The sequence below is a fragment of the Solea solea genome, chromosome 3, assembly GCF_958295425.1.
Source record: "Solea solea chromosome 3, fSolSol10.1, whole genome shotgun sequence".
Lineage (NCBI taxonomy): Eukaryota > Metazoa > Chordata > Actinopteri > Pleuronectiformes > Soleidae > Solea > Solea solea.
The window spans coordinates 18,372,139-18,423,972 of NC_081136.1; the positions used below are offsets into that span (position 1 = coordinate 18,372,139).

The 51,834-nt window shown below is 38.5% G+C and overlaps 2 protein-coding genes across 4 annotated transcripts; one reads left to right on the plus strand and one right to left on the minus strand.

Annotated features, from left to right (window-relative positions):
• Positions 1 to 240: 240 nt before the first annotated feature.
• On the minus strand, positions 241 to 21,765 carry acox3 (acyl-CoA oxidase 3, pristanoyl). Of its 2 annotated transcripts, none has more exons than XM_058625992.1 (19): positions 21,596 to 21,765; positions 20,182 to 20,319; positions 19,966 to 20,063; positions 19,556 to 19,691; positions 16,328 to 16,402; positions 15,211 to 15,300; positions 14,536 to 14,679; positions 14,139 to 14,227; positions 13,243 to 13,339; positions 12,757 to 12,939; positions 11,762 to 11,884; positions 11,444 to 11,564; positions 10,412 to 10,534; positions 9,977 to 10,090; positions 7,444 to 7,559; positions 6,443 to 6,617; positions 6,279 to 6,346; positions 5,720 to 5,806; positions 241 to 1,898 (listed from the first exon to the last, which is right to left on the minus strand). In XM_058625992.1, the coding sequence occupies exons 2-19, from the start codon at positions 20,299 to 20,301 to the stop codon at positions 1,779 to 1,781; spliced, it is 2,079 nt and encodes a 692-aa protein (XP_058481975.1). In that variant the 5' UTR covers positions 20,302 to 20,319; positions 21,596 to 21,765; the 3' UTR covers positions 241 to 1,778. The 2 variants fall into 2 exon arrangements, with proteins under 2 accessions (XP_058481975.1, XP_058481974.1); XM_058625991.1 differs by having other exon boundaries at positions 21,553 to 21,765.
• A 4,732-nt stretch (positions 21,766 to 26,497) lies between these two features.
• Positions 26,498 to 50,706, plus strand: senp3b (SUMO specific peptidase 3b). 2 transcript variants are annotated; one of them, XM_058625995.1, is made up of 13 exons: positions 26,498 to 26,823; positions 31,253 to 31,351; positions 31,464 to 31,589; positions 32,353 to 33,075; positions 33,595 to 33,708; positions 36,515 to 36,626; positions 36,757 to 36,904; positions 39,657 to 39,704; positions 45,073 to 45,150; positions 46,263 to 46,400; positions 48,280 to 48,363; positions 48,525 to 48,575; positions 49,326 to 50,706. In XM_058625995.1, exons 3-13 carry the CDS (start codon positions 31,502 to 31,504, stop codon positions 49,434 to 49,436), a joined length of 1,695 nt encoding a protein of 564 aa, XP_058481978.1. In that variant the 5' UTR covers positions 26,498 to 26,823; positions 31,253 to 31,351; positions 31,464 to 31,501; the 3' UTR covers positions 49,437 to 50,706. The 2 variants fall into 2 exon arrangements, with proteins under 2 accessions (XP_058481978.1, XP_058481977.1); XM_058625994.1 differs by lacking the exon at positions 31,253 to 31,351.
• The last annotated feature ends 1,128 nt before the right edge of the window (positions 50,707 to 51,834 follow it).

A 51,834-nucleotide genomic window follows, 5' to 3' on the forward strand; every position in this document is an offset into this window, starting at 1 on the left:
TATGTTTGGGATCATGAAAAATAGGTGGGTTCAAACAAAAGGTGCTATCTTCTATGGTGTGTATCAGATCCAGATGTAAATACCTCGAAGTAAAAGCTGCAAAGTCTCATATTCATCTTTTAAACAAACCCATGAAAACATTTTTTCAGTCTGTGGCAAAAATAAAAGGAACTGCCTCACTGTCCATTTTTGTACAATACAAATACAATTAACTACTCACACACGTAGTAAAACACTTGCTCTGTCAAGCTCTGCCACACCAATTTTTATTAACCTCAATAATCAATCATTGACTCATTGCTTTTTGCTAATACAGTATATAAAGTATCTAATATGACCTCAAAACATGACTAAAGATTGGAGCTGCAGAATTGATGAGATTGGCCCCGCCGCAACCCTTCTGTGGAGGATAAAGCGGTAGAAAATGGATGGATACTGTAGATCACATGCAGTCACTTGAGTTCAGCAGCAGGGAAAATAAATCTAGGTGAACATAAGTCTGACTAGTGATCTCAAGGTCCATCTTGTCCAAAAGTTGAAGACATGATAGCAACTCCTAACTCAAAACATTCCAAAAACCTTGGTGCTTGTCATATTGGACACAATATTAAAATGAATGAGGTCATCAATGGCCCTGACAGAATTAGTGGAAAAAAAGATCAAGATAACAGATATAGAGATGTATTGACACCATTTTTTTTTTAAACATGTAAATATACTGTATAATCATGTCACAAAGATAAATGTACATGTATGTATCCCTTCTGGTCATAAAGATCATTTTAAATGTATTAAACAGGGAGCTGGATTCCCTTCTTTTGTAAAATAGTATTAGCTGTTATGGTGTTTGTTCATTGTGTGAACTGTTGTGTTTACATTGTAACTCAGAGGTCAGTACTGGGAGTAACATCACCCCAGAGTTCATCACGTTCCAGGTGAGAAGTCATTGGAAAAAATGTGCCCAAGCCAATCTCAGGCTAGCCATTTTTAGCACTACCAGACGATAATAACACACTACATGGTATTTTGAGCAAACAAACATCCGAGCAACAGGTCTACTGTTAAAAAATGAAAAAGTTTACTGTGAATAAATACGACATAAGTGCTATTATTGGTAAAAGTAGCAGTGCAATGCTACTTTTTTTGAACAGTCATCTTGGAATCGGGGTCAGTTTTGTTGCTCCAAGTTTTACAAGCTTGAAATTCTGAGTTCCGGATACAAATGGAACATACTATTCAAGGCGTAGCAAGAAAGGAAAAGAAAAATGGCCAGACAGTCCCTTTTTTCATTAGAGCAAGAAGATAACTGGGAAGGGAGCTGAAAAAGAGTGGGAAAACTAACACAGGAAACTTGAATCTAAAGCTTGAGTCTGTTTTTGGTTAACTAAAAAGAAAACTTCAGTGACTAAGGTGTGGGCCGGGGCTGCTTCGTCGCTGTCAGATGTAGTGGTAGAATCAGGGCCAGTAACAGTACCACTTAATGATTTGCTGGTTGTTACACGATGGTGCAGGTGCTCAGTGTTAGACAGTGGTCTCTGGTCTTTTTAGATGTGGTACATCTGCAGCTGCACGGGTTCACGGGGTTCACGGGGCAACTGAGAAAACATTATCCAGTTAGCAGAATGCAGCTGAATTTTTAAAAGGCTTGTAGGGGCTTCCTACTCGTCCTAATTGCCATAACCGGAACTTTTTTCTGTCTCCCACCTCAACTCTCACCCTTGCACTTAAAATTCACAATTAGACAGACCAGGCTTGTAAATTGATAGTTCATCTGTTTCCTAGAGTTTTGGACGCAGCGAACCAACCACGGGTTTGTCTGAGCAGAACTCCTTCCACCAGGAGGGACGATCCAGAACCTGCCGGTTGTTCATCACCGTCGACCACAGGTTCTTGTAGAGCTGTGTGGAGGAGAAAGAGGGAGATGAGTTTTTGTTTTCTTTAAACTGAAAATGTTTAAAGAAACAATCCTGATACACTCTCTTTCTTATCACTGTAACACTGCAGCACAGAGTGTACCCAGAGTTGCACTCTTTAGATATTGCATTATCGTTTTGGTGTTTTACTGCGACTGTATTATCCGAGGCTTATCAGACATTAAAATAAAATAAAGTGCTGAATGATCTGTCCTACATTTATTCTGGCAGTAAGACAAATGTTTTGTAAACAATAATTATAGTTTAACACAATATCAGAGTCAAGTCGAACAACCCTGACCAAAGACCAAAACCAGAGTATATCTGAGGCCAGGACTTTGCAACACTGAAACCAAGACCTTGACAAGTCCACCTACTGTACTGTACATTCAGTATAGTTATAGTTTATATACTATATACTGTATATGCCCTGCTTTATTCTTGGTTTGGACTTGATCTTTTTAGTGTGGTCTTGACCATACCACCACCCAAATCCATAAAACAATAATCTCTCTCAAAAATGATTAAATGATGTGATTTGTTTTTAGTCATGCAAAGTAGTGTGTGTGGTTCTGGTCAGCTATATACGGATGTGATTCTGTCTGGATGTTTACAGATCCTTTTCAATCTGAATGTCTCAGTTAGCAATACCAGACCATAATAACACACTACATGGTATTTTGAGCAAACAAACATCATAGCAACAGGTCTACTCTACATTCAGTATAGTTATGAGGAAGTGGAATTGTTATGCTGAGTGGTATTAGAATGTATAGGTGAATTATGGAAATCAGGCAAAAACTGATCATGTTAAGCATCACTCTAGGTTTTGACTAATGTTCGGCGAGACTAGGTCTGGGGATTCTGTTCCCACCTGTATGTTTCCTTCTGCTAACTGAACAGGGTTCATTTAAGAAGGTTTCATTTGTTTTGTTTGAACAGCATCCACTGCCCGTTTTCCATTATTTATGCCACTATATATTTTGTACATTACATCCTTCATTTTCAGTCAGTATTTTTATTATTATTTACTAATGTATTATTAGTAAATTACTAACAATATATTCATAATTACTAAATAATATTTGTATTATTATTTACTAATATTAGTAAATAATATTTTATTGTTATTTACTAATAATTAGTAAATCATATTTTTATTATTATTCGATGCAAACAGCAACCTTCTTGCTGTGAGGCAACTGTGTTGGCCACTCTTTTGGTCCATATAAAGCTATTGATGTTACTTACATGCTACCAACAAGTATACTAGAACTGAAATAATTACTTGATTACTAAATTAATCGTAATTTTGATCATCGAGGAATCGGTTTGAAGCTTGTTTCACTGCTAAAACAAGATTTCTGATTGTTTCAGCTTCTTAAATGTAAATATTTTCAGTTTTTTTTGCTTCATATAACAAAGAAATCACTAAAACAGGAATTATTTTGTTTTGTGGACAAATCAAGACATTTGAGATCATCATCATTTCCAGTTTTGACAAACACTGATCAACGTTTTTCAACATTTTCTGACATTTTACGGACCAAACGATTACTCGATTAATCGATTGTGAAAATAATCATTAGTTGCAGCTCTAAAGTATACATTCCATCTACATGGATTTCTTAATTTTCCCATGGCTGTATAAGCCTCTGGTATTCACTATTAACTGTATGTTGTCCAGTGAACACAGGATGTGAAATTGACAGAAATATAAAGAAACAATGAAAAACACTACTATTGACACCTAAAGCTGTAAGTTAAAAGTAAGGAGAATGAGATGGTCTGTCATGTATACAATGGAAAAAAAATACAATATAATAGAACTTTGGGGAAAAAGACTGCAGATCAATAACTTAGACAGGAAGTGACATCAATAAATAGATGAAGCTGCATCTCCTCCTGATGATGAGACGGGCACAGGTCCCGGAACGCATACAGAAAACGGTGCTGAACAACAACACGCACATGTCCACTTACAATGCTGTGGGACTTACACGCCTCAGTTTAAATTAATATCCATGGTATAAATCTTATGACAATAATTCACAATTATTAAATGCCCACATAACCACAGGTGGGACCATAGGTGTCAGATACGCCGGGGACATGTCCCCAGCACTTTTAACATTTTTTTATTAATTTATCATTAACATTCAAACTACCGAAAATGATGTACCTATACCATAGCGGTCATTTTGACCGTTCATAATTCATTTGCATATAATTTCAATAATCATAGTACAAAGTGAAAATATGTAATGTGAATACAGGTGATAGTAAATATGAGGAAGCAAAATGTTAATTCTAACAAGAGTAAATGTGTTAATTGAGGAACAGAAATTGAATCCACTCTTTTTTTTCATTTATAACTCAATAGAAATTACTTATTTCTTTAACCTTAAAACAGTTTAATTAGTTTGATTAATTAATTAATTAATTAATTAATTAATTAATTAATTAATTAATTAATTAATGCATTAACATATGTATATCAAAGCATTTCACTGCTTTCTCTACCCCATCTCTTGCCGCTCCTGTCGGGGCTCGTGCACCATACGCTCATGCGGACAGAACACAGTTCAGTTGTGAGGCGCACGTGCCATCAATGCATATTTTTATTTATAAAGAACTGAGGCATTTATTGCAGCCAGGTTGAAGATATTATAAAACACTGCCACTGGTCATCTGCATGTGTTTTACCCTGGTAGACAGTGAGTGATGCGTTGTCACTTTTCAGCACCTGTGTGGTCAACAGCGGCATTTGCGTCTTTACGCACGGGGGAAGCTCTCTTCTGATTTTATTGACTGTGCCAACCAGGCTCGCCTTCTTGGCTTGTAATGTTTTTGCCAACTCAAGTGAAGTAAAAAGGTTATCTTTAGTGATGTAAGGCTCCACCAAATACCAACACCACACTGTCTCCCAGCCTCTGAACTAGCCTCCTGTCACGTCTCTTCCCAGGTATGGCGAGCCATTCACCATGTAATTAGTAACGACCTCAGCAGCGAGCCAGAACTTGATGCCAAATTTGTCTGGTATGCTGACGACGTAATGGATGAAGCTGCATCTTGCCTTTGTTGGAAAGAGCTGTTCATTCACAGTAATGTTGACACTGGGTTTATAGCAGGTGTGCACTGTGGGGCCCCAGGGTCAGTTCATATTGTATCAGTGGATATCTCAGGGGCGGGGTTTGATGACCCAATAAGCTTTTCAGTGCGTCAACAGATCGCCGACTCTCTCAAATGACGTTAAATCTTAATAAACAACATGAAATTCTTGGGGTTTGTTCGGTGAATTTTATTTTTCTACAATATTTTTTAAACTTTTAATATATTATTTTTATTTTCTATATGAGAGGTACCGGGTCAGTCCAAATAAGTCCCGGAACGCAGGCAGGCCAAAACCAAGAGGTGCCGGATCCTGTTGTACGTATGTCCTTTTAATTTGCTTTATTTAATATGTATATTGATTTTCTATAACAAACGCATTTGATGTTGTGGTTTAATTGTAGTGTATCAATTTGGTTTGTTAGATGATTGTGTTACCAGGTAAATTCAACACAAAAACACCTCTGCATTACAACCTCTGCTGCATCGTCTTTGTCAAAAAAAAACAGACCTCCTGTCACGGTACATTTCCACAGCTTCAGTTTACTCAACTGTGTCTGACTTCAACAAAAAATACACAACGCATGTCAGGTTGCTGCCGGGTTTGGACAGACAGGCCCTCTACCCTACAAGTGCTGTATTATTTCAACCCTGCAACCCAAACTGAGGTACGACGAGGTTTTGTGTGTCCTTACCTGACCATCGGTATTTCCAATGGGTGAGTGGAGGATGAAATCAGTGGGTGCTAGAACGTCCACCAGTGCTATTGCATCATCCTTCAGCTGGAGAAGAAACAGAGCAGAGGAGGTTAAGCTGAAGGTCTAACAGAGACATAGACACACATACACATGCACCTTCATTTTTTGATAAAGCTTAGAGTTAGGGCCTGAACCATCTTGTATTATGCTGCTATAGGTCTAGACTGCTTGGGTACATTTTGTGGTGCACTTATTCCCTCAATGTCAGGGTATGAATATGACTTTATAACATGTTATTTACCTTGTTCTTTCTTTCTCTAGTTTGTGCCTTTCCTCTCCATCTGAACTGTCCGGACTAAACTGTGTTTGATTATCTGCGTGTGTGTTTTATTCATTTCTATTCTATTGTCTATCTACCTATTTGTGTGTGTATGTTTGTCTATCTGTCTAAATATCTACATGTTAAAAGAAACACGTGGTTGGAGTCAGATTAAAAAGACATACACAGACAAAGAGTGAGACAGACATGAAGACTGTTTGAAGAATGTTTCTGTACCTGAGAGCAGAGGGTGAGAATGGCTGTCTGAACCAACTCTGTTGGCCTTTTCCCACTAAAGTAATTACCTGGAAAAGAAAACAAATACATACATTACACATACACCAGAATGCATAACCTACAGTTGAATGTTTGCAGGACAGTGTAATAAGTACAGTACATACCCTGGTAGAGTGTGACCATGTAGTTGCTGAGACTCCACAGTCCATACAAGGCACACAGTTTACTTAGCACTGGTCTGAGAGAAGCGGGTGTTTCCTCATCAGTCACCTGCTCATGAAACCTCTGGAGGCAGCAGTGCTCTATGTAGGCAATGGACAGGGAACGACAGTAGTACACCTGTGGGAGCAGGGGGTGGAAATACTTCATGTTTCTACTCTTAATTCTGGAGAGAATAATACAGCATAAAGCCACTGTGAGGCAGCACAGTTAATGCTAAGATTTACACAGCAACAAGGTTCCTGAGTTCAGCCAGGACCCCTATACTCCACATGAGGATTGTGGGGCCACTGGAGCCAATCCCACCCGACACAGGGTGAAAGGCGGGAACACCCGGAACAGGTCGCCAGTCCATCACAGGGCAAACACACAGATGAACGACCATTCACTGTCTCTCATTTACACACAGTCCAATTAACCTGCATGTTTTTGGGCTGTGCGAGGAAACCGGTGAACCTGGAGAAACTTGGTCGGGCCAAGTTGCAAAACTGGGTCTTCATTTTGGTTCAGAGCCATGAAGTGCAACTGCAAGTACACTCATCATTTAATGTCAGAACATAGTTTGTGCTTCAAATCTAAGTGTGTCGAGCAATGACTTCTGGCAACGCAACGATTTCAACCTTAAAATAATGTCTTTAAAAATAATTTTGATGGTACATAAACTTATGACAGGTTAAATGTCACCTCTATCAAAGCCTGAGCAGGTCTGCATCACCTGTTTTGGCTCGATGTAACTTCTGGTTTCCGGTTCGTGCCACAAAAAGAACGATGACATTCTACTTTGCGGCATACATACATTCAGTAAAAAGGGGAAACGCTATGATAGTAACACATCTACTTCAATTTGACGGAAACATGATCCAAGGTATGTGTGTGGACTTGAAGTAAATGAAGTAAAAAGTAATGCCTTTGTTGTTGTTTTCTTCTGTTGTTTTATGTGGTTTACCTGGCTAGTGTTAATAGCGTCAAACATATCCTTGCTTGATGCCTTCTGCTGTTCCACTCTCTTCAGACTCTCGGCCAACAGGAAACACACCAGCCACTTATATGCTGCCAGAGGCACTGATATGAAAGGCAAGAATACACAGTGTGCACATTGAGATTAACAAGTACAAACAAACAAAACAAGAATTATATTTAATGACATCTTTACACATGGTTTCTCCATTCCTGTGAGATCTGGAGAACTGAGTTACCACAAACACCATCAACTGCTTTGGCTCATCACTTCTCCCTATCCCTATTTGACTCTATTAGCTCTATTTGACCTTTTCCTAAAAATGTGTGTGTTCGTACATCGGTGAAATACGGTCGCTGACTACATACGGCGACCGCTGGCCGCAGTCTGATGCGAAGTGGTGCAAACACACGAACACACGTTTGCTGACTTTATCCGGCACATTAGCTTCATATATAAAATCCTCTGAGGCTGGAAGTTTGTGTAAAACACTGTGCTCCACTGTGCAGCCACCAACAGCACACTTGTCCCTCTGCGTTGACATAATACCGCTCTTCCTCCCTCGCCTGCACTCTAACATTTTATAGGGACAAGGTGGAGCTAAGGTGGAGCTCTCGAAGTAAACTTACTGGTGGGGTGGCAACATTCGCGGTGAAATGCGCATGCTGCCGTCATAAGCGCAGGGAATTCAACATTGTGTGTTTTATCACCTATACTTAAACTAAGGGGGACCACGAAAACATGACTGAGTATTCTTTTTCCACACTTTGGCGACTGGTGGGGCCTCCAGAGTCCCAAATATAAGTATTGAAATGATTAAAAAGTTGATTTTGCATAATATGTCCCCTTTAAGAAATCAAATGAATTGGTAAGTCATGGCCACAAATTAGTATTTTGTGTCCGTGGTATAGATTATATATACTATACTCTATGAATATCGTGGCCATGATTTTTTTTCCACGTCATGTCTGGGGCTGGGTATTTTTCCTCTAAATGGGAACATCATTTACTAAATTGTCAACATGTTCATTGAAGAAGAGCTGAAACTAGTGATTGAGACCATTATCTCATCAGGAAAGTGTTTACTGACATTAGAAATCACTCAGAATTGGGCTCATATTTCCATAGACTTCCATTCAAACGTTATTTTAAACTAGCAAAGTAGCCTCTATGTATCAAACACGGTTTACTGGAGGGAAAAAAAACATAACGATAAAGGACTATCTTATCTTATCTTGTCTCTGCAGGCATTTTTAGCAGGTTTACCTGTATGGGACAAAATCTGTTCCATCAGGAACTGAATTTGAGTTCTTTATAGCTGAATGTGAATCACTCAATTTGAACCTGAATTAAACAATTTGAGTGACTGCTTTTAAAATCTGAATTTGGATAATGTCAAATGAATCTGAATGTCTTGCTTTGAACTGTTTTTGTGTCACACTTCCAAAATCAATGGAGTGCAGACTTGGCGCATTAACAGCTGATTGCTGGACAGAAGTCATCTTAACACTTAGGTGTGCAATTAAGTCATAACAAACATACATGAGAAGAAGCACAGATGTTATTCCATACACCTGTGTTTAAAGTGTGTACCTGCTAACTTTGGTGTAATTGGTTATTACCAGGGCTGTCAATACATTAAAAAAAGATTTACTAATGAATCTTACATTTTGAAATTTGTTAATCTAGATTCTTCACGATTAAAAGTTTGTTTTTCTTGTAATAGCTAAATTAATGAGTAAATCAGTGTGCATTTCAGACACCACCATTTAATCTTTCTTTTTAAACACAGAACTACACATAGAACTACGTGATTTCAACCAGGTCTTAAAATAAAGGCCAACATGGATGACTGCCATTCTGTATGCAACAAGAACATGTGTTAACATCACAACAAAAAAACAGCATAGTCAGCCATGTAGGGTAAGTGTTCAAATGGAAGTCACTGTGCAGCTGCCAGCATATCACAGGCACTATCTGTGCCTAGAGTGGTTAGTTTGCCTCTTACTTTGCACTCTTTGGCGATGTGGAGGAATTCCTCTGTGCAGGTCTCACCAATTAGTCGCGCATCTGTCTTTTTTTGACAGTCAAGGCTAAGGATGCAACTTCCAGTCATTGGCAATAAATTGTGCCGTGACACCCATAAAACGTTTGTTTTATCGACAGTTCCGTTGCTCAGCTTCTTAAAATGAAACCTCCATCAGAGGTCAGCGCACACCAGAAGTAAACAAACTTGACTTAACTGCATTCAATGATTCTATCGTGTAAATTTTGCCTGTATTAATCACAACCAATTACACGTTAACTCTGACAGCCCTCGTTATTACCAATAATTGTCTCTACAATGAAAACCTTATGATGAGACTACAGCAAAGACATATCCTGAGCTCTACACTGTATCATTAAAATTAAAATCATACCATTGATCAAATTTCAATTCACAGATTTGACCTTCAATGTATTTTATCTCTGCTTTACCTAAAAACTGAACAGACAGTTTTTTGGAAGTAATCTGGAGTACCTTCAGCATCCATACACTGCTCTATTGTTGTTGCAGTGAACTTGCTTTCCAGAATCTTATGGAAATCATCCAGGAAATCCACAGAGTGTAACGGAGACTTGATCCGCACACCATCTGAAAGTAGAGAAAAGGTCAGTGGGCACGTTGAATTCTTTAAGTACTTCACAAATGCTCCTAGCTCCTACACAGTACTACATAGAATGAATAGAATGTGGATGTACATGTTATAGCCTGGAAACCCTTGGCTCAATAAGTACAGTATTTCAAGTATAGTAGGCATTATTACTTAATAATTCCATTAACAAACAAGTAATGATTTATTTTCCAGGGGACACATACGGGTTTTAATATGCTGGCACAAGCAAATATTGTGCCTCCCTGCCTTAGTGTTCCACCTGACCCATAATGGAATATCCTGACTGAGAGAGGACTGACCATGATGCTTGACCTGGAGCCATTTGAGCAGGTAGCTGCTGGTCTGCTGTAGCAACACATTGTTGTCTCCTTCATATGTGCAGTTTGGGTCATTGTCATCACGCAGCTCGCCCAGCCGGTTCACTAAAAGACACAAGAGTTACATTCATATGACAATAATGACTTTTTACATTTTTATTGTTGAACTTGTTTCTATATAGAGAGGTGTCACTTTGGTTTTGCTGTAATGTTTGAGCTATATAAACATTACGGCACACATGGGTAGTTGTTCCACAGCTGCCTCCAGGAAGTTCAAATGTGTTATTACTAACAGTTTTACTTCAATTAATATTGCCACACCAGACAGCAGTAGAACTAGCATGTCAATCTAATTATCATCAGATCTTCTTGCCTATCTTTGCTGGGAATCGCAAGCTTCACACAAGTAAAAGAGATGTGAAAAAGCTTGTTGTGGGTTTAAACAGCACTAGCACCAAGTTCATTTTGAAGAAAAAGTGGTTTCATCACATGGGTGGTGTGGCATCTTTGCTAAAACGCACGTTGATTTAGAGTGAATTGAGTAAACTTTTATGACTTCTGTTGTGATTTAGGGCTATAAATAAAATAAAATAAAATTAACTTGACTTTCGGGAAGGCATGGTGCATGCTTTTCGCTGCCTTCACAGTAGGAGTGTGCTGCTTTCGACTGAACGTGAGGGAAAGATTTATTATATATACATATATACATATAGACATATATATGTATATATATATACACACATATATATACATAATACATATACATATATATACACATACATATATATATGTATATAAGAAGAATAAAATTTGGACTGCTGTGTTTACGTGAAAACATTTACTAAGAGACAAGCAATATAGTCTCATATGTACACCTGAATGACAAGAATGTGAAGGTGTAATGCTGTAGCCTGTCTACCTGCTTGTGATATAAATTTGAATAAACATTGGCAGGATGTGTAATTAATGGGAAACAATGCTGTGTGTAAGTTTATGTGAAGGATGAACACTGACTGGCCAGGTATCCATGTCCACCACAGGCCTCCCTGCATTCTTGGATCCCCCTCTGAGTGGTCCATGAGCTCAGTGGTTTACTGGAGCAGGCTATAGCATGGATCTCCCTGCCCAACTCTGCCTGAACAACACATACAACACACACAAACAGATTAGAAGATGATTTTTTTTTTATTACCTCATGTTCTGAACTTTATCAATTTAAAACCAACACAATGAATATTCTACTTACTGCCAAGAATCAATCAAAACAGAAGGAATTGTATGTGACACACAATGTTCAATTCTACAAAATTACCCAAACTGAATTGTACTTACTTGTCTGTCACCTTTGTCGCTCATCATCTGTCCAATCTGAAACTCGACATAGTTCATGAAGAAGCTTTTGGAGAAATGTTCAAGAGCATACGCTGCTGCCAGGTACGGGATCAGACGCCATTGCTGGACAAACAGACACAACAAGGACAGCATTTAAATTTAGATTTTAAAGAATTTAAAATATAGAAGACAGTGGTTGTAAACTGCAGAGGGACCATTAGACCATTTCATTTGGTCAAGGAAAAAGAAGAGGAAGAAAAGAGGAAGAAGAAAGAGATTAATAATTGGCCACTCCAATGCAACACTGTAGGCAGGAGTGTTATGTTATGTTATTTCAATGAAAACACCTCCACCTGCTGGGTGTGACAAACAACATATTTGGAGTTTGCTCCTGCTGTATGGCTACACTGTGGTCTGCAACAACTAATCTATTACTCGATTACTTCATTCATTTCTATTGTGATAGTCATTTCATTGGTTTCAGCATATTTTTAATAATTTAGTAATTATCGGATTTTTCAGCTTCTTAAATGTGAATATTTGCTGTTGTCTTTGCGCCATTTAACAAAGAAATCACAAAACTGAGTAATTGTGGTTTGAGGACATCATCATTTCCAGGTTTGGGAAACAATGATCAACATTTCCTGACATTTTGTAGACGAAACAACCAATTCATTAAACTAATGAATAATAACTCAAGATAATAACTGACAGGTGCATTGATTAAGGTCTGTATTTATATAGTTTTTTTCTAGTCTTGATGACCACTCAAAGCTGCTTTACACTACAGTTTTGGCATTCACCCATTCACTCAGCAGTGCACTTTCTATCACAAAGAATCTTTCATACCCAGTCACGCGCCAACGGCTGTGTCTTGTCCAAGGACACAAAAGTAAAAATAAAGATTTAAAAAAATATACAGTGTATATACAGTACATGTATATGTATGTAGATCATTTTTTATTTTTTCATTTTTTCTATTCCATTATTCAGACCTGCAGCTGGTATTCCAAAACTGGAATCTCCTCTGAGTCCTTGGGTCCAAACTGTCTCCTGGTGGCAGAGAAGCGGAGAGCCACGACAAGAGCCATCTTCAGGTTGACCATAGCATTCCTGGTTATGGCGACCCTGCCCCCTGACAGAGCACCCAGAGATGCCCCAAAACGTTTGTTAGGGTCCTGAAAATGACATGAGCACATCTGATGGTCATGTTTTGAAGTGTATTTGTGTATTGTAAGACATAAGCATTTAATAGCCGGTTGTATTGTTTTGGTGGAGGGAACCAGCATTGAGGAGAGTAAACATTGGTTTTAGTGCAGTGGTTCATTTTTGCAAGAGAAGTGTTGAGATTTGACAAAGTGCTTAAATGTAAAACACGGAGGTGCAGTTTCTGTAAATGTGTTTGGGGGGAAAAACTGTAAAAAACAAAACAAAAACAACAACAAACTCTATGCACACTCATTTAAAGCAGCATTACTTACTTTGAATGGAGTAACGTACTGGCCATCAGGAGTAACATCACCCGTCTTATTCAGTAGGTTCTCCCGTGGGATCCTCACATTATTAAACATAACAAACCTGATGAGAAATAGATATTAAAATGAAATAGTTAGTTTTATAGACAAGCAACATGTTTCTTGTCGAAGAGCAGAGCATAGGTTAGTTTTAAAGTGAAGTTTGGTTCACATTAGTACATTAGGGCCACTTCTTATACTGTATGCTGCTCAAAGAAAAAAAAAAGGATGAATAAAATAGTATAATCCATTTCACTTGCCAGACACTTCAGATTGACTGTAGCAGCATTAGCTTTGTATTTTTGGGGGTGGAACATTTTAATTTCATTTATAAACAATGAATTGTGGTTAGGTTAAATTTAGGGTCAGGCATTAACTGGTTATGCTTAAGTTTAAGGATAACGTTTGGTCCGCCCGTCCAAATGAATGGAGGTCAAAGCGGTGTCCTGAGAAGAATAGCTGTGCAAACTTGTGTGTATGTGTGTGAGGACAGGTAAAACTGAGAACCACATTTTTGCTATTACAAAGACCATGTAATACCAAATTCAATTTACTGGCACTGGTATATAAATGTGAACAGTGCCTATCCTTATACTATTCTATCCTTATCAGCTTCTCCCTCTCTGGGTCGCCATAGCAAATCACCTGCATTTTCAGTGATCCACATATTTGATTTACGCCAGACACCCTCCCATTTATTCAGGCTTGGGACAGCACTACAGGTTCACGGGTCAATTTCTTGCTGGGGTCAATTTAGAGTGTCCAATTAACCCAATCAATGGGGAGCATGTGCTGATAATGTAAAATGTTAGAAATGAATGTATTCTTTTTGCTTCTGTAAAAAGGCACCACTCATCACTTACCCATTATCCAGTCCATTCTGTCCAAGCTTCTTGCCAATGTCTCCAGTCAGTACACCAGGCAGAGCCAACAGGGTCTTAGGGTCTCTAACCTGCGGCACAAGAGTTAAAGATTCTCTGGATATAAGACATGGTGCTAAGACGTGTATTCTGTACAAACACATGTCATTGAGGATGAATGTAAAAAAAAAAAAAAAAAAAAAAAAAAAAAAATGTTAAGCCTTGGATTATCACTTTGACTCAGTCTCACGCCACACACATACCAGACATGTCAATCAACACAGACATAATGACATTTCAATAATTTAATGCCATGATTTGTAAGATGGAGTTGTGTGTGACCTCATCAAACTGTGATGTCAGTTGTGACTGGATCAGGGGTGAAAAATCAGAGCCTTACCGGGACGATGAAGGAGTGCAGGCCGTGGCAAACCTTGTCAGCTGTATAGAGCTGAGCAAACACTATGGCATGAGTGGCAGTCTTGCCCAGGTTTCCCACCCAGAACTTGGCAGCTTCTATGTCTGGAGAGTTGATTATAAACTCCTGTTGTTAGAAAAGCACAAACACATAAAAATAAATTTTCAGTCAGGAACTCCAGATAATGTCTCTGGACATTCCTTCGGAGGATCCACGTGAGGGGAGACACCAGACCAGAGCCTGTAGTAAACATGACAGTCTTACATTCACTCATACAGAAAAACAAAAATGACCAGTAAACCAGAAAATGACCAGCAGAGTTTGTGCAAGAACAAATTGTTTTATATATTTTATAACTATTCTACATATATTTTGAGATAGATAGATATAAATGGAAAAAAAACTCTCACTCCTCTTCTCTGTTGGGTTTGAACTTAATACGGTGCCTTCTTGAAATAATTGACAGTGTTTATGTTGTTGTAGATTTAGCATCCTCTAAACTCAGATTGTAGAGGAGAAGAATCACACAGTCTTGTGTGAATTTTTTTTAGATTTAAAAACACGACTTCAGTGAAATGTCTTAAAGTGGAACAGCTACGGCGTCATTGTGACGGTTAAATCAAGGTAGTGACAGTGTGTATGTATGTGTGTGCTGACCTGGCTGGAGGGGTCATATGTGGCTGTGGTCCTCATGGCTCTGGTGTTGCTCCCGTGACTCAGTTCAGTTAGTGCAAAGCACCCAAATGTCTACAAAAAGATGACATGCAATTAGAGGTGAGGTTTTGCTGACTGTGCAATGAAGGTTATTAATGTTACCACAGTTCTTTGAATCCTGGATGATTACCATAACTCTTTGTCTCACACATTTGCAGGTTCAGTGGAGTACTAGCTCCTCCACTGCTGCAAGGATCATTTAAAAGTAGGGATGATAGCACTGTTTACAACACCTTTGTGCTGATGCTTTTTCAAACTACAGCCATTTCATCAACTGTGTAACAAATATTCCTTTCACTTGAAGAAATAAAGAGCCCACAATATGACTCAGTTAATGAAATGCAGTTGCCGATTTTTATTCAAATTTTTACAGTCTGGGCAGAGCAAAGCATGCCATAAATAGGATGTCTGGATTGTGTTGGAATTTTCTCTTCCTGATATCTGATCAAGTGATTAAGACCAGTATTGGACTGATACAGATACAAACTTTTGCACAGAGACAGTATGTATATAAAAATATATATATATATATGTTTATATATATATACACAATGTGATCATTGGAATTTGGAATGAAGTGATGCGACTTAAAGCTGGTCTTATATATTAGCGAGCTGTCAGTGAGTTGAACTCATGCAACATGTGTATGTAATGCTCAAGCATGTCTTGAACAAACCTGGCGTAATAGACGTTTTTTACAGCAGATATTTCTTGAAATGAAATAGTAGGACAAACACAGGATTTACCAGTAACATTATTTAAGGTTCCACTTCAGTATTAACAGAGCTGTGTTATTGTTCAATAACTGTTGACCTGTTGGAATTCAAACCAGCAACCCTCTGGTTTCAAGTCAAGTTCCCAACTACTTGCATATACATAAACTTTGGAGTGGTGGCAAAAACAACTCAAAATAATACAAAGATGTTAAACTTGTACTGTTTATGTAAATGGTTAAGGGTTATAGTAGTGTGACATTCCTGTCCTGAACATAGGTCTTTCCTTTTAGTCATGAATAAAACATTCCCAGCTGTAAGGTGCCATGACTGTCACAGTTACTTACCATCATGTTCTCTGTGCTTTCAACATACTTGTTGTGTCTCTTTGATCCTGAGCTGGCAACAGTCCTTCCAAACATCTAAAAATAGAAGATAGTTTTTAGCATCCTTCAGCACCGACTTTAAGATTTTGAATTTAAAGCCATTTCAGTCACAAACATATTTACATGCATTTTAAAAGTCTGCTTGTAGTCAGTCTAACACAATACATTTTTTTCTACCGTCTGCTGGAAACGTACTGAGTGGTTCATTACAAATGACATGGAGAGTTTCATTTTCAGAACAGAGCTGAGTAAGTTTAGGGATGGACATTTCATTGATTCATTTTATTTGAGAATTCATGTCAACAGAGGCAGCTAAGATGTACATGTATTATATGGGCTTTACTCATTTTGCCTAGTGTTAAACAACCTGGTCATGAGCTAGCATCACTATGCTCAATCCAGTCTCTGTAGAAACAGATTTCCTAAAATCCTTGACAAGAAATTGTTTCATTTCCGTAACGATACATGTATTCGTACCGAACCGTCACGGTACAGTCACTTCTGGGTGGTTACAGAGGTGGACCACGGTCCATACATGTGGCGTACATAGTATGTAGAGGCTTTTTTTGTGTTGCGGAACTTAAAACTTAAGGTTGGAGTTAGCTACAGCTCGGCTCACACATGCGCAGTAGCAGGCATGCGACTTGGCATCATGGATGTATTATAAGAACTGGATAGAGCTCTGTCTTAAAAGACAATTTTGTCATGGTGGCCACTCGTGGTACTGCAACATAAAATACTCATGCGGCCAAAAAGCAATTTTCCCATTGACCACAATAGTAAAAGACGCCTGCAAAAGTGTCCACAGGACACCTCAAGACATGAACATACTGTATGCATGTATAGATCTTTATATTCTATATTTTGAATTCATGGAGTTTCATTTGTAAAACCTTCCTTAAGGCCATAAAAAGCCCAGAAAAAATCTTATTTCCCAGAGTGACGTCACAGGTGTGTACGAGCACAGCAAAGCGCGGTCATGTAGCGTCTCGGGAACGGCTACTGTCAGGGAACCTAACGATGTGAAAACTTTATGAGAAATGTGAATTAATGAAGGCAATGATTCTAATAATTCTTTTACATTTTTTTAAATATAACACGAACACGGGGCAGATGACGGTGTGGACTGTGGATATGTGACCGTGTGATGCACGGAGACCTGCGCTCACTTCACCACTGATGTCTTATCGTCACTATCTGTTCATAAAATTACTGATAAATGTGATGAACACATGAATTAGATAAAGATGTTGAGTGAAAGAATCTGGAGTTATAATATAATATATTCCTTAATATATTCCTAATGATTTGATCATGAGTCTGCAGGTTTTATATATATATATATATATATAAGGTGAGTATATAAGGGTATTTTTTACGCCTGGAGACATTGTAAGTGCCCAAAGAGCTGTGCTTTCTGCACACAATGTTGACAAGTTGATCTTCCTAAAAAACAACAAAAAAAACAACTGTTTATGCTGCACTTTTATTTGAGCATTATTTTATTCATTTGAGAACCTTGCTGTTTGCAGCAGTATTTTCTTTTTTATACTGAAAAAACATAGGCTGTAATTTAAGTTAATGCTGCAGTTGCACTTTTATTTCAGAAGTATTTGATTTATTGGAGAATTGCAGCAGTATTTGTTTTTTTATACATTTTAGTTGCATGTTTCATGCTGACAGCTAAAACTGTTTAACTGTTGTGTTTTAATTGTTTACTAATTAAACTTATGTTCGTTCTGACAAACAAGCAGTTTCTTCTTTTTTACCCTTAACTATGAACCGTACCGTGACAAAACCGAGGTACGTACCAAACCGTGACTTTAGTATACCATTACACCCCTACGGCTCTCTGTTACATAATATGAGTACAGTCCTACACTGGGTCAGGTATCCAAGGGTATCCGCGGGCAGGAACAAAAATATTTGTTTTTCAAAATGAAAAAAAATTTAAGATGGGCATTATAAAATCAATTCCTCCCAAGCTAAAATTACTTCGGAGTAATCAACTGCCGATCCGGCCGTTGACCTCTGACACTTGCCAGAGCACGCTGCGACTTTTGAGAGATATTTTGCCAAACCCTAACCCTAACCCCACCAAGATGAAAGGACAAGGAGGCACAATTAGTGTTAAGGTTTGTGTGACGAGACATTAGATCATGTGTGTGGTGATAGGGGCACAAACATTGTTGTGGCCCTCTGTACAGGTACATGGCTGAGTTGCGCAGCACACATCGTAAACACAGTATTGACTATTCAAGCAAGTTGAAACTTTTAGGTTGAGTTAAAAAAAGTGGGAAAATTAACAGCAGGTTCACAGTGTGGGCACTCACTGCACAGCACCATCGCATGGCTATGTGCAATAAGTTTGGAATTCTGCAGCAGGAAAGCAAGTGTGCATGAGGTGTTGTTTTTATATTTTACTTTTCACTATATGTCTACAGATGACATGAAGAGGCCTTGATTTTGTTAGTGCACATGGTGTTCTTTTTTTTTTCCATTTTCTTTGGCATTTTGTATTTTATCGTCAGCCAACTGATATACACCTGTGCTCAATCATGCCTTTCTAAAATCAAGATTGACTTAAAATTGTTCTTAATTGTATTTTTGTCCAGGGTGTGACCCCGCCTTTCACCCTATGTCACTTGAGATTGGCTCCAGCTCCCCCATGACCCTCATGTGGAGGATAAAGCAGAAGACAATAAATGAATGAATGAATGAATGAATGAATGAATGAATACAACGTTGTTATTATTATTGAAGTTGGGTTCAGGATGGTCTAATGTAATGGCAGCACTTCCACTGCCATTACATTATTTACATTATCATTACACCATTGCCATGATGAACAGACCTACTGTATGTAATGCAATGTGGAAGTAATCCAAGTATTCAGAATACGTTAGTCAGATTGAGTACATTACCAAATACAATTTAGGACATGTGTTCAGTATTCTGTAATGATTAGAAATGCTGCTGGAAGACAGATATCATTTGTCTTATATCATCACTCATCACTATATCATCACTCTCCCTGCCTCCTCCTCTCCCTCACTCAGCTCTCAGCCCACTACTTGGCATTTTTCAAAATCAAGCATAGGGAGGAGTTGGGATCAGAAGAGGGGGTTTAGTTGCACTTCAAGCAGCGAATATATGCTTTTTCATGTCATTTGTCAAATGCACACTCACCCCTTTGTCGAGACCATACTTGGTGGCCACGGAGCAGTCGTACATGGCCAGACACTCATTAAGGACTGCAGCCTTCCAGGGATTGGCCATGGCCTCTTCATTTGTTAGGAAGTTATACCGGAAGAGCTGCTTCACCCTGTGGAATTTTCACTGTAAGCTTTGTTGATTTCATGTACAGCCAGGGCTCTAGAGTGTCCAGATGTGGCCAAAAATCTTTCAGGTACAACTAAATGTTTTCTTATTTCAAATTGCTGTGCCTAACAATTTGCAAATCGGCACTTTCCCCAACTCACACTCCAGAAAGGAGTGAAGCAGAAATTTTTATTAATTAAAATTATAATAATAAAATTAAGGTGGGAAAGTACAAGCAAATAAATTGTACCATACATACAAACTTATCATGTTGATACCTAAGGAAGGTCAGCTCTCGTTTTTTCTCCAACGAAACATCTTCACCAGGCAGGTGAGCAAACAGAGGATCATTCTCCAGTGTCTTAAATATATATTGCTGTGATAAAAACAACATATACAGGTAAAATTATACACAATACCGTCTACAGTGTCAATGTGCAAAACCCCTTTATAGTTTAAGTCCAAAGTCAACCACATAGGGAATATTCTGTTACCTTGAATGCCAGTATTTCCACACCATCTATGAAGAGGAGCATGTCCTTCCAGTTGAAGGATGCCTTTTTCCTGTAAATATCCAAGGGGCCACTGGGGAGGTCAGTCACTTCATGCTCCATGATTGGTTTGTCTTCAAACTAAAGGGGTAGACAATAGAGGTGTCAAAAAATGTATTCATGTAAAAATCCTGATTTTTATCCTCAAATATTCTAAATCGATTCAAATTTATCACAGTGTGCCAGGAAATTGGCAAATTGGCTCCCCCTCTGTTGTGCAGGTGCCCCTGAGCTGCTTGCTGAGGTGATATGGGGCACAGAAGGGGAAGGGGGAGTGTGATGGAGGGGGTTATCTCGTACCTGAGGTCAACCATGTCTCAGGAACTTCTTACTGGCTTTGGGATTATTATTATCAATCACCAGATGAGCCGATTTCATACATTGACGATTTTGCAACTAGGAAGGCCAGAAGGTGTAAGTTTTAGTTGTTTAAACATTGTGTTTTCTGTTCTGTGTGCAATTGTATCAAAATTACATTGTCTTCAGGGTGTTTCCACATTTATGTAAGAAGGAGTTGTGTTTTAAAGAATTTTTATTCTCTATTGTATTTGCAATATATTGTTATTGATGCTTTCTGCTCTTATTGTTGTGTATATTTCTGGCATATGTATAGTATAACTCTTGAGTGTGTTTTTCCATTGTTCCCATGAAGGATTTGTGCAACTGAGATATTTTCTCTATTTCATTTTTTATTTAAATTATGTTATTATTTTTTCCCCCACAGATCTTGTTAAAAAATGTATATTTAGCATATATATTTTAGATGTCCTTGTGAACATATAATAAAACATGAGTTTGCTTAACCCTGTTGTGTTTTTTTCGGGGGGCACTTGAGGGGAGTCTCGTCTCCCAGCGAGAACTGTCACTGACGTTTTTAGAGCTTTAGAGTAATATTTAAAAATAAAAATCAATATTTGCCCATCGATTATGGTACTGCACAAGATTGACTCAAGCCTAAAATCTACAAACTTCCGTGTTCCGTGTAAATGTCCATATAAAACTTTATACATCATGTTATCTCGTATTTTAGGGGTCAAAAAGGTTTTGTAGATCAAATATACGAAGGTTGCATAACAGCTTTCTATTCTATTCATTATTTTCCATGCAAAGTGACCTTTGTACTCACGCTGTTAACACCAGTGGAGTAAAGTTGAAGGCTACACTGTCTCTTAGAAAACTAAGTTAGAGAAGAGCAGAGCACGAGAACTTTCTGCTCCTCCTGCCATAACTATGAAACCTCAATCTTCACTTAACATGGCATGAATTAATTTACACTCAACGTCACACACGCTGTTGGTTACTGATGACACTCACATCGCTAAACACAGCCAAAGTGCGAGATATCGTCTTTTCTTACGGCTAATTTTCCCCCGCTTTAAATGTCGTCCTCTCCTCTTCAACGCTTGGCTCACAGCGGTGTCTTCCTCTTCTTTTCCTTCTTTCTCTACTGCTTCTCACAGCTGTTTTTCCACATACAACACATTCGCCTCTGACAAATTCTGGAGTGTGTTTGGCTAGTTGTGTTGCGACAACAGTACCTTTTCCGGTTTCCATCCTTCAGAACAAGAGCGCTGTCGTCGCTTATCTATATATCTATATATATGTATATATATATATATACATATATATGTATATAGGGAGAGAGAGAGACATATGGAGACAGAGAGATAAGCGATGACAACGCTCTTGTATATATATATATATATATATATATATATATATATATATATATATATAACGTAACGTATACATATATGTATTCGTTGTTTGTATACTTCCGGTAGCGAAGTGGTCACATGTGCAGGTAAACCGAGCCACCCTTGGGACCCGTTTCAGAAAGCAGGTTCAGGTTCAGGTAATCTGAGTTAAAAACCTTAACTCTAGATTGACCAACACTGAGCTGTCAAACTCTGAGTTTTCGGTTCCAGAACAGCTGATCAGATAAACAAAGAGCACAGTCTCTATTTTAATCCAGTTAGAAATAGTAACGCATGCCAACGACCAGACATTTATCATTTACCTAGTGAAGAGAGGAGTCAATAAATGAACACTATTACAGAGTATACAGTGTAATTCACTCATTCATCATTTAACAGACTTTAATTTCATTAATGGATGATAAAATGCTGCCGTCCTACCATATGTTACATTTTGGTCGATATTTATTCAGCTGTGACCTGACGCGAAGATGAGAATATGGATCAAACTGATAAAACATAGTTTACTTACGGACCTATAATTATAAAGTCCAAGTCTCGTTGTTCAAACTAACTAACTTTTTTTGACCCTATTTTACATTAAAACATCTTGCTCAACACTATTTCATGACTATATTCGACTCAATATAAACGCAGTCACTGAAATGCTGTCAAAGCACATTAAGATTTCGTCTGCAGCTAGATTCAATAAGTGAAAAAATCACTTCTAAACTACATTAAAGTTAAAGTGCTTCCAGCTGCATCAGAAATATTCCCATCAGCTATAATCGCCAACATGACGTGATCTATGATAGGAACATTTCACAACCTGGCACATGATTGATCATTGATCAGGTGTCACAGTGTTGTCCACATCGATGACGTATTCATCACCAAAGCGCTCATATATTAAAGAAAGTGGCAGGCTAATGAGGTAACATCTGATTGGGATTTCGATGTTTTGAAAGACGTAAATGTCATTACTTTCGCAGGTGAATGCGCTCTGCTATGTGTTTTGATCTCGACTGTATGAATGAGGAAATGAGATGTATCAGACAGCTGCTTCAGGCTCAGCAGGAGGAGACAGAGAGAAAACCTGCCAGCAAGCAGGTTAGGTTCACAGAGTATGTTGCCAGGGTAACTGACTCAGAGTTAACCTGAACTGGCTCTGACAACCCGAAAAACCAGAGTTTCCCTCATCTCAGGGTTAACTAACGCAGTGTTTTCACTAAACCTGCACTAAAAGTTACCCGACGGCTTGTGTGTGTGTGTGCGTGCAGTCTGTCTGTCTGTCTGTCCACCAGTGTCTTGTGTCTCTTTCTCTCTCCCTCTGTGTCTCTCTCTCTCTGCTTTTTTCTTTTGTATTTCTCTGTTTCTCTGTAAAGATATATTAACACGTTTAAAATATTAAGATGCCTTTTTTTGTGCCAAATTTGTACTTCACAGGAGAGAAACTGTGTTTATTAATTTACTATGACCTTTTTGTGTTGATTCTACATTCATTGCATGATTTTATATAAATAAATATCTTTTATAAGCTTCGGGTTTATTTTCGCGATTAATTACAGAAGATTGTGCGATTAATACGTTTTTTTGTTTGTTTGTTTTTTTAATCTTTGTCATTTAACTTTCTTCATATATACTGTATGTGCGCATTTACCTTTAAATCATAGTTATATTGTGCTATTATTGTGAAAGCAAGAGCTGAACCTAGAAATTCACTTCCGTCTAGAGTAAAATACGTAAAATATGCCTCCTCCCACAGATTCACCAGCGCTTTACTATTATTGATTCAAATGTAACTATAAAATGCAAAACAATTACTATTCCAATTTTATTTTATGATATTAAAATAAATTAGATACTTAAATGCGTACATTGTTGAATTCAATTTTCTGCGCTTGTATGTGCACTATGGCAAAAAACCCTGACAGGTTTTTTCTTTTCTTTTATTTGACTATCAGTAATTAAATAAGTGGACAAGTATAACTTATACTTGTATGTTTACACATTTTGTATTCAGAATCAGAAACTTGATAAATGCTCCAAAAAGTTCCAAATGTTTATCAAACAACATTTTTGGGTGACCAGTTTCATGTCATTAATATTTAGTGTATACGTTGTTTACACATTTAAAAAATAATGGTGGACTGATTTGCATTGTTTAAATTTTTCCCGTCATCTGATCTGACTCCATTTCTGCACAAGACTGATTATGTCCTGCATTCAGTCAGGAGGAACACATTATAATGTTGCTGTAAATAAGACAAGTGAGAGGTACAAGCAGAAAATTGGGTATTCTCACTTCCTCTAGTTTATTTCTAAAATGACAGCTGCATTTTATAGACATGTGAAACTTGATTCAGCAGATTTCCAAATTAAACTGAATAACTGACATTGTCCCATATTGAAGCAGACATGGAAACTACCTACAGCTGGGGGTCAAATCATAGTAAAAATTAAATATATAACAGGGGTGCTTCTGGTGTCACTGATGCTCATGGAACAATGAATAATGGGGGAGGAAGACTAAAAGAGAAGACCAAAACGGCATAAATAATCCAGGTCCAGTCACTCAAGATGGTTTGGGGAAAAAAGGCTGTACTACACCCTGAAGAAAGTGCAATCCATTATGGGTTTGTGTTTTTAATCAAAGGCCTTTTATTTTTCCAAACCATCTTGAGTGCCGGGTCCTGAATTATTTATGCCATTTTTGGTTATCCCTTTCCTTTTAGAGTAAATGTTATCTAAGATATCGGTAGTTTCAGTACCACAGACTAGACACTTTCTGAGGACAGAGGGCAGTGTCCAGTCTGATCCTGGTTCTGCAGCTCCCTGCAACATGTAGTATTTATCCGGGTATAAGCACCAAATATATATTTGTTGTGGCATCACATGAGAAAAGTCCTCATCTAATTGAAAGTTAGATGACAAAGATAGAATATCAGACACTGGTATTAGTTGAGAAGCCAGCACACACCCCCTTGTGAGGTAACAGTCATTTGAATTTCATCCAATTTTGTTAAAAGCAATGGATGAAACCAATAATGATGAGACACTGTAACTTTAAAAGATGTTTTTAAGGGTGATATATCATTAGGGCCTGAGCATTGACTCGGCTTGTAACTAGAGGGTTTGAATCCAAACAGGTCAAGGGCTGTTGTACCTCTAGCAAGGTCTAGACTGATTGGATTAATTGGACACTCCAAATTGACCCCAGTTATGGAGAGCATATCAAGTACCATTCCTAAGCTTGGCTAAATGGGAGGGTTGCATCAGGAAGGGTAAAGTTTTGTTTACATGAAGCTTTCGTTGCGTGGTCTATATTTGCTATACTCTGACAAAACAAATTATTGGTGGCCTCGATCTAGGGCAGAGGTGTCAAAGTCGCTCCACACCTGACATACATGGGAGGTTTGAGGGCCTATTCAATGCTGCTTGTTTATGTTAGAATGGAATATTGAACAAAAAATAATTAAGTTGCTTCCCTTATTTATTTGTTACAGGTGGAGGAAAATATGAAACACATCCCTCCATGTGCAGCTGTTTTTTTTTTCTTCTAACAGTCCCATGTCTGCCAATGAATGATGACCACAGCACAGAATGACTGAAACGTTTCTCCTACTCATCAGTGTTCCTTGATGAGCACTTCAGTATCCTATATTACACAGTGGAACAGCATTACATTAATTAATCGTCTATCCCTTTATCCTCCTCTAAAAAATGAAGATTGGAATTAACAGGTTCGCTAATGCCAATACCAGTTGACATAGGGCGAAAGGCGGGGTACACCCTGGACCGGTTACCAGTCCATTGCAGGGCCACACAGAGACAAAAAAAAAAACATTCACTATCACACTCATGGTCAATTTAGAGTGTCCAATTTACCTCTGCATGTATTTGAACTGTGGGGAACCCAGATAACCCACCCCCACACACACACACAGGGAGAACATGCAAACTCCATACAAAAAGTTTGGAAACCCAGGTATTTTTGCTGCAAAGGTGGAAAATTATATTAAAAAAACTAAAACTTGAACAAAAACGTGCACTATTTTAAAAACGTTTTGTTAAGCATAATTGCACTGTATATTTTGGAAATGCTTTGCTTTTTTTCTGGAGAAAGAAAAAAGTCAACCAACTCTGGAGTTCAGCACACCAAATACAGTATGAAACACAGTTAAGCATGTTGTTTTTTTGTCCTGCAGGGGGCAGTTATAAGAATCTGCTTATACACATGCAAGTTCTCATGTAACAGTGCTCACAATTCTCGGTTTTAAAGGGAATTCTAAAGAAATACGTGGACTTAAGTATTATGTACTTTTCAAAAATAAAGAAAACATTATATGACCTGACTTTATTCTAATTATCTAATAAAGAGCAACTAGTGTGATAATAATAATTATAATAATGGCATGAAACAGGCTTGCTGTTTTTCTTCATTGAACTACAACCACATTGTAAATTCATTGTATCGTAAATGTTTTGCAACAACAAAATAAAGGTGATGATTGGAAAAAAAAAAATATATATATATACAAACATACACCGTGTGACGCAAATCCTGCGCGACTGGTTCGACTCAGGAGCGAACATTTTGCAGCGGTCGGGCGGCTCAAAGCTACAGACCTTATTATAATATTTTACTTTACATACACACATTCTTCTTGCCGTTTTCACGCCCGCGGTCGATCGAGCGCCACCGTTTCTGACGAGTATCGGCGTCTTTCTCCAATGCGGAGGTGACATCTGGCTGCTCCACACCTGACTTCATTCAATGTGTTACACCAATTAGCATTGTTTTGGTTCGAAAACCGTATCACATTAAATACGCCGGACTTGGAGTCAGAAGCAGCTGGACACACTCGTATAAACCTGCAGGTTAACGGTAAGTATACACATGCAACACAACAAGCATCTTTGAAAGGACAACTGAGAGCAAGCGGTTTATTTAGCTGCTGCTAACTAACGCTTTGCTAGCTCCCGACATGGCTAATGAGCTAATATGTTAGCGCCGAAAAGAAAAATAACAACGGCTGCTTATTTTAGGCTGTCTATAATACTTGTGTGGTGGTTTTGCATTTGTAATGTTACTTGCTGTATACGTATTTCAGTCTGTGTGCATTTTATTTTGTTTAAGTGGTGAAAGAGTGACGTTGGTGTGGCTAATGCTAATCGCATATAAGCTAGCCCCGGTTAGGACTATTTCCTGCATCGGCAATAACTGTCTTCTTTGTGGAGTTGCTGTTCTCCACGATTCTCTCATGCAAATGTTCCAGGTCATAGTTAACTGTTCAAAATGATTCAATTTACCCGGCTGGTCTGTTAGGTGGTACTTGCATTACTGGGCGTTGCAACCTTGAAATCACTAAGTGAAGCTAGCAAGCTAAATTGCACTGTGACCACCAGATGCACATGGTAACAAGAGTACCGGCGTTGAGCTCGATTGTTAGTCGACGGTGCAGCCAGTGTTTTTGTGAATTAACACACATTAATACTTATAAATACAGCTTCAGGTATGCTTCATGGTAAAGTAGTTGTGCCACTTGCTGGACTCTAATTGAGTAGGGGTGGTAATAATTCGACACTATTATGACTCAAAGAGCTGAGATTAGATTATGGAATATAATCCATGTTATGGAGTTTTTAGTTGTACTTTTAACTTTATATTCTATCATGTGTTCTTATAGATATAGATAACTGGATGTGCTTTTTTGTTTCACCTCTCATTCAAGAGGCTTTTGTTAGTACAAATGGAATAACATTGTATAGCCTTTTCCAATGAGTGGAATGGTTCTGTATGGAACGGTACATATTTTTTGCATTTCTATTAGGAATAGTAACCAAAAAAAAAACTCGTCCACAACCATTACATTTTTTTCCATACCTTCTCTTGGGTAAAACAAAAATGTATCTCTCTTGCGCAGTCTTTTCTCATACCAAGCTTGACACCTTCATGAGACAAACGGCCACAAACCGAGCAGGGAAAAAGTTATCTGTTGGATGTGCTCCATTGTTGTCTATTGTGTTGTTGTGTGCAGGGTCACATTTGTTGTCGTCGCACTGATTTACTGTAACTTCATGCTGTGTATGTAGCTGACAAGGCCTTCGGGCACCGCCCACACCCCACTTACCAAGTAAAGGTTTTCAGTCGAAACAAAAATCTGCCATTGTCCAGAAAATAGTCTACAAATAGAGGACATTCAAAACAACCGCCAACATGCACAGGGGCCTCATTTATAAAACTGTATGCCTGCAAAGTTGGTGTACCGACTATATAGAGAGTGCTTACGTAAATAAATATTCAGATTTATAAAACCATGCAGACAGGTCCCAAGTCAGTTTCTCTTTATAAGTCACAATCAAGTCGTAATGCGGTGCAGCTTTTGCAGGCTCCAGATAACGCTCATACTTGACCATAAATACTCAGAAAAACGCCAGATTAATATTCATTGATCAGGAGTGTCCAGAAAATCTTGGCAAGCACAGAGAGAAGATACAGAAATTAAAATCGAGGCACAAAAAAGTTTTTATACAGTGTTATCACTAATGTCAGAAGAGACAGTATGTGGCAAATGCTGTAAATGCAGAAGCGCAATGTTGTTTCTCCACATCAGCGTACACTAAGTGCTGCTCCTCTGTGCACAGTGGGTTTGGGGAAAAATAGTCCGTAGGCTATCCACCATTTATGAGGTATCCACTGTTGCCATACGGTTATGGTTCGAGGGTTGGACGTTGTTAGACAGAGGGTTGTTTGTCGAATTTGATTTGTATGTACAGTAATCGCCATATGTAGAAGCCAGTTTCTGTGCATGCTGATGCTGGATCCAATCTGGCACAGAGAAACTATTTTGTGTCATTCCACATTGTGATCAGATTCTTTTTTTTTTTTTTTTTTTTCCTTTCACTGAATCTGAGCAGCTTCAGTTGTGGGAATTAAACTGATCGTAAATGAGTCGTGCTCAGTGATGACAATAATGTTAATAACAAAAACAATATAAATAGTAATAATACCGATAAAGGCATTTTCTAAAAGACTTTTAACATCGAAACAGGACGTTGTGATGACGCATGCAAAAACTGCAGCCAGCACGTGCCTGTCTATTCCCGCTTGGAGTCTGTCCAAGATCGGTTTGGAACACCAATAAAACGGTTCCAACAAGATGTGAGTTCACTGTGGAACGGCACCAATTAAATGCTGGAAAGTCTCTTTGCGCAAAAGCAAACCATGGCGCCTCCTGCGCTGTTCACTTCTCGCTTCTCCATTTCCACTGTCTGTCTGCACTAGATGAGGGGCATGCACCCTCTTGTCTGATATGTTCAAATACTTTTCATAGATTCTTAATTGATTGATTGATTGATTCTTTCAAGCATGAATATTAATCTATACAATTGCATGGCCTTGACTTTAGTGAGGTAAGTACACAGTCCCAGCCATAACAACACAATTAGACTTGTAAAAAACAATGGGACAGAAGTGGCATTATTTCTTTCGGTGTTTTGGTTTCGGTTTTCGGCCAAGTGTTTCCTGATATTCAGTTTTTCTTCATTAACAACTACCTGTCTTGTGGGAGTGCATTCCAGAGGCGGGGGGCAGAACAGCTAAAGGATGTAGATCCTATGGTGGATGGGTGGGTGGTGTGGAGGGAGGCTGAGTAGTGTACGTGAAGATGTGTATATTTGAAGGTGCTCCGTAATGGCACTTTTCCAATATACAGTATATTTTTGAAAGAGATATGTAGTTGAGATAATATTGCCATACCGGTGTATATTATTTTTATCTTGCCTTGCGAACGCTATTTAATAAGGCCGACTGTTTCTCTCTGAGCCTACAAGCCTAGTTCAACTGCTCAATGACGCCCCTTACATGTACGTACTACGTAGTGTTCTACCACCCACGCTACGCATCACAACAGACATTTGAACAAAAATGTGGTGGACACGGTGCAGGTGGAGAGTGACCAGTTGGTGGCTAAGAAAAAGAATAATGGTGCTGTTATTTTCTTTAAGATCCCATAGCCTGGAAGTGCCAATTAACGCTGCATTTTTGTGTGTATCTGCGTCATTACCTCGTTTATGAAGCCCTAAAAGTCCATAACAACAGTTCAGCCACTGCTGAGAGTGCAGGGTTTAATTGTTTTCCTGAGCACTTCCGTTGACTAGTTACGTAACTGGCGAATTTCACCACTCCTCTAAACAGCAGCGCCTCCTAGTCCGGGCACTATAGTCCAGGCACATCTGTTGACGTACTTTCAACCGTAGAAGAACTACTCTCGTTGTAGCTGCTGAGCTCCGTACAACCGATACGTTCAGCAGCTACAACAAGAGTAGTTCATCTACGGTTGAAAGTAGCAACATAAAGCAGGACACCAAACTGCACCTAAAGGAAGGAGCAGTGCCAACAATACGTATATAACTGTCTTTGTGTGCTTGTTTTGTCGTTTAGCATTAGAGATAGCCGGCTACAGGCTAAGCTACACGCTACGCTCGTGTTTCATTTGCATTTGTGTTTATCATCTTGGTAACCACAACGTTATCCAAGCTGCAGGCGTCCTGCAGCAGTCTTTCACTTGTCACAGTGTCTTCTGACTCTGGGTCAGACTCCAGATTCAAATGCGAAAGGGATTACGGCATTACTCAATGTTTTGATAATTGCTAGAGGTGCATCCGCCTTTCCAGAGGGGGAGCTGCGGGTCTGAGAGCTGACGTGCCAATTACGTCACTTCCATTTTATTCCTAACTGCCCAGCACCCTTTCATCACTAACATCAGCAATGGCACTCTCTCCACTGTCCCTACATGCTGACCCTGCCTTTGGTTCACTCTCTGTCTCACTGGGCTGGGTTGAGCATTGATAACTAAAATAAATTAGCCTTGTGGACACCTCACTTGAACCCAGTGGTCTTTTCATCAGTTGAATTTTAAAAAATTACTATAGACCAAGCACTATTTCTTGGCAGAAAATTCTGAAGATTTTTAAAATTCTAAACTCCCAATAAACTTTTTGGATGTAATTATTTTATTCTTGCGTATTATAAAAGAAATAGCAGCAGATGGTGCTCAGTACGCTATACTGGGCATAGATGATACTAGTAAAATCCTTTTTCATTGTTTGATTGAATTTAACATTAATCTAATGTGACCTAGGGCTAATATTATGTAACAATAATAGTTGCCATAATATTGATTAGAACAGTAGCTGAATGGGGCTATTTACCTTTACCATCTCTACCTCTACATAACACAATTGATGGTCTCAAACCATCTCAACTCAAGAAGACAAGGTATTCCTCAAATTAACTCCAAAAACCATTCCAGGTGATGACCTCATGAATCTGATTGTGGGAATACTTGAGGTGACCAAAGTTGTCATCAAAGCAAACTGTGGCTACTTGAAGAATAAAATATAACATTCTGGTTTGTTTAACTTTTTCTTTACTACATAATTCTATATTGCTGGTGTCTTCGCTAAGCAAATAGTAAACACATGACACTGTTCATTTGTTTTTTTGTGTTTTCTTTTAAATAGGCGACGAGCTGGCGCAGGTCGTGGGTTGTCCGTGGATAATGCGAGACAGTGGCGGTAGCCTTGCCCAGAACTGCTGGCAGGGAGACCTGGGTCTGACTGCTGTGGGACAGGACGACACAGGGGGAGGTGTGCATTTGTCTCTTTTTTTTTTTTTTTTCCCCTGTAACATTCTTCCAGATTTTATAATTTTGTACATGGCTCTCATGGGCACAAACACTGTATTTACAGTGTGATGTCACTCTCCTTTTGAGAATCAGAGTCCAGAGGAACAACCCGTGTGCAGCCTTATATTGCCATATACTGTATCTTATATATGGGGATTTAGGCTAAAAATATCCAGATATGAACATATTGCCCAGCCTGCAGAAATATTTATTTGATTTATATCAAGATATATATCGATATGGAATGATGTAAAAAAGTAAATTGTGATAGTTTAATGTGTTAATTAATTCAGCGGACAGGAGCATGACTCCTTTAGCTTTAAGCTATTTTATCTGATTTGTTAAATATTCTAAACTCTACTCCATGAGAGCTAGTAAAAGTAATGCAGAGTTCACATTGTGTTGAGCTAACAGGAGCAGCTAACAAGATGCATTCACAGACAGTGGTACATTTCATAATTTCTGCAGGATCTACTGTGAGGACCAGCTTCAAGATGCATTTGTTTTTTTATATCATGTATGTATGTACTGTATGTACTGTATGTATGTATGTATGTATGTATGTATGTATGTGTGTGTGTGTGTGTGTATGTGAATAGTCACAGTAACTGATTGACTTTTAATAATCAAGCAAATAATCAGATATTCATGCCCATCTCTAATGTGAAGTGTTCTAATGTGCTCTGCCTCTACAGTAAGTCATGTTGACTCATGCTTGTGTTCAGGTGGGATTGCCGGAGACCACCTCATAGTTCCAGTGTCGGGTCATAGTGTACCCAGACCCATGCACCTAAGACTGGGGCAGAAAGAGAAAGTGTGGACAAGTGAGTATGTTGACGAGGAGGATGAAGATGCAATGGATGGGATTGTGGCAATAGGTGATGAAGAAGAAAACAATGTGGATGGGGAGGATAAAGCTGGATTTGAGGGGAAGGATTGGGATTACAATGAGGAGGAGGATGACGATGAAGACGGCGATGATGAAGAGGAGGACGAGTTGGAAGAGGAAGGAGACCAAGCGGAGGCGGGATGGGAACACCCTGTCTTTCCCTTCCACTCCTCCCAGCACTCTAACTCTCAAACTCAGCATTGTGCACCACAGCAGGAGGCGGAGGGCGGTGGTGTAGTCGCTGCAGAGGATTCTCTCTCTCAGGCTGAGGAAGGAGAACTGTTGAGGTCTCACCTTAGCAGGTACAGGGTTCAGAGGAGGTTCAGGCGCTGGCAGCGTCTGCGATCCCATGGAGGTCTTCGATTTCGACTCACTCAGCACTGGAGGAGCTGGCGCCAGCACGCCCAGAGGGTGGGCTTCTCGGGACACCGGTGGGGTCGGAGAGTACGAAGATATGATTTGTACGGCAAGCAGAGGAAAATAAAAAGATATCAACGATCACCATACACAGAGGCCGGGGATGACAGCAGCCATGAGAGGTTCACAGAGTCTGACAGAGGTAATGACTCTCTTGTTTCTTTGGATAAGCAAAATATTCAGAAACTCTTAGCTGTTGATAGTCATTAAAGGACAATCTCTGAGTGCAGCAGGGTGGTCATTGATGTGTTTTGCACAATACAGATTGGAAATAAGATTTTGTTGAGCTCGAAAATGTAGGAAATTGTGTAACTTTTGAGTTCTGCTCCTGATTAGAAGTGTTGTGCAGTACTGGAAAGGTTTCTCCAAGATTTTCTGTCAGTGCTTTAGACAGACTGAGAGATGTCATGGAGAAAACACTCTGTGAGGATGCCTCACACACAATTACTGTACCTCTTCAGTATTCCATGTTCATTGCACATCACAATGCAGATCATTGAGAGTTGTATAATATAGAATATATATTCTATATATCGAATAGATGTCTGTGTAAAAAGCTCTGTAAATCGAATATTGAGCTATTTAAGGTATAATGTTTTGTGAGTGTGTGAAAAATATCAGTATCTGCTGCTTAGAGAATATATAATGTCTCCACTGACAGATAAGCAGTTTAATGGCTGCTCTCCAAACAAGCTAGAGGACAGAGGGAGACGGGAAGTGGAGGTGAAACCAGTGGAACTGGCCCTTACTGAAGAACACATGAGCTGTGTGACTGGTATGGATCCCTTCATTCACTACACTTATGGATCACTTGCATTCACTGTCAGTCAAATACATCTGCTGATTCACACTGGTCACAACCTTGACCATCTACTGTCAAACACCAAAATTGTATGTTGTCAAAAAGCATGAACTTACTACAACAGTCAGGTCAGGTTAGTCAGTCGGTAATGTTATTTCACTTCCGTTGTTTGGTTTTTAATGTAATTTAGTGGAGCCATTAGTCAAGGGACATTTTGTAATGTGCCTCCTTCCTCACACAGATTCAGTAAGGGTGTCAAGATTCTCCAAATCCTCTGCCATTTTTAGACTGCCTATTTAAGACCATTCTAGACCATTAGTTTTATTACATTACATGTCATTTAGCAGACACTTTTATCCAAAGCAAGGGAATTGAGTACAACCTGCCAGGGGTGGAGTTGAACTTGTGACCATGATGTCTCTGCACTCTGGGTACCGGTCTTAACCACTGAACTACCCCACCCCCATATCATGATAATTCATTTAATTCCAATTTCGATTGTCTACATGGTGTCATGAATGATACAATGCCCATCGTTTTTTTGCAGTATACCACACGAAGACCATATTGTCAAATTTAAACAATTAATTAACAATATGAATGTAGCCATAACTAGTAAATTGGAAACTTACTGTAAAAAAAGAAGTAATAGAGAGTCATGTAGCTCTGTTGCTCTGAATCTGAGAGATTGTGACGTCATTTCGATCAATTTACAATTGAGATTGTGACAGCCCTTAAATTCAGAAATGCATAAAACATAGTTCATTTTTAACAGCATTGTTATATTGCTCCGCAGTATATTTAAAATAAAATATACAAATTGCAGACACAAAATGACCATGAGGGACAGCCCACAAAAATTTTATTTAGTTTTATTTAATTTAAAGAGTCACTAATCTGAGGCCAACTCCTCCCAATGCATGATTTAAAAACGGCAAGAATTCGGCTGAGAGCTGAGTGAGGGAGAGGAGGAGGAATGGCTACAGTGCTGACAGAGTTGCAGCTGTGTAAGGGAGAACCTGTCCTCCAACTGAAACGTAAGCATGGGTCGTTTTTTGCCATCCCCTGAATATTACCCATAGGTAAGTTTTTAGAGTAAGACCCATTACAAGTACAACTCAACTATGCACACGTGTAAGTGAGGATAGGGCCCACCTAAGGAGTGAGGTTAGGGCCAAAAAGAGACCGGCCCAGGCAGCAAGTTACAGACGATAACATAAAGAAATTAGCTTGGTATCTTGTGTAAAAGTCTAACTTGAATCTGTGTCGATCATACCACTAAGCTATTGCTGTTATTTATGCTATTGCCCAGGGCTGGGCAATAATACGATAACGTTATGTATCGTGATAGACACTTCCATGACATCAAAAGAAAAAACGTTCCATAAAGTCACGCAACTTCGTTGGGAAAAAAAACAAACAGAAAAGTGCTAGAAAAATAGACGAAGCAGGTTTGGTTGCATGAACAAACTCAGTCCCACCCTCGTAACCAAGTTGCTACCCTGCTTGCAGCATGTAGAGTGGTCGGAGCCTCTGGAGTGACAGTCAATCATTGAACAGTCATGTTTGGTTGCGGTGTCCTCTTCCCCATGTCTCACTCACAACAACAGCATGTGAACATCGAGTGAGGAGAGGCGAGAATGAGCGCTGAAATCGTGGAGAACGTTAGTTTGAAAAAAAAAAGGACACATTACCTTGCCGGTCTGGCAGTTTTTTGGTTACTTTAAGCCTGACCACAGTCACGCCAATGTTGCCTACAAATGACGCCAGACGAAAGTACCCACCAAGAGCTTATTACTTATTATCAACAAACTTATTGAACCATCTTTGTAGCTCACATCCGCTGGATTACACGTGCTGTACGGCAGAGCAATCAACATAATCTGCCGCTACATGTGGAGATACACAGACCGCCCTGTTGAGGTGCTCTGCAACCGTGCCACATGATTATGATAATAATAAAATATGATAATAATAATCAAATATGATTTAAACGTTAAAGACATAACTGAGGCAGTGACTTATCACAGAGCCAAGGACATGCTTCGAGTCAGCATAGTCGAAAAGTTTTGTTTTGAAAATCTCATGCTTGACATTACTATTTTCCTGTGTGGTCTGACTGAAGTGATTAAAATAAGAGGAAAGTTTATGAGTTTAGAATAAAAGTGTTACAGTTTTTTAGTAGGTCATGAAAAATGTTCAATATTTATCAACTAATTTCAGCCATATCGCACAGTCCTATGAAACGGGTGACCCTAACTGTAACACTAAACTTACCTATGGGTCATAATTCCTGAATTTACTAAAGGGAGAAGAATGTGGGAGAGCCTCATGCTGATTAGACTCCCTCACTGGAGCACTCACTCATTCTCATGCATGAAAAAAATACTGTTGTATGTCATGGAAATTTAAAAAATACCATGATATACATTTTTTTTTGTCACCCACCAATTTCTTAGGCATAAACCAGTGTATATGGGTATCTAGACCCATATACACTGGTATATACAATGCCTAAGAAATTGGCATTGTATATATTTACAAATTTAGGCATACAATGCCTAAGAAATTTGGTTTATGGGAGGGGAAAAAAAAACAGCCCAACAATGTCACAGCATTACCAATATTGGTTGACGGGTTTATGCCTTTCTTCATTAGATACTCAAATTACACATGAAGAAAGAAGCTATACATAAACATTTTTGAAGGAAAATGGCATGGCCACCACAGACTACCTTTCTGCACTATTGAGAGGATAATTCTGGCTCTCCATCTCCAGGTATTCTTGAGGAGTCTCTAAAACAGTATGGCAGTTTGATCCCTATTCATGTGGACGACATCGTGGAGAAGCTTCAGGACATCTTCAGCGAGAGTTTCTCACAGCCACACAGGTCAGACACATGAGTTGTATGCATAAAATACTGCTCAGTTCTGGAAAGAATGTACAGTATAGTTTCTGATCCCTCTCCAGAGGATTAATTTATCTAACAAGGGAATATTTTATTTGTTCTTCTTTAATAGGAAAGCAATGGTGCAGCACCTAATACAATCCTTCCAGCGGTCATCAGGTTCAGCCTTGGCTAAAACATTCAGAGTCAACTATAAACGCCATGTTCTCTCCATGGATGACCTGGGAACTCTGTATGGACAGAACTGGCTCAACGATCAGGTATTCCTGACTCATAACACAATAACCTTTATTCCTCTAAAACAGTTTTACAGATCTGTGCAAGAAAAGCATGTGACTTAATGGTTCCATTTGTATTTAACATGTTGATACGTTGTTTGTTTGCACAAAATAGCATGTAGTGCGTTGCTATTGACAGATATTGCTAACAGTGGCTATCCCAAGAGGGAGTCCTGCACCAGGTCGGTTACCTGTGGGCACCCAACGTGTGACCCACGAAAATACTGCGTAATAGGTGAAAAAAATATAATACATTCGCTAAACTTAGATGGGCAGCGGGTGATAACAAACATAATTTTTTTTCATAATATAAATTTTAAGATTTAAGATGTATCACTCTTTTCAAGCCAAAATGACTTATTTTGAAAGTCAGATGCCCCCGGCGTCAACAAAGGGAAAACAGACAGCTTGTGCACTGTGGAATACTGGAGTGGTACAGTAATTGTGTAAGAGGCATGTTTCCATCATGGTACAGTTTCGTTTGGGACAGTATGGTACGTTTGGAACAGTAAAGCCAGGCTTGCGTTTAGACTGAGAACAGTACCTTTACTTGGTAGGCGGGTAGTGCGCTGTGCTCAATGGCCGGGTCAGCGGGATATTTAGCATGGCATTGTACTGGTGTGCCGGCAACATACAATAACATCAAATGTGACACAACAGAGGACATCCAGTAGCTTTTTTATCTGCTCAGTTTGTTGCTGTTTGTCTCAACAAGACGTCAAGCTTTGTATGAGAATAGACTGCGGTAGTAAGGGAGTGACTCTTTTCTGTCACTTAATCAGCTGTTGTAGACCGTGCTCCACCCGTGCTATACCATTTAGCAGTTATTTTGGTACTATTCTCTACGGTGGCCTGGAAGTGCAAACCAGTATTACAAAACTTGAAACAAATTTACAAATACAGAAAAAAAATTAACAAAACTTGAAACAAATGTACATTTTGTGAAACAAATTTACAAAAGCAGTTCAATAACCCTGCCAAAACCGCCCCTTTCAGAACGCTCGGTTTTTACATGTAAATGAGACACAGGCAAACACAAACCCACTTCTTCCAGGGGGTTTCTGATTTGTCCTTTTTACTGCGCTCACAGAGCTCCTGTTCCCTCCGCTCCATTCCTCTCCCCCTCTCTCCACTAGTTCTCTGACAATATCAACATGGCAGCGTGCGCGGAAAACAGTGAGAGTGCCGTCACAGGAAGAGATGTCCGATACAAGGATCAAGCCGAACAGTGCCGAACTGTAAATCAGTTAAAAACACTTAGGGACAGCACCGCTCATCGCCAGCGGCGAGCTGTATGTGACTGTATCGGACTGAGTCTGTGCTCTGGTCATGGAGGACGTACAGAACGAATATTTTTAATTAGGACGTGTCAGAATGGTCAGTTATGAGCTCTATTTGACCTTTTCTTAAAAATGTGTGTGTTTGTACGTCTGTGAAATACGTTCTCTGACTAAATACGGCGACCGCTGGCTGCAGTCTGATGCGAACACACGTTTATCCGGCACATTAGCTTCATATATAAAATCCTCTGAGGCTGTGTGTAAAACACTGTACTCCACTGTGCAGCCACGAACAGCACACTTGTCCCTCCGCGTTGACATAATACCGCTCTTCCTCCCTCGCCTGCGCTCTCGCATTTTATAGGGACAAGGTGGAGCTCTCCAAGTAAACTTACTGGTGGGGTGGCAACATTTGCGGTGAAATGCGCAGGGAATTCAACATCGCGTGTTTTATCGCCTATACTTGCACTAAGGGGACCACGAAAAAAGGACTGGGTATTCTTTTTCCACACTTTGGCGACTGGTTGGGCCTCCAGAGTCCCAAATATAAGTATTAAAATGATTAAAAAGTTGATTTAGCATAATACAAGGGTTAGGGTTAGAAGGTATTACAAATACCAAAACAAATTAACATAAGTTAAAACAAATTTACATTATCCAAAACAAATTTACAAAATGCAAAATACTTTTACAAATACCAAAACAAATTAACATAAGTTAAAACAAATTTACATTTTCTAAAACAAATGTACAAACTGCGAAACACTTTTACAAATCCTGAAACAAATTTACAAATACCACAGTCCTTACAGAAAGGGAATGTCCCAATTGCTGCGAGTGACCCGGAAATGATACCGTGAGTGCTCAGTTGGAGACTTATGTGTATCGTAAGAATGGATACTTGTGACCGACATTATCTTTAAATAATTATTTATTTATTTTGTGTTTTTTTATTGTCGGCTGTGGAAGTTTGTACTGAAAATGTGCCAGTGAAAAGAAACAAGTCACTGTTGGACCTCAATGAAATTATTTAATTAGAAATGATATTGTACTCCTGTTTGATGCTGTTAACCTATGCTGGACAGGTAATGTGTTCATAACATACAATAAACATTTCTGAGTTGTTTTGGACATGTTGGTTTGAGCACAAGTGTAGTGTGTTAGTAGTAGTTAATTTAGTAATTGATTCATGTTAATTATTATATAAAAATCACCCTAGACATGAGTCAAATGTCTCCCACCTTTTCAGCTCAAGTCATGAGAAAGTTGCTGGTAAACTGGGTCACAGTAGTAGTTTCTCCTTCTTGAGTGTAATGATATCTATGTCACACAGACCCTAGAGGACCTCTGTATGTTGATATTGGATACAGTTGACTCCTTGATTAGAAATATTTCTCCTTTAAAGATGTCCAATTACATTGATCATCACTGTCCTGCTTTCCTGTTCTTTTCAGATAATGAACATGTATGGTGACCTGGTTATGGATTCTGTGCCAGAGAAGGTAAGTAAATAACAAAATGCTCAGATTTTGCACATGACTTTCAGATTAAGTATCATGTGAAATATGTAGTATAATAACATTTGGCGTACAATGGAGCCTTATAGAGTATTGAAAGAATAACCCCAGTTACAGATTTATGTTCTTTCATCTTAGGCTTCAAACATCTTGTTCAATTGAGAAGGTATTTATTACAAACTGGTGTTGGGTTTCTCAGATGTGGACATTTAAGATGGATATTTTTTTTATTCTTTCAATCAATAAATCAGATTAAAGTCATTAGTAGAGATGTAACGATATGAAAATTCATATCACGGTTATCAATATTATCACGGTATTGTTAGATGTGTTCAAAATGTTCCAAAAGTACTGAACACACGCTGAAATCTTTTAACCAAGTTTTATTTAAAAAATATTTTATATTATTATTATTATTATTATTATTATTAATAATAATAATAATAATAATAATAATAATAATAATAATCTGACTGACACACACACACAGGTCCTCACTCTGTGTCGGATAATAATTAAGTAGCAGCGGTCGTACACAGCATAAAAATAAAATAAAAAAACACAGAAACAAACACATTTTGGTCTGCTACGGTATGTGTCGCCTGCACACTACTCGCTTTCGCGAGACAAACCATGACGTTTCCCACTATTCCGAAATCCCGTTTTTGTTGACTTACTCGCTTAAAAGTTGTGTGTGGTGGTCACAGAGATGGCTCATCATATTGGAAGTGGCTTTGTGGAGATTTTTTTTTTTTTGCATTTTCTGCACAAGGATTGATTGTCTTCAATTATTTTACCCTCAACATCGTTTAAAAATATGCCCAGACCTCTGATCTTACGGGGGGTAATCTCTGGAGCACAGAAGGCTTCAGCTGTGTTGTCGCTGGACAGACAGTGCAAACTGCGCATGCGCGCCCGCTTGAGCGAGTGCCGGTCAGGTGCTGCTGCTTCTCCAGGAAATGAGCAGTATCACTGTGAGTTTTTCGGTAATCAATCACGGTTTTAACGATAATTAAAATTTGAAACCGTATAATAACCGTCGGGAATTTTACCGCGGTTTATCGTCATACCGGTAATCGTTACATCCCTAGTCATTAGCAGCTTTTTTTAGGTCAGCTAACATTGCAAAAATGATGTAACCTTTAACCTCCTGGGCTCCAGACTGTAACCAAATGGTTGCATTTTGCTTCCAAAATTTGAGTGCAAGTAAATTTTTCATCTACTCCCTCTTGTGCAACTGTATTTGCTGGTTATTTTGATATAAACTGTTACTAGTAACTTGAGTAATTGGAATATAGAAAAATCCTCAAGTCATAAATGCTTTGCATCACGGTGCCATTTGACATCCGTTTAAACACCACACTGTGTTTTGATGTGGAGGACAAGATGGCAGTAATGCTGCAGCACATGTGTTAGAAGAAGCAGAAACACAAGAAAAGCAAATGTAGACAACGGAGGGAAGGGAGCGCCTATTGCAAAAATGGAGCAGGACAAAACAGACATTGGTTGTTCATTTTAAGAGACGCATCTTATTTTGACACTGAATTCATGTAGAATCTGCGGTAGAACGGAAACTCCAATTAACGTTGCTTTTGGGTTTGTATCAGCGTCATTTAATAATGGCCACTGCTGAGAACACAGGGTTTTATTGTTTTCCTGAGCTCTCCCAAGTGGATTTCAAAGGTGCCTGCTAGTTGCGTAACTAGCAGATCAGACCCCTCTGAACAACAGCAGCTCCTCCTGATCCGGAGCTGTGAAGCCAAGTCAATTGCTCGTTCTGTTGCTGCAGTAAAAACCAACAGCGGACACTTCATAAGCTGCTCCAAACTCAATCTGAAGGAAGGAGCAGTGTCAACTACCCATGATGGATTTCTTGATGACAGAGATAAGTATTTCAACATTAATTAATTATGTGTGTGTGCGCGCATGTGCATGTTTGTTCTCCTGTGTAGCATGAGCTAAAGCCGGCTAACTGCTACAGGACTAAAAGGGAAATGTGTGTCTCTGCTCCCAGTTAGCACAATGTTGTCTGGCTAACAGCTTGAGTTGAAGGGGTGTGTGTGTGTGTGTGTGTGTGTGTGTGTGTGTGTGTGTGTGTGGTTACAGGCTAAAAGCTCATTGTGGGGGAAGTATGTTCAATAGCTGACAGTAACATTGGAGCAGATAGCAGAGAAATCATTAAAAGTGTATTTCTAAAGTAATTTAAAAAAATCATCCACTCAAAATGATGCTTCATTACCAGACATCATCAGTGGAAGCTTCCACAGCTTGGTCCTGTGTTTTGCTCCTACAGTGGAATGTTATACAGGTGACAAACCTTATAATCAAGATTCTAGACTCATTGTCACATTCATTGTATAAATACAGCAGCATTTATATTAAATAGTGATCACACATTTTACTGTGCTAAACAATAACATAAGTATACATACAAAATACAAGAAGAGCTAAGAAATATAGTGCGAGGAAAAAAAGTACATGTGTATATATTTGTGTGTGTGTACAAATACCCAATAGGCAAGTGCATGTTGAATGCACATGCACAGTAATCAACTCTGTAACAGTATTTGACAAAGTAACTTATGTGGCATTATAACCTTTAGAACCAAAAGAAGACCTGGCTCATTGATCTGTATCATGTTTACAGAGGTTGTAGCTTGTGACCATGAATTAAAAATATAAGCTGCAAGTGGACAGCTGCAGCCCAACCTGTTTCATGTCAAATAAAAGTAATTGTTATAACATAAAAGAATTAACTTTGTACGAATGCTGAGAAATATTTATTTACAAACAAAAATAATAAAGTGACTGTATTCATTTGTGACTTAATTGTTTTAAATGTAATATTCTATAGACTACGTGGCTGATCTGATGAGCCTGGTGTTGACGTCAGGAGCCAGAATCTTTTGCTGAAGAGTTGCCGAAGAGATCCATCCCAGGGAGCCTCTCGTCCCAGGACAAAGTGGTTGCCTCCCATGTGCCCTGCTTCAGTCACAGAGTGGATGAAAGTCCAAATATTAGGCAGTTGGATCAAGAAACTCCTGGCATATCTGGAAAACAACACAGGATGTGATGACAACTTATACACTTCTATCCAAATACTCCCACCACCAGCAGACAAAGCTGTGATAAGCTAGATGTGATAACACCTAAGAAGAGAATCAAACAATATTGTAAAACAGTTAGATGTCTTTGTTGCTGTGTATGTTTTTGTAAATATTTTGAAATGAAAATATTCTTTGGGAAAATGTTTGCTTTCATTAATTCTTTGGTTCATATGATATGATTTTAATAGGCCTCTAATTTTTGTACTTCATTAGATGTGATTAAGAATTTACTTGTGTAATGTTCTGCCTCAAAGGCCCATCGACTGCACAGTTTCTAATATTTTAGTGGTTTTATTACTGTAAAATGGTGAGTAAAACTCTAGTTACAGCCAGGAGTTGACAAAATGGAGCTATATTTGAGTAGACTGATTTACTAATTCAAGACGACCACTTAAAGACTTCAATATACTGCCCATGTTGTATGAAATGATCAATCTTTCCAACAGCCCTGTTAAAATTTAGGAATTCATTTTTTTTGTTACGAGTGGGCAAAATGTTAGATACCTTTCCAGTACTTCTGTGCAGCAGATGTTTCTCACCTCTGTGTGCAATGACATGCAGTTATATCAGAAGAGACGGAGAGAACATGATGTACAGGAAGTTATTTTACACATTTCATAGATAAAAGATTTTTATTTGTCATTTCCGCAAGGGCAAATTAAAATACTTTTCTCACAGTCCCACCAGCTAGCTATGAAGATGTGTAAAAAAGCCATTTTACAGTAATTTACAGGTACGATCAGTCCAAAGCTTACACACAGGAGAGCAGCTATGAGTGTCTCATCACTGTTTAGGATTCTAACAGCATACAGAAAATACACGCAGAAAAAATAATTTTTACCATTGTGAAATGTCCTGCCGCAGACTTGGTAGTGGAAGTTGTTCAGTTGTCTCTGTTTCTTGTGACTGAATCAAAATGTAAGGTGCAACGGCGAGGGACAGCGACAAAGCCACTAACTGCTATGTTGCAGCTAACAGCTAGTGCTGTTTTTAGCATTGAACAGATCCCATGGATGTATTATAAGCACTGGACAGAGCACTGCCCCCTCTGCCTTGAAGACAATTTTGTCATTGTGGCCACTTGTGGCACTGCAACAAAAAATACTCGTGCGGCCCCAAAAATAAATTTTCCCATTGACCACAATAGTAAAAGAGACATGCCCATAGGCTTCTATGGATCTTTATGTTCTATATTTTTAATTCATGGAGTTTCACATTTGTAAAACCTTCCTAAAGGCCAGAAAAATCTCCCAGAGTGACGTCACAGAGGTGTACGAGCACAGCACAGCAAAGTGTGGTCATGTGGCGTCTCGGGAACGGCGCTACTGTCAGGGAACCGTACGATGTGAAAACTTTACGATAAATGTGAATAAATTAAGGCAATTATGGGTTTTCTTTTACAGAAACCGCTCGGCTAAAGAGGCACAGTGTGAGGAGAAGTAATCTTTCTTCTTTCTGCAGAAACTAGGAGGTTTTTAACCATAAAAACAAGTTAATGTTTGCAAGTAGACCTCCACACATTTTTTGTGAGACGGGACCATTCTACTTCCACTTTAAAGTAAATATCAGTAATACAGTGAAGTTGAGGAGTGGTGTGTGCCCCTAAATTTTCTGCTTGTGTGCCTAACATTTTCAGTTGGGGGCCACTAGAAGCCATTGTGCTTCTAGTCTGAAACCCTGACTTCTGTTAAGTGTATTTAAATATGTTACAGAAACACAGTGGCCACTGACTGCACTGACGGCTTGGAGGGGTGTGCTACCCCTCCAGCTTTGTTTCTTTTGACATTGGGTCATATATATATATATATATATATATATCTCAAAAAGGTACAAAACAAATGTTTTATCAATGATTACATTTATAAAAACAAAGTGGCAGCAGCAGCAGCAAGCATGTTTGAAATTTACGAGGTTTCTCAAATGCATCTTGAAGCTGCTCCTCTAAGCTCAACACACTGTAGATTCTGCAGAAGTGATGACATTTACTAAGATCTTTGGATGCATCTCGTTAGCTGCTCCAAAGCAAAACACAGAGTGAACCCTTCATTATTTTTACTAGCTCTCATGTGCTTGAGTTTAGAATATTTAAATAATACTTATTTGAATAGCATTCTTTGCTAGAAATGCACATCCCTAATTGTCACATGTTACTTTAATATCGCACTGCTCACTCACAAGCTCTAGATTAGTCTCATTATAGTCTCACATCATGTCTCATGACTAAATCTTTTGTCTGTCTCCCTCAGGTTCACTTTTTCAACAGCTTCTTTTATGATAAGCTACGGACTAAAGGTTATGAAGGAGTCAAACGGTGGACAAAAAATGTAAGTATGTGTTTGTGTTAGTGCATGCTATTCCCGCTGAGTGGTTATGTAGATGTTAGGGATGAGCACAAATACTACATCATTAGTTTGATTACAAAAAGCCAATCAGTAAATGTGACAATACTTAATTTTATTAAAGGATACAAAATGGAAAAATGTTATATCAATGATTCCACGAATAAAAAAAAACCAAAACATTTCTACTCCAATGACTACCTTATTTGAGGTGCATCTATTTATGTGTGTTTGCAGATTTGATGAAATGTAAGAGATTTCTTGAATGCACCTTGTTCTTCTCAGCTCAACACGCTGTAGATCCTGTGTGGGTCTTTCAATGCGTCACTTGAATATTCCATGCACAGTCCTGTCGAATATTCAAATCGTGGTGTTTTTTTTTTTTTCTTGAATGCTTGAAAGTTGCTGGACCATAGATTGGATTTAAAAATCCCAACCAGCAGAGGTCCTGTGACCCCTTGTCCTGAAAGTTTCAAAAGATGGGTCCCAGAGAGGGAAAATTTCAAAACGCCACCCTTGCTTTTTTGTGTATACAACCACAATGTTAATTTAAGAAAACGATGTCCCACTTCTCTCTAGCACTAGCATTCGCTGTTGCTATCTTCGTTGGCGTCTCTTTTTGTATTGGTATTTTCTTTCGTCTATTTTCTCTATGATAACTTTCATTTTATTTCCTTACTCACCCTGGCTTGGCTCATTCTGTTCCTGGGATTGTATGTATACTAATTCAAATAAAGATTTATTTAAAAAAGAAAGTTTGTACACAGCACACATGCATTATGGGCATGCTCAACACCTCCATCTCTGATTTTCCATGGTGATAAAACACTAATACAATAAAAAAATGTGTACAGCCCCTTCTTGTTTACAATACTTTACATAAGTCTGAATGAAATGACAAAAGGCATTTTGGGTGCATCTAAATAAAAAATGTTAGCTGATCCAGTGCCACCAATGCGAAAAGTTATCTGGAGCCCTGTTCAGACCATATTTATATGTTGCTAATTTTATTTTATGTTTTTTTTGTTTATTTGTGGCCAAATTACTGGAGTAGAAAGATTTTTTTTTATGAATGCAATCATGTCTCCTTGTATCAGGTCGACATCTTCCAGAAGGATCTGTTGTTTATCCCCATCCATCTAGAGGTCCACTGGTCACTGGTCAGCGTTGACATTCCTCGTCGAGCCATCACTTATTTTGACTCTCAGCGGACCCTCAACAGACGCTGCCCAAAGGTAGGAATGACAGTCATGGCAAACCATGAAACTAGTAGATTTATACGAGTGTATATAGATGAAATGTCAGCAAAGCAAACTGTTTGTACCAGGAGTGAGATTTACCGTAAAAGTTGTTATTGAATGGGTTTGTGAGAGTCACAGTTAATGTTCAGACAAAAAAAAATCAAAAGATGTTTATTGTTTTAGGAAATTGGTTTCGATTGTTAGCAGGTTGGGCTAACGCATGAGCCATTTTGAAATGGCAAGAGTGGTTTCTTTAAAAACATTTGTGTGATAAACATGGTTTATTAGGATCGATCTGATCCTGACCATCTGACCATAAGGTTTTTTCTGTGTTATGGATTTTAAATTATTCCGAAGAATAATAAAAATATTTCCTACATTTTCTTACATTGTTATATGCAATATTTAAAGCTGGTAACAATTTATATATATATTTTTATGTGAATTTGCAACCAAATGCAACCGATACCATAAAGTTATTGAACATTCCACTTTTTCAACTCAGGTTTCTGGTAACAGATTAGGTAGTGACAGAGTGAAACATGATTTTCTTAAAGCACAGTTGATATCAAATAGACATTTGGCTTCTACAGGAGTATATAATGTGGTTTGACAGCCCTGTAGCTTGTGCTGAGTCAGCCGTGGGAGATGTAATCTTTTCAGTGATTCTTGAGAAAAGAAACAAAACATGTCCTACACTGAAAAGTCATAGTTTGCATTAAAATAAAGACATACATTATTTTTTAAAGACTTTGAAAGTTCAATTAGGATCTGTGTATAATCATGAAATGAATTTCACATATATTTGTACAATTTCACTGCAATTTGTTAAAAGACCAGAAATGTGGCTAGCAAGCAAGAGGTTACAGTGTCAAACTGCAAAAATAAGTGTTTAAAAATGTATAAATATCCATATCAAAGGAATTGAATGGTTTCATAAAATAACATCTATTTCATAAAGACAACTTTACATTTAAATTGTCTGTAAAGAATTCCAATCAAAGTTGGGTCATCACTTTATGTCGACTCGGTCCGATTTTTAAATAATTCTGAAAAATCCTAGTCAGCTATAAACCTCAGGATCTGCTTTCATCTTGATCTTGGATGCAGCAGTAGGACACATGGTCTCATAAGTTGTTATTTTTTTTATATTTTCAACAAACAATGTTTGTATTACTGCGGTCCCAGCTTTAGTGTGTCAACACAGTCTTCCAATTATGATCCACCTTTGTTAGGAATTGTGGAATAAATGTTGGTATAGGTTAGTTAAGGTTATACTCACAGATAGTTGCTGAGGAAAATCAAAATGGCTACAGTTCATAATTAATGATTAAGTTGGAAAAGCACTTCATTTTATCAACTCCATCAGGTTTATGTCTGATGGTTTTGACGTTAAGCCGACGAGTTGAAAAGTGCTCCCAAAATCTGAAAATATATACAATGCATAAAATGACATAAAACAATTATCTAAAACCTGTAAATTAATGCAATTCTCATTATTGCCACATACATTAACTTGCATTTATTGCTTTTATCTGTACTATGTGTGCAAGGACCTATATTGCGTGGGCATATCTTAATATCTGCGTGCATGCAGTAATATTATTCGTTCGTCAGCGTGTTTTACTGCTCTCATGACTTTTGACATAAATGTCACACCATAGAAAACCTTAAGAAAAATAAATATTCAGGCCCTTCATTCAGTAGAAGCCCATGTGGTAGCAGTTACAGCTTTGACTCTGAGTGATTTTCTACAGACTTTGTACACCATTCACTTTGACACACTGTATACTGTATGTGTATACACTTAGGTCACTGTGTTGGTTTGCTTTATTCATATTTGTCTTCACATTGAATCTGTTGTCGTTCACAGCACATTTTTAAGTATCTGCAAGCAGAGGCCATCAAAAAAGACCAACAAGACTTTTTGACGGGATGGAAAGGCTTTTTTAAAATGGTGAGATAGATTGTAATTTTTTCTATCCTGACTTGACCCAGTGACGAAGCTCTTTCAAGAAAGAAAATGCAATGTTATAATATTTCTGCTTGTTGTCATTGTAAACCACATCACTATTGGCCTCACTATTGTTTCATCAACTGTGCCATTGTACATTGCAGAATGTGGGTCGTCAGAACAATGACAGCGACTGTGGAGCTTTTGTGCTACAGGTGAGTGTCAGCTTTTAAACCATATTCAACACATCTACAGTAGGGCTTAGCACAATATTGGGTTTTAACTGTTAAGAAATAAGCTATAAAAATATTGATAAAGCATTTGCTTTGTCTCTTTTTAATACAATTACAACTAGTCACAGTACTTTTTTTAACTCCTGAATGGGTTCTCAAACCTGATCACAGAAAGCTTGGGATGGATTACGGTTGGAGACCTAATTGGCTGACACCCTCTCATCTGGTGCAGATTATTTGTAACACCATCACAATATTAACACTGCTCATCACATGATTTCTAATGGTTAGAATATTATTTCATGTAAACACAGCATGAGAAGATCTTTGATTACCTTTGAGCTTCTCTGATCTCACTTCCTCTTTGGTTCACACTCACACAAACACAATGACATCAGGCACTTTTGTACATTCAAAATCATCGGAAATATAAATTTGTTTGGCAAACAGGGATTGTTTCTAAGCCTGACCCAGGGCTTTACCATTCCAAACCATACCATACTGTTCCAAACCGAACCATGTCATGATGGAAACAGTGTTACATGTTCAGCTCACTGACAAATGGTTGTAAACAGTTCCCCTGTTATAACCTGAGCATCTTCAGAGCTGGTGGCTCAATAATGTAGAAACACACCCACTGGCTGATGCACTTTTACACAAAAGTGTTGTGAATGTGTTGTTCATGTGGACCTATAACTAATTTCCTCTCATGTCTCCCCCACAACCCCACAGTACTGCAAGTGTCTGGCGCTAGGGCAGCCATTCAGCTTCGGCCAGCAGGACATGCCCCGGCTGAGGAGACAAATGTACAAAGAACTCTGTCACTGCAAACTCATCCTGTGACCTAGCACCCCAACACGTTCCACACCTTCAACCTGCTCCCACCCCTGACCCACACAAGATGGGAGGGACAATGATCTCTAATGAGAAGAGGGCAAGGGGAGCAAATTACTGAGTGGAAACAAACTTTTCAAAAACATTTTTTTTTCTCTGCCAATATCCAGAGAAATAACTCCTACTGTAGGCGAAGTCATTGTCATACTTTTTTTCTTTCTCTGTTCCTCTCTCCTTCACTCTTTGAAAACTCTGATTTACTGCCCACCATGGTTATTCCTATGTGGTTGACAGAGGCCAAGACTAGCTTCCATTTTGGAAATGTGCTAATCATCCATCCTTTTTTAGACGTGTGATTTTCAAGTGGCAAGCATAGAAAAATGTAATTGAGGCTACTTAAGTATTTACAAAACAGTCCAACATGACTATGACTTAAACGTAAGATGCCTGAGTACTGAGAGCAGAGGTTGTATTAGCAGACAGCAGTGATTTGGACCAGCCTGTCAGCTTGTTGTGACATTTCCACACCTCTCATCCATCCAGTTGTGTTCCATTGCTAATGTCCAGCGTCAGTCAGACAATGTTTGTCAGTAGTGCAGCGTCATATTTCTGATTCCATTCATTTCCCAGCAAGCTGTCGAGATGGATTTAAACCAGTAACGATGAGCTACTCTGATATTTTTTTTTCTGAGGGAAATTGCAATTTAACAACAGAACGAACAACCATGGAACCCCAGAAACTTCCTCCGCCTTCCTCCATCACTCCTCTCCCAGTCACACAAATGGAACATCCTTGTGAGAGAGACTGGATCTGCGTCTGTCGATCACACCTCCCCCCTCAAACAAGCCACAGTGACACTGGCCTGAAAATGGGAGGGGGTCTTTACACAACATTTATCTTTTTTTCAATGTTTTATCTTTGTCAGTAAACGTATTGATATGCTTATTGCTTTAAAGAAATGGTGTTAAAAGGAGGACTACTAATTTGTGTTGCTTTCAGTGTAGGTACAAGACGAGGTCCTCTGGCTAGTGTCTTTGAAAGTTTGTGAGCCATTTTGTTGTGGACTTTAACAGCGACACAATTGATGAAGCATGTCCACAGTCGAGTGACAGTACCCTCCTCTTCTTTTTACAACGGACAACGAATTTGTTGATAGCTGTGTTTTTATTTTTTTTGTTTTGTCTTTTTCAAACCGGAGTTAAAGCAACAGAGTTGACAGTTTTATATATCTTCTACAATGCGTTATGGTCGCTAAAAATAAAAACACATGGCAAACAAGTCTGTGCATTTCATTGATGCAGGTGATTTAGCCTGTGCTGCCTATGCTTTCATGTTATGTATGTTTCCACATAGGGCTGGTCAATATATGGATATATTGGATATTAAGTCTATTGTGACAGACGAGACAAAGTCTTAGATTTTGGATATCGTTATATTGCGATAAGGTATCTATGGTGACTTTAATGATGTTTATCATTGTAGTGGCTGTGAAAAAAACTCAATCAAAGTCAAACTAAACTAAAGACCACAATTGCACTGTGAGTATTAATTACAGGCAGGTGAAAGAATCAAATGAATCTCCACTGCAGGTTATTGTTGTATTTGTGTGGGTTTATTGTCCAAAAGCAAGCAAACAAACAAGAACAAAGGAAATGTTCTGGTAAACAGGCCCACCCAGGTGCATTCTGGTCCCTTACCAGTCATCTGACATAAATAATGCATGATGCCCAAACTATACCCAAACCAATTATACTAAATAACAAAACTATCAATTTCATTAACGAGATAACTAAAGCACTACTAAATACTGATAATCAAAAATATAATTGTGATGAAAACAAAACAATCTACTTCAAGAACTAATATCACTATGAAATGAACATCTAACAAATACTCCTACAACTATATTGAATAATTTGGTGAAATGCAAATAACGCAAATAATATTAATTCATAAAATGAATTCCCTCTGGGAGTTTTCTTTTGATTCCGAATCGTGTACAAATGCCAAATAGATTCTGATTTTCATATGGTCACAAGTACAGCTGAAAACAACCATAATCACAAGAATCAAGTAGATGCCTGAAGAAGCTGCATATCAGACATGTAAATCGATCAATCGATGTTTATTTATATAGCATTTTACAGTAGGTGCAAGGATCTCCAAATCCTTGTCTTGACATAAAAGGATACTTAACAGATTTCAAAGTAGAGGTGTTTGTTTTGATATGGAATGACATACTTAATAACATTATATTTATTACGTGAAATAAATCTATTAATATCACAAACAGACAAATTAATCTTAAATTAAGTAACATGGGCAACTGTAGTCAAAACACTGAACAAGCTTTTATTTAATGTTAAACGTAATACTTTTAATAATGTGATAATTACAGCTGTGCCT

Bases quoted from the DNA above. Each gene is read 5' to 3' on its own strand.
- acox3 (XM_058625992.1), bottom strand. From the start codon at position 20,301: ATGGAGCATGAAGTGACTGACCTCCCCAGTGGCCCCTTGGATATTTAC. The intron at 14,228-14,535 runs GTAAGGCTCTGA...CTTGTGCCGCAG, and splicing joins TGCACTCCTTCATCGTCCCG to GTTAGAGACCCTAAGACCCT. The intron at 10,535-11,443 runs GTCAGTGTTCAT...TGTGTCTTTTAG, and splicing joins TGGACATGGATACCTGGCCA to TGAACCGGCTGGGCGAGCTG.
- senp3b (XM_058625995.1), top strand. From the start codon at position 31,502: ATGCGAGACAGTGGCGGTAGCCTTGCCCAGAACTGCTGGCAGGGAGAC. The intron at 31,590-32,352 runs GTGTGCATTTGT...GCTTGTGTTCAG, and splicing joins ACAGGACGACACAGGGGGAG to GTGGGATTGCCGGAGACCAC. The intron at 48,364-48,524 runs GTGAGATAGATT...TGTACATTGCAG, and splicing joins GGAAAGGCTTTTTTAAAATG to AATGTGGGTCGTCAGAACAA.